Genomic DNA, 67117 nt, shown 5'->3' with positions numbered 1-67117 from the left:
CTAGTTGTGGCGAGAGGGCGCTACTCTTTGTTGTGGTGCAGGGGTTCCTCATTGTGGTGGCTTCTCTTGTTGCAGAGCATGGGCTCTAGGTGCATGGGCTTCAGTAGTTGTGGCACATGGGCTCAATAGTTGTGGCACATGGGCTTAGTTGCTCCACATCATGTGTGATCTTCCTGGAGCTACAATTATTTGCTCTATTTGCTTTATCACTTGTCTCTCAACAAGTTGACTTTTTTAAAAAATCCAGTTATATGCTGCTTACAAAAGACACATCTAAAAACAATACAGAAATTTGTAGCTATGTGTGGTGATGGATACTAACTAAACATTGTGGTAATCATTTTGTAATTATATACATAAATCAAATTATTATATTATATGCTTAAAATTAACACAGTGTTACATATCAATTATATCTCCCTAGTAAATGAATAAAAATAAATAAATAAATAGAGCACAAGCACAGAAAAGTTAAAAAATGGGATTCAGGAGTCATTTGCTGGAAGGCTTATGATGCTATCCATCTTGTGAAGTCCTACGCAGGTTCTCAGCTAGATATATTAATTGATCAAGGAAAAGATGACCAATTCCTTTCAAATGGACGGTTACTATCTGATACCTTCATAGCTGTCTGTACAGGAAGGAAAATCCCTGTTGTTTTCAGATTACAAGAGAATTATGATCATAGCTACTAGTTCATTGCAAAGTTTATTATTAGTCACATTGGATATCATGCAAAATACCTGGATGCATGAAAAACTTCAGATAAGAGAATCTCTTCAGGATTATAAAATTGTAGTAAACAGTATTGCAAGAAGAAAAGATTTTAAAACATTGGATTTCATAATGCTAAAAATGTTTCATATTGTAGATGAATCACCCTCTGCATAAATATAACAAACCTGAAAAAAAAAGTCATTTGCAATACCATATGATATCACCTACTTGGAATCTAAAATATGACACAGATGAATCTATCTACAAAACAGAAACAGATTCACAGACATACAGAACAGACTTGTGGTTGCGTGGGGGAGGGCGTAGGGGAGGGATTGACTGGGAGTTTGGGATTAGCAGATGCAAACTATTATATATAGAATGGATAAAAAACAAGGTCCTACTGTATAGCACAGAGAACTATATTCAATATCCTGTGATAAACCATAATGGAAAAGAATATGAAAAAGAATGTATATGTATTTATAACTGAATCACTTTGCTATACAGCAGAAATTAATGCATTATAAATCAACTGTACTTTAATTTTTAAAAAATCATTTGCACATCATTTTGTCTTTATTAGGAGTTCTAGTTCTATGTGTTCAAAATAATGGGGAGAAACAAAAAAAGATTAGGTTTATAGTAAATAATTTGAAGATTCTTCCTTATAGTATCCATAGTCACTAACTGGTCTTCTCAATCTACTGTTTGAGTAATAGCTCAGTTTCACTGACTGGAGCCCATTTCACGCAGAGGTTGGGCCCTTTTAAATGACCTACTCTCCCCAAATTCTAGGGGTTCCCAGGCAGTTTCACAAGTACTTGTAAACAAACCGCTCTTGCCAAACACTTTGGCAGCAGCCCTGTTGTGCACTGCAGTCTTCCACTGGGCTGCTGCTGCTGCCCGGAGCCCTGACCGCACCAAACGTGCCTGCAGAACAGTACTGAGCTGTTCACATGGGCTGCTAAGTGCCCTGGGGAGACATGTCTTATTCACTTCTTTTTTTCTATTTCTTTAATTTTTGTATCTCTATGAGATGATGGATGTTCATTAAACTTATTGTGACAATCACTTCATGATGTATGTAAATCCAATCATTCTGGTGTACATCTTCAATTTATACAGAGCTGTATATCAATTATATCCCAATAAAACTGGAAGAAAAATAAAGTAGACAACTCAATGGTTCTGAGTGGCTTGTAGATCAGTGACTTCTCAATGGGAATGGATTCAGAGCTCTGCACCCATCCCTACTTCATTTTGGAACATTTTCATCACCCTGTTAAGCAGTCACTGAAAAGAAAGTCTCCATCCACTCAGCCCTGCATGCAATGTACTTCACACGATGACTCAGAGGACATGTGACTCTGTGGATAAGTACACACCCTCTGGCCACAGGGTGCCGATTTCAGCTTCCCACACTCAGTAGATGTGTGATCCTGGGCAAGTGACCTCACCTCTCTGAGGGTTAAAACAACGGCTGGCCAAAGAACCACATATTGTAGGAAATGTCCAGAAAAGGCAAATCCATAGAGACACAAGACAGATTGGTGGTTGCTGAGGGCTGGGGTGCTGAAGAGGAAATGGAGAGGCTTTACTTTCAGTGGCCATGAGGAAGAAGCCTTACCTGGAGCTTGTGGGCAATAAGACTGAGACTCTCCTGAGATAAGACTGAGACTCTCCTGAGATAAGACTGAGACTCTCCTGAGTTATCCAGTTTTTATTTACACACTCCATGCTCTCCATAGAGTTCAGACACAAGTGTCCTGGGGTCTGGAAACTAATCCTACATACAGACATTTTGCTACGCAGGAGCCTTCCGGACAGCTAAGGCCTTGTCCTCTACCATGAGGCTCCGCAGTCATGCATGCAGATAGGTTTCTAATTAAAATAATCACCATATTGTGAAGAAGCGACTTTTTCTATGTTTATATTTTCCCTCTATGAATCTGAAAATGCATAGGATGCCGTTAACGGACCAAAATATGACCAACAAATCTAACTCAGAAATGTCAACTCAATATATATTATACAACCACACAGGAACAGTGATTTTAGAAAAAAATCGTATGTTCCTTCTTTTGCAGATACCTGACTTTGAAATCTTATCCTACTTAAGTATCCCAAATTTCCGTCATGGTAAACATAACGGAATCCAAGCCTGTGAGAAGCTAGAATGTTATTTCTTTGTTTCCAGCATAGTTTGGGGTGAACACCTTGCATATTAAGCAAGGAATCTGATCTGAGATTAAAGGACGCTTTTCTCTCAGCCCTATTTTTACCGTGCTTATCATTCCTCTTTTCAATAATTATTTCATCATTCTTACAATCTTTTTTTTCTATGTCAAATTGACTGTTATTTGGTCAAAAAAAATCTTATACTTCATTTCACAGTGTTTTCTTTAATTATTTCACTATAGACAGAGAACTGTATAACTGTTCAGAGTGGCAACAAACATGATTATATTTGCAAAAGATTCATGAGTCAATATTAATGGCTTTTTCTGATTTGTAATTATTTAGGCTGGATTGAGTCAAGCGAAAGAGGGGATCATGTGGCCACCAAATCCTAGTCTGCAGCAACAGTGTGTGCAAATGAAAGATCAGAAAATAAGAGAGAACATAGCATTTGGGTCACACTAAATAATTTAGGATGGTGGCAGCAGAGACTGCTGGAGGAGAGTAGAGAGAGATGAGGCTGGGGAGGATAGGCAAGGGCTGGGTCAGAAAGGCCTTACATGCCATGCCAAACCTGGTGCCACTGGAAGACTTTTAATGAGGGGAGTGTGCTGAGGTTGGCATTTTTGGATTATCTTTTGACGGAATGTGGGAAATGCATTGCATGGAGGAGGTAGAAGCAAGAAAACCAATTGGATGGTTGTTTGCTGATCTAGGCTTGATATGAAGGTGACTGGAACTAGAGTAGCAGTCGTAAAGATGGAGAGAAACGAATGGATTTCTTTTTTTTTCGAAACAGAGTTCAAATTCTTTTTTTACAACTTTATTATTTTTTGGCTGTGTTGGGTCTTCGTTGCTGCACGTGGGCTTTCGCTAGTTGTGGCAAGTGGGGGCTGCTCTTCCTTGCGGTGCGCAGGCTTCTCATTGAGGTGGCTTCTCTTGTTTCAGAGCATGAGCTCTAGAGCACAGGCTCAGTAGTTGTGGCGCACAGGCTTAGTTGCTCCACAGCATGTGGGATCTTCCCAGACCAGGGATCAAAACTGTGTCCCCTCCATTGGCAGGCGGATTCTTAACCACTGAGCCACCAGGGAAGTCCCAAATGAATGGATTTCTAAGAGGGTAGAATAGACCCATCAATTTGATGTAGAGGCTAACAAGGGGAAAGAACCTCAAAAGACAGGTAGGAATCGCACTCCTAAGTGATTTCTGAAGAATATGAAAAATAGATCCTCATGGTGTGCAAATTTGACATGCTATGGAAAAGTGCAAATTAAATAGGATGGGTAATAGTAATCACATGTGTGCTAAAAAGTTACAACAACATACAAGGAGGCTGAGAATAGAAATATGCTTTCCAGGGAATTATTTTTCCTGTTTCCTGCAATCCAGTAGGACTGTAATCAGAAGAAAAGCAGCTTAAGAATTTCAAGGACAAGTTATAGGAATGGAGTTTCCCTGCTCAAACCAGGATACACTCAGAAGGAGCTGAGGATGTTGTTGATGACTTAAAGTAGCCCAAATAATCCCCTAGGTCTCACCACACTAAAGCATTGTCAGATGTTGTGGAATCTCAATTTTCTCATGCTCAGTGAAGAACTCACATTCTTTGTTCCCCCATTTTATGCATGTATATATTATGTATGTATGTATTTAAATTGAAGTATAGTTGATTCACAATATCAGTTTCAGTGTACAGCATAGTGATTCAGTATTTTTACAAATTATACTCCATTATAAGTTATGACAAGATAATGGCTGTAACTCCCTGTGTAATGTAATATATCTTTGTTGCTTATTTGTTTTATATACAGTAGTTTGTGTCTTTTAATCCCATACCCTTAATTTGCCCCCCCCCCCCACTTCCCTCTCCCCTTGGGTAACTACTAGATTGTTTTCTGTATCTGAGTCTGTTTCTATTTTGCATATATACTCGTTTGAACCATTTTTACATATAATAATATCATACAGTATTTGTCTTTCTCTGACTTGTTTCACTAAGCATAATATTCTCTAAGTCCATCCATAGAAATAATATTTGTTATATTTGGTTAAATCTTTCCAAAGCACTATGTTAAGAATTTATTAGGAAAGAAATATTACAAGAAATAAGAAAATAGTCCAAAGAAAGGAATAAGCAGTCTCAAAAGAAGACACACAAATGACCAGTTAATACATGAAAATGTTGCATCCTATAAAGCAAATTATAGTGAGACATAACGTGATGTCCATCAGATTGGTAAACGTTTAAAAAATATAGAACAATAATACCCTTTACTGGCAATGGTGTGAAGGGGCATGTTCATATAGTTCTGGTCAAGTTGTCATAATCTTTTGTGAAGTAATTTAGCAATTTGTTTAAAAAAAATTTAACCTAGCAGTTTAACTTTTAGAAATTTGCCCTAAAGAAACAACCAGAAGTATGTAAAATTATTTATGTATAAAGACATTCATGAAGGCAGTTCTCTAGTCATGAAAAATTATAAACAACATAAATGTTAATACCAACAGATGGGGGATTTGTTAAATAAATCATGGCAGTTGAGCAGAGGGTCTCAGAGTGAAGGCTATAGGGCCAGATTACTTGAATCTGAAACCCAATTTCCTTCCATGCCATGGAAACTTGGGCAGGTAGCTTACTTTCTGTGTGGCTCAGTTTTCCCATCTGTAAAATGGGGGTCTTGTAAGAATTAAATTAATAAGTACCTGGAAAGTTTATAGAACTGTGCCTGGCACATATTATGTGATTATAGTATTAATAATTTTCATGGTTAGTATGACCATTGGCCATCCATACTTAGTATGAAAGAGACCTGTAATCACTCCATATTGATAGGGGGTAAAAAAAGGTTAAGTCTCCACCTGGGATCTTGATGGTGGCAGGCAGTTCTAAGAATTGGAGGTTCTTGTACAAAATGTGGCTGCTGGGAAGGAGATGAGCCAGGGTAGGGGAGAAAGGTATGTATAGAGAGAGGCAACAGGATACTCATGACAAACAGGGCCCATTTGTCACTTTTGCCTGACCTGGCTGTGCTTATAGAATGTATCTACGAGACCATCAGTAAATAAAGATTAGGCAATCAAGAGATAGGAAGTATTCTTGAGGAAGTAGGATGCTCAGGACAACTCAGCATCTAACAATAGCTCTAGATTAAGAAGATACAAGGTTTCTCTAGGTTGGTTTTCCAAGAGGCATATCAAGTTCTTGAAGTGTTTTTTATATTTCTATCATGGAAGGATGGTGACTGCACTTTGTACAATGTGAGGTTGATTTAGTTGACAGCCTTCCCCTGGATTTCTGGATTCAGTTATTCAAAGTATAGATTTAAGGGCAGGAATAAGCCTTAGAGGTCATTTAGCTCAGGGATTCTCAACCTCTCTGTGCCATGGACTCTTTTAAAAGGCTAATAAGGCCTACGGACCTCTCCTCCAAATGTTGTCTTAAAATACATAAAATTTTTTGAAAAATATGGGATTACAAAAGGAAGCCAGCTACATTGAAGAGGAGTTATCAAAATTAAAAAAAAATAATTTGTGATATAATAGTATATGTGCTTCATTATTGATGCATTGTAATATCTAGCTGCGGCTTGATAACTGCTATGACTCTGAAGAGGTGCTGAGCACAAAGGTTAGGTTGAGATAGCCACAACAGCTCTCCGTGGGATGTGAGAATATCAGTGATTTCTATCGATGACAAAATCATAGCCGCTGTGAATACTGGCAGAGCTTGTTGTCTGCATTCATAATTACAGAAATTGCTACATTTCAGTCAGAAGTTAGTGAAAATAAAGGTGCAATTTTTCTCCCATTCAGGTTTTATCCATAGACACCAGGTTAAGAACCCCAGTCTCCTCTGAAGCTGTCCTGTCACAGATCAGCAAGCTGCCTCCCAGTTTTTGGCCCGTGTAAATTATCTGATTACATAGCAGATTGAAGTCCTGGAACAATGTATGTTCCCTTACTCCAAACTGCTTCGTGTTGACTGGAATCTCAAGGCTCTAGGCTTGAAGCAACATATAAATGACAGAAGCCAGGCTAAATTATTTGGAACAAAAGTAAAATTTGGATTTATACCATTTGGGTTTTCTCTTTAAAAAAGAGCTTTACCTGCTACCAGAAATTATAATCAAGGCTTCCCAAGATTCAGTGAGGTCTGTCTAAGCAGTTTGCAGATAAAATTTATTTAGTCAAATATTTGGCCAATTAAGAAAGTCTCTCCAGTTTGCTTTCAGAGTTCTTTTTTCAACAATCCTTTCATAGTTTAAAAAAATCTTGACATCTGTGAGCCAAAATTCTGGAAATATATTTCTGAGACACCCTGTCAGTGAACGCCCTTTAAAAAAATGCATTAGTGCCTGAGAAGACTGTAATTAGAGCACTATTCCTATTATTACAAAGCCAAACAAGGAAGCATTCCATAAAAGTTCAAAAGTAAACAATGTTTTTGGCTACTCAATCATAGTATAACCCAATTCTTTACATACTATAAAGTCTCATCCAAATAGTCCAATGTGCTTGTAAATTTTGATTTATGTGGAAGAAAGCTTGCTCATAAGGAAAGTGTTCCAGAGCATTCTTTCCTTTGCTAATTCTCTTTCCTTTGCTAAATCAAGCCTAACTTGATTTTAGGCTCTCTATTCTAACCTTGTCAGTCTGTCAGTCAGTCCAGGAGTGTTTTTAAACGCTTTGTCTCTGTCAATGACTGTCCTAGGCTGTGTTAACTATATTCTCTTCTTTCCTGTATTCTTTTTTTCTTTCTCGTTTTATTGAGTTATAATTGACATACAACATTGTATAAGTTCAAGGTGTACAGCATAATGATTTGACTTACATACATCATGAAATGATTAATGCTGGTCTAGTGAACATCCATCATCTCATATAGATCCAAAATTAAATAAATAGAAAAAAAAATGTTTCTTGTGATGAGAACTACGGATTTGTTCTCTTAACTTTCATATATAACATACGGCGGTATTATATGCATCATGCTGTACGTTACAGCCCCAGTACTTATTTATCTTATAACTGGAAGTTTGTATTCTTTTCTGTTTCCTTTAAAAAATTTTTTTATTGAAGTAAAGTTGAATTACAATGTTGTGTTAATTTCTGCTATACAGCAAAGTGACTCAGTTTTACACATATATACATCCCTTTTTATATTCTTTTCCATTCTGATTTATCCCAGGATATTGAATCTAGTTCCCTGTGCTATACAGTAGGACCTTGTTGTTTATCCATTCTATATGTAATGGCTTGCACCTACTAACCCTAAACTCCCAGTCCATCCCTCCCCGCCTCCCCCTCCCCCATGGCAACCGGAAATCTATTCTTTATGTCTGTGAGTCTGTTTCTATTTCATAGAGAGGTTTGTTTGTGTCATACTTTGGATTCCACATATAGGATATCATAGGGTATTTGTCTTTCTCTTTCTGACTTATTTCACAGTGTGATAATCTCTAGTTGCATCCATGTTGCTGCAAATGGCATTATTTCACTCTTTTTTTTTTTTTTACAGCTGAGTAATATTCCACTGCATATATATATACCACATCTTCTTTATCCATTCATCGGTCAATGGACATTTAGGTTGTCTCCATGTCTTGGCTATTGTTAATAGTGCTGCTATGAACATAGGAGTGTATGTATCTTTTTGAATTATAGTTTTGTCCGGATATATGCCCAGGAGTGGAATTGCTGAATCATGTGGTAATTCTATTTTTAGCTTTCTGAGGGACCACCATACTGTTTTCCACAGTGGCTGCACCAACTTACATTTCCACCAACAGTGTAGGAGGGTTCCCTTTTCTCCACACCCTCTCTAGCGTTTGTTATTTGTAGACTTTTTAATGATGGCTATTCGGATCGGTGTGAGGTGGTACCTCATTGTAGTTTTGATTTGCAGTCCTCTAATAATTAGTGATGTTGAGCATCTTTTCTTTGCTGTATTCTTAATGCTCTGGCGTTTGGGGTCTTGTGTACTGGAAACCACCCCAACTAACTCCTGGAGATAATTTGCCTGCCAGTGTGCCTTTTTGTGCAGACCGACCACTTTGGAGTTCCCCCACTCTGCTCCTTTTATCAGAATTCCCTAATCTGGGACACCATCCCCTGCCCCATCACTACAGGGCCAGGTGCCCGACAAGTGAGAACACCCCTATGAGTAGAGCTCGCCGGCATTATTCAAACTATCCAACGGTAAGTTTGTTCCACCTGCTTGTCTTGCTTCGCCCATTCCTTCCCTTGAAAACCACAGCAAAGGCTGCTGCCCACAGTGCCCTTCCCTGCCGGCTCATCTTGCTTTGGCACTTCCCTGTGTGGTCCTGTGTGGCCCTGTGTGGCCTTGTGTGGGTCTGCATGGCATGATGTGCCTCCTGCTCCTCGGGACTGTGAATACAAGAAAACAACCTCTTTCGTGGCGATCATGTTCATGTCTGTGTGTCATACTACACTCGCTCAAAAAAATCCCAGCACATTTTTAGAACACACACCTTGGAAGCACAGCAGCAAATAAGCCAGACCAAATCCTCACCCTGAAGGAGTTTGTTTTAACCTAGGCTTTATAAATTTGCATGGGGAGGAGGACTCTAGAATAAACAGAACCTAGGTGGGATCAAGCCCTGTTCCTTTCTTCCTCGTGTGGTTACTTCCTGCTAACTTATGGGAAAAGTTGGTAGATGAAAATTGGGAAATTGAGGAATTTATCCTATTTCTCTTCCGCCTGGATGAAGGCCTCGACTAGATGCCACTCCTAATGTATGGGCTGAGGAGACAGGGCCAGCACGGGGTTATTGCAATTTCATCTTGCCAGATGATTAGGAAGCGTTATCAACCTCTTTCCTAAGTGCTTCCTGCTTCACCAAACTTGGACAGGATGATGATGGAAGTGATTCCAAAAATTAAGTGAAGTAGATCGTACAAAGCAGTGTAGTGTGGAAGGAAAAGAAGCAATGCCTTGGTCTAACCTACGCCTCCTCCCCTGACATGCAGAAGAAGTTCTATTGAGCTGGGCCTCTCCTTGGGCACCTCTCAAAGTGCCCTCCACACTCCCTCTGCTCTTCCCACACACCCTCCTCTTCTCCTGGGTCTGCTTCCTAAGGAAGAGAGTTACTCCCTGCCTCTTCCCACACCGGGGCTCCTCAGGCTGTGCCAGATGCAGGTGAACTCTTTCCTTGCTGCTCTCTTAGGGCGGAGGGACTCTGAGAGCCTTGGGGGAGGGAGGTGGGAGAGGCAGGTCCACCACCAGAGTGGGGCCCGTCTCCTCGGCAGTTCCCTCAGAAGCACCTCAGCAAAGCAGACGTTTGTTTTTGTTTTTGTCTTTTGCCCTGAAGACAACACAGTCTAGCCTCACAGGAGGAAAGTATATTCCTCCCATTAACATGGATTTGACTGTGTTCTTTTCAAAACTGTGACCCTTGTTTTCTTTCACTAAGGAGGCTCGGACCACTGCCTGGGCTTGGATTACACCAGCATGAGTCACAGTGTCAGCTGCGAGCTGCTTTATCTTAGTCATCCGAGACAGCTTTCTGATCCCCAAATCTCTCGTCTAGTAGGAAAGAGAGGAAGATGCCTGAGCTCACTTCTGCTTGTCACTTTTTTTCTTGCTTCAAATATTCCTCCTTTCATAGCACGACCTAAGAAGGCACACACAAGAAGGCTGGAGAAACAGCAGTATTAGGCAAGGGTGTTTTTCCACTCGTCTGTGTCACAGTCCTGCAGGCAACAACTGGTTTGCAGAAAAACTTTCATTCAAGAGAGTTTAATAAGGGGAATATTTACAGGGGTGTGAACAGCCTCTTTAGTCTGTTTGGGTTAAGAACCCCACAAGGAATGGTGAAGGCCAGCAACAAGCATGAGCAGGCAGCCGATACCACATGCTGGCCTGTAGAAGCAAGAGGGCATGGTGTCACTGGGCCCAGGGAGAGCTGTAGCTGGGGAAGAGGGGGCACTTGAAAGTCCCCATGGCAAAGAGGAACACAACCACTGTAAAAACCATGGTCTGCCAAGGGGGCATGGTGGGATGAGTAGGTCAATGACCCTTCTTTCTTCCTGCCCTCTGATCTTCCTGTACCACCCACTGACCAAAGTCAATTGGAAGCCAGAGCACCAGGAGCCTGTCAGGGCACAGGGCAAGGCCAAGAAGAGTGGAGAGTGGAGGGGCAAACAGTCAGTAACCAACACACAGCCAACATTTGAAAGTTTTAAAAGTAGTCCACTTAGTCCGCAAAGGAAACCACTATGTACAGCTTATTACACTTCATATTAGGATACTGGACTTCCATACGCACCAAAGAAAGGCAGCACTGCCTCGCGGAAGATCAGCAGATAAATGGCAAACAGGGCACTGGTTCCTGATCTCTTGCTGAGTGGGGTTTAGATTTTCTCTCCTTGGCCCTCACACCTCTCCTCACTCTGCATTCTGTGTCTAGCAGGGACTATAAGAATCTGTGCCAACGTTTCTAGAATCATAGGTTTTTCCGAAGGCTATCTTGTTCAATGCTCCATCCCATCCCCCACACGTCAGGAAGCCCTTTGATAGCATGGATGCAAAAAGTACTTGAGTAAACTTACTTTGTAAACTTTACAAAGTACTTCGCAAAGTAGTTGGGTAAGTACTTTGGTGGCAAATTGTTTACCACCCCCTGAGGGAAACTTCTATAGCAATTCTGTTCTTAAAAGTTGTTAACACCAAGCCACAACAATCTTTGTTAAACGTTTCCTCTTTCAAGTGACAAGTTTTTATCAAAGTTAGGTCCTTAAAGGACAACTTAAAAGTTGAATTTTTTTCTCAGTTTAGCTGGTAACCTCAAGATGATTCAACATCATCTGTACTATCTGGCCATGTTTTCATTCTCCTGAGGTGTTTTGTTAAATGGAGTCTGGAATCTGGAATTCTTCTTTGCTGCTGCTGCAGAGTAAAATCAACTCAAAAGTGGAGTGAAGGTGCTGGGCTGAGGGGGTGAAGAAGTTACCTGGGGACAAGAAATAGATACTCTTAGGGAGAAGAATAGGGACACAATGATATTGTTGTTAAAGAATTACTAGTTAAAGGTCAAAGAGGAAGAGAAAAACCATACAATTAAACAGGGAACCTTTGTAGCACTCAGGAACCCAGAACGTCTGAAAAAATAAAACTGGAAGATTCAGTGACGGTTTCTGTTTATTCCTATGGATTTACGCTCACCCTTCTCCACTCTGCTATGTCCTGGAGGCTGACCTATATGAGCTACATCATCTTCCCTTTGGGTTTCAGATTAGCTTCAGCCATTTGGGACCAGACAGGATGTTGGAGGGGAAGAGTAAGGCTGGAATATTCATGCCACTCACCATTCTTCCTCCCTGTGGGGTCCCTGCCAGCTGGCTACATCCCTCGACTCAAGGCCATAGCCCCAGTTACGCTGCCCTTTTTAACACTGTTCCCTCTGTTTCTCTGTGTTTCTCTCTCTCTGGATTTCAGCAACCCTCTCCCATTCAGGCCTGGGCACTTCAAAACTCTTGTGGTTTCCCACACCCTGCCTGCAACTTTGTAGATAGTCCTGCTCCTTATTCAATTGCCCAATTGGAATGAGCCATCTGCTTCCTGCCAGCACCCTGGCTGACACACTCAGTCCCATTCTTCTCCCAACATTTACTGAGTTACTACTATATGTCAAGGAAGAATAAGATAAATTAGACAGTTACTGCTCTCAAGGAGGCTGTCTGGGGAGTGGGGACAGCCACAGGAACAGATTGTTATATCACATCTTGATAAATGATGCAGAGAGGCACTGGATGGGAAAGTGGGTGGAAGTGTAAAATAGGGGCATAGGCAGACTCAGGGAAGGTTTCTTGGTGGAGATGGGGTTGGGCAAGTTTAGAGGCAGAGACATGGGCAGGGAGTGGTCAGGAGATAGGAGAGAAGCCATGGATATCAGGGCCAGACCACAGAAAGCCTTATACTGTGGGTAGGGGTCCTTCTTTTCCACTTCTTCAGTCTCTCTTTTTCTCCCTTTCTTTTTACCATTAAGGGAAAAATAGTGACATCCGTGAAGTCTGCAGCCTCTTACCCTTAGACCTCAATCTTACCCCACTACCGGTGCTTGACACTCCTACTCCCTTGACTAAAAACCTGTCTATTCCATTGAAAATCACTCCCATACACCTTCTGCACACTCTAAGGCCTTTCAAAATGGCAACAAAACAAAATGGTAAACTAGTTCTTGGAGATGAGCTACAAGAGAGAGCTAGAGTGAACGTTCCAAAACACATTCTAGGAGCCCTAACAGCCAGAGTTCAGTTTTCTTTAACAGCAATGGATAACACTGACACTTCCCTTGTCCAACGGGGAAGAGTGAACTTAATGTTGGAAAGAGGGCAGGGAGTGAGGGAGCGTCATTCCACCATGGTGGGGTTTCAGTCCAAATAGATGTGAGCAGGTGGCACTTTTAAGACCCACTTTTATCACATATGGGCAAGTCCAGGGTCCAGGCGGTATCTGTCTTCTCTCTCTCAGGTGCACACTGCCAGTCGTTTCCTTGCTAGGTAAGGCCAGGTCCACACCGTCCCCCAGATTCCTCCTTGGCATCCAAGACATCCAGTCCTCTAGGACTGCGGCAGAGGAGGCTTCCTAAGTCAAAATCCCACACACAAAGCCACCCAACGGACCGAGAGTGCGCAGCACTGCCCTACTCAGCCACCCCTCAAATAAGGAAAGAGGCACGAGAAGAGTTAAAAGGAAGGGGTGGGTATGGAACCCTCCGGACACTCGCTCTCAACAGCCCACCGGATGGGTAACTCGCGCTCTCTGCCAGCGCAGACGCCGGGCCAGGCACGGCCACCGCGCAGCGAGAGCTCTCGGCGGCCACGAGATCCCGAGGGTGGGGCTGGGCTCTGAGTAAGCGCCGGCGGCCCCACCCCGGAGGCCCCGCGTCCGGGACTGGCCCGCGAGAAAGCCCCTCCCCCGGGCGGAGACAGGTCCTAGAAGTCGACGCCGCGTCCCGCCGCCCGGCCAGTGCCCAGAGGCCGCCGCCGCCTCGCCGAGTTCCTGCGGCTGCCAGCGCGCGGAGTATGGGGCTCTGATGGCCATGGAGGGCTACAGGGGCTTCCTGGGGCTGCTGGTGTCGGCGCTGCTCGTCGGCTTCCTGTCTGTGATCTTCACCCTCATCTGGGTCCTCCACTACCGGGAGGGGCTCGGCTGGGACGGGACCGCGCTCGAGTTTAACTGGCACCCGGTGCTCGTGGTCACCGGCTTCGTCTTCATCCAGGGCATCGGTACTGGCACCTCCTGGGAGGAGGCGGGGAGGCAGGGGCCGGGTGGCGGGGGGTTCCCGACCAAGTTCCAACCGAGTGAGGCTGGGCGAGGGAGGAGGTGAGGGAGCAGTGCGCGGGGCCGGGGGAGCCGAGTCGTCGGGGCGGGGCGGGGCGGGGCGGGGCGCGGGAGGGAGGTGGGCGGGGCCGGGGCGCGGGGGCCGCGGGCCGGGCCGACGCGGGGCGGGCCGACGGGGGCCAGCGCGGGAGCGGCGGCGCTGGGGCGGGGCGCGCGGGGCCGAGGTGCGAGGTGAGACGCGTAGCGGGCTCGGCTGGCGGCTGCTGCGGCGTCGAGGGCTGGCCCGGCGCGCAGGCCCGGCTTGGTTAACTCTTTGCTGCGAGGGGTTGGGACGCGACACCACAGGACGCCAAACGCGAGAGCGGAGAAGAGATGCGGGCGCCCGGGGTGGCCGCGCCCACGAGCCCCCGAAAACCTCCCCCTGTGGACCCAGCCTGCGCCATCAGGGGCGCGGAGATCTCTTTAAGCGAGGCCTTGCGTTGAACTTGCTTCAAGGCTGCGCGTTGGGAGGGGAAGGCAAGGGGGTGCGGCGAGGGGGGACTAGAGGGGCGAAAATTTGCCTCTTCTTGTCTTAACCTCGGCCCTGAGCGAAGGGGCCCTTCAGCGGGTAGCCGGGGCGAGTGAAGGAAGCATCAGCTCTGGTTTCACTCCTAGAGCGTTAAACGCAGTCGAACCCGAGAAGCTTCCAGGACTCAAAAGGGTGTTCCGCTGCCCTGCCTGGTTACTGGACAGTCTTGAGCCCGACTTGTTTTTGTGGCTGCTGTTAGCGAAAGTTCCCCTGCGGGGCTTCCTTTTGGGCGCTGGCCTGGAACGCGGGGCCAGAGATGCCCACGGGGGGCCTGCGGCTGCCTGGCTTGGGAGAGATGCTTCAGCTTGGGACATCTCTGGGGTTTGCTGCCTCGGCCTGTAGTCTCTGGGATGAGGCTGGCACCGAGGCTGGCTCAGTGGATGTCAGTTTTTGTTTCTGAGATATAATTGACATATTAGTTTCAGATGTATAACATGATTATAATTGGAAATGTCTAATTGACATCCATCACCTCACATAGTTACAGTGTTTTCCACCTTGGGATGAGAACTTTTAAGATCTAGTCTCTTTAGCAATATTCAAATCCACAATATAGTATTATTAATTGTCGCACCATTCTGTACATTACACCCCCGGACTTGTAACTGGAAGGTTGTACCTTTGGACCAGCTTCACCCATTTCCCTGCCTACCTCCTCTCTCGGTCAATGGCCGGTTTTGTCGTCTTTGTGTAGCGCTGCTCACAACGTCCTGACAGCTTCCTTTCCTTCAGCTGCTGTTGTGCTGGAGGAAACTCTAGCTAGTGGTGCAAGCACCATTTATTTGTAACCACTTTCCAAAAAGTGAAGTCCAGGTCTTGGCAGAGAGAGTATTTAGAACAAGGCAGAAAGTAGTGGACTGGGGTTATGCGGTAGAAAGTAATGAAGAGGAGTGCAAAAGATTGGGAAAGAGGTGCCCACCAGCTGAAACCTCTAGCCTGGCCTCTGAGCAAGTTTCGTTTTCTCCACCACTATTTAACTTTCCACAAACAAGCGAGAACAAAAAAGCGCTGGCCTCCTTCCTAAAGAAAAGATTTTTCTTTCCCTTTAAAACTTGGGTAGCAGCCTTGGCCAGAGTGGCTGGTGTGGCTGGCATCCTCCCACTCTGGGAGGTAATGGCAGCAGTTGCCAATGTCCAGCTGTGGTTCGGAGGCTTTCCCTGGGGTAAGATTTGCGCCCGGGTGTGAGTACCATTGGCTGGTTAAGTTATTCGTTGCGTAAGTCTCTGTGATTTTGCCACTAAACTAAAATGAGAAAAACATACTCAAGTTCCAACGAACTCCTTAGAGCAGCTTCTAATACCAAGAAACTTTCCAGAGGGGCTGGAATATCTTCTCCTCATAATTGAGGGTTAAGGGAAACACAGGTGATGCTGCTTGTTTCTTGACTTCTAAAGAAGAGAAGACTACTAAAGAGGTCTAACATTTGAGTGTCTTCTGTGTGCCCACTAAGTGCATTATTTCACAGGTATATGAGTAAACTGAGGCACGGAGCAGGTAAGTAATTTACCCACAGAAGTAGTATCAGTGTTTTCAATGGCTTTATTTTCAAGGTTCATTTCTCTGCTTTTATGACAATATGCTTATTTTCTGTAAAATATTCTTTTTAGAGAAGCAAAAAGCTTCATCTAAAATACACTTTGAAACCCTTCGTTCATGTTAGAATCCATTACAGTTTTCCTAAAAGAATTTATAATTTGTCTAAGCCTTGGATATTTCTTAATCTGTTTATATTCACTTTGGGGCAAAAATGTGTACATAGATAGTTTGGAAATTTTCATCTGCTGCTTTTATTTAAGCTTAACTCCAGCATTGGTATTAGTTTTGGAATGTTTGTCCTGTCAACATTACCCATCCTGTTTACTATTTGGATTCCAGATATGCAAAGCACTTTAGTCAGATGACACATTTATTTTTTACTTTTAAAATTTGTTTTATTGAAATATAGTTGATTACAATGTAGTCTTAGCTTCTACTGTACAGCACAGTGATTCAGGAATACATATGTACGTTCTTTTTCATATTCTTTTCCATTATGGTTTATCCTAGGATATTGAATATAGTTCCCTGTGCTATACAGTAGGACCTTGCTGTTTATCCATTCTATAGATGATAGTTTGCATCTGCTAATCCCAACCTCCCAATACACCCCTCCCCCACCCCCCTCCCCCTTGGCAACCACAAGTCTGTACTCTATGTAGGTGACACATTTGATTGACATGAATGTAAAGTTTCTCATACATATAGGCACATGCATGGCACTCATGAGTTCTGGCAAGTCTTGGCTCACCTGCACGCCCTCACATCCAGCAGTAGGAAGCCTCCAGCAGAAGGACTAGGAGTAAATAGTTGACTTTATAGATGAGGCAGGGGATACACACACACACACACGTTACAGACTAGCCATGTTATGAAAGCTTTTTTACTGAGTGTAATTGCTTCAGGGAGCAACTATTTAGGCTATGTTATTTTAGATGTTATTTTAGATCTCTAATAGTGAACGTGATATAATTGAGTTCTGTGATACACAAATGTTTAGAGATGAGAAGGGAAGGCCAAAGTACAGTTATTACTCTAAGAACTCTAAGCATAAAATGCTTTACAAATGCAAACCATAAACAATACTTAAAACTACCTGAGAACAAATATATGTCCTTTGAAACACCTTTAAGAAGTAAGCTCTGAAGAAAGCAAGGGTAACATGGAAGTTACAAAATAAATATCTGTGTGTGTCTTTTGGAAAATATATGTGTTCTAAGGTAAAGTATAACAGACGATATGATATTTAAAACTGAAATAAAAATTTAAACTAGCAGGAAATCTAGCGAACATGAATGAGGACGTTTCAAAGAGAATTTTAGAAGAGCTTTGTGCTTCTCCACACGGAATGTTTCCCATGAAATAAGTATACTGCCAGGAAATCAGAGAAACAAAACTTGAATAGGCCACAGAAAAGACTGAGACGAATAAATGCTCTCAAAGTGGCTGTTGACCTTTTAAAAGGTTCAGCAAGGTGGAATGTGTTCCTTAGAAAAAGGGGGAAAATTCAAGTATATAAATTTAGTGAAAAGAAGTCTTAGCAATCCTATACTCCTTACTTTTCCACATGTAGAACTCCCTTGACTGAATGAACTGAAGGAAAAGAAATTCAATAGTATAATGATCTCAAGTTGGTTTTGTGAGAATATAACTTCAAGTCGCATTTAAAGGACTAACAAGAAGAAATTGAGAGTAGTTCTTAAAAGGCAAATGGGATATCTTATTAAAGTGTCTAAAAGTGACCAAATTCCAACACCACTTAAATATATTTGGAAAGGCTTTTGTGGTAAAACCTGGCAAAGAAGAGAATGGAGAAAGTGCCTCAAATACCTACTCTAAAACCAGCCTTTGGGACACCATAGATAATAAAACCTATCACTCATAAAGAAACGAGGGTTTTTACAAAGCAGAAAGACACAATTCAAGACAACCCCAAACACATTTTTTGTTAAAAATAAGTACACGCAGATCTCTTTGTAATGTAACTAATAAAAATGTTTTAGACATGATTATTTTGTTCACTGTTGTATCCCCAGCGTCTAGAATAACACCTGGAACTGGCACAAAGTAGGCCAATAAATAGTTGTTGAATGAATGTGATTATTTCGGTACCATCGTTAATTGTTAGTAACAAAATACAATTTTACAGCCACTCATTTGTGGTGATGATAGTAGCATCTAAAGGAAAAGTGCCTCCCTTCCCCTCAGTGATTCTGCTGTTTATAGCCAGTTTGGAAGCACTGCTTTAGTTAACCTCAGGCGAGAATGGGCATCATGTTATACTGGAAATGCGTCTCTACTCTAAAGGCCTCAAGCGCATTAGCACGGTACTGCCTAACTGCTGCCTGTCTCTTCACTCCATCAATTCTTCGTTTTCCCTTGCGCATCAAGTTTCTGCCCCATTGGATTATTTCCAGTGTGTTATAACTTCTGTCATCCTAAAGACAACCACACACTTGATCTCATATTCCCTCTTTAGCTACTGCCTCAAATCTTCACCTGTCTTACCACAGAACTTCTAGAAATTTTTGTCACTACCTGCAGTCTCCAATTCCTCTCCTTTCATTGTCTCTTGAACCCACTCCAATCAGGCTTTCACTCCACTACTGTATCAAAATTGCTCCTAAAATGGACGCCAGTGGCCTCCACGTGGCTAACCCCAGTCCTCACCTTGCTTGACCAGAAAGCAGCATTTGGCACACATGACCTTTTATTCTTCCTTGGGAGCACTTCTTTACTGGCTTCCAGGATACCTGACTCTCTTGGCTCTTCTCTCCTCACTGCCTACTTTTTTCAGTGTCCTTTGTTGGTTCCTCTTCATCTCCCTGGTCCATTAAAGTTAGAGAGCCTGAGGTTCAGTCTTCTGACCACTTCTCCTTTTGTCTTCTGACCACTTTTCCTTTCTTGATAACACTCACACCCTTAGTGATCTCATCCAGTCTTGTGGCTTTAAACACCATGTATTCCCTGAATCCTCCTATATTTATGTCTCCAGCCTGGACCTCTCCCCTGAACTCCAGACCCAAATATACATCTATCTACTCAGACTCTCTACTCGAATGTCAAATAGACATGTCCAACTCTCAGCTCTCCATCTTCCTCATACCCCTTCAAAGCACTCCTTGTATAGGCTTCCCCTTCTCAGTAAATGACAACTTCATCTTTCTAGATGTTCATAACAAAACTATAGTCATCCTTGATTCCTCTTCTTCTCGCATACTCCTCATCCAAGCCATCAGAAAATCATATAGACTCCAAATTCAAAATATAGTATTATCCAAATTCTGACCACTGAGTCGTTTCTTTTTTCTTTTCTTTTTCCTTTTCTTTTTCTTTTCCCTTCCCTTCCTTTCCTTTCCCTTCCTTTCCCTTTCTTTCTTTTCCTTTCCCTTTCTCTCTTTCCCTTTCTTTCTCTCTTTCTTTCTTTCTTTCTTTCTTTCTTTCTTTCTTTCTTTCTTTCTTTCTTTCTTTCTTTCTTTCTTTCTGTCTTTCTTTTATTTTCTTCCCTTTTCTTTCTTCCTTCCTTTCTTTCCTTTTCTCTTCTCTCTTTCCTTCTTTCTTCTATTTGAATGTAACCTCCCTTGTCTGCTTTCTTCACTACTATATCCATGGGGGGTAGAAAATTACCTAACACATAACTGGCATTCAATAAATATTTACTAAATTAATGAAAGTTTGGCCAGTCCTTTAAACCAGGGGTTATATCCATAAGGATGGCATATAAAGTGAATATGTGAAGTGGATTGGGTGTGTAGCACCCATCAGAGTGTCTTCCTGGCTTCAACTAAACATTCAGACACACAAGACTACCAGATCCACAATGGGTACCAGTCTGCTCAGAAGGATGTAGGACAGGAACCAGTGCTCACTGGCAGGGCAGTGTCAGGTGCTCCTCACTGGGCGTCCTTGCAGCATAAATCTCTCCATAAGCTCTCTTCTCCCCAGTGAGAGTCCAGACACAAGGAGATGAGATCTGCATTGGTGGGATCAGGGCCTTAAGGTCTCCATGGCCCACAGGAGCCAGTATCTCTTGTAAATAATATATGGACCTGGTTTTCTTATCCCTGAAAAGGATATATAGTGAGTTGAACAGTGGCTCCCAGAAGGTATGTTCAAGTCCTAATCTAAATGACCTGTGAATGGGGCCTTAGCGTCCTTGCAGATGTAATTAAGGATCTCAAGATTAGATCATCCTGGATTTAGGATGGGCCCTAAATCTAATGACTTGTATCCTTATAAAAGAGAATGAGCTAGGTGGCACAGTGGGTAAGAATCCACCTGCCAATGCAAGGGACACGGGTTCGAGCCCTGCCCCAGGAAGATACCACATGCCGCGGAGCAACTAAGCCTGTGCGCCACAACTATTGAGCCTGTGCGCTCTAGAGCCCGTGAGCCACAACTATTGAGCCCATGTGCTGCAACTACTGAAGCCCACGCACCTAGAGCCTGTGCTCTGCAACAAGAAAGGCCACCGCAATGAAAAACCCACGCACCACAACAAAGAGTAGCCCCCGCTCACTGCAACTAAAAGAAAGCCTGCATGCAGCAACGAAGACCCAACACAGCCAATAAAATAAATAAATAAATAAATTTATAAAAAAAAAGAGAGAGAGAGGGAATGAGATTTGAGGCACAGACACACAGTGGGGAAGGCCATGTGAAGATGGAGGCAGAGATTGGAGTGATCTGTCTACAAGTCAAGGAACACTAGGAACTGCCGGCCGCTATCAGAAGCCAAGAGAGAGGTATGGAATGGATTCTCACTCAGAGCCCCCCAAAGAAACCAGTCTTGCCAATACCTTGATTTTGGACTTCTGGCCTCCAGAATTGTGAGAGAGTACATATCTGTTGTTTTAAGTCACTCCGTTTTTGGTACTTTCTTCTGGTAGCCCTAGGAAACCAATACAGGATATAGCAATTATCATTGCACTCCAGGAAGCCCAAAGTATGGCATTTTCATCAGGTGTTTACAGACCTTTCATTGTTCTTCCCAGTCCAGACACAGTTTACCAATCAGAGGCCAGTTTTATTATAAGCAGTGTTGCCTAATAACATCGGTGAGAAACCTCTCTTATCTGTTTACTAGCACAGTTAACCAAAGGTCAGATCCTTGGGCAGCCGGGTATAGGTATGGGCTTTGTTTGAGGGGTAGGAACTATAGGGAATTGGAGATTGCCTACTCCTGGCAAAGTAGGAACCTCTTAGCTCCAGCAGATTGTGGCTATGTGGGGATGCCCACAGTGGCCAGAGCTTCTTATTATCCAGGAGAATCCAGATTTTTTAAAACTGGTTCAGTCTAGAAGTAAGCCACAAAACCAAAACAAAACCCCCAAATAATTGTGCTGATCAAACAGAACACATCTGTGAACCAGAGTGCTCTGTATCTTTCAGTGACTTCCAGAGTTTTCTGTCTTGACTTGGTGGGGTTTTAAACTTTTCCCTTAAAAAAGTAGAACGATCTTCCCTTTTAAGAAAGATAAACCAGAAATCTTTGCTATAACTGTTTTTCTTCCTATAGAAGCTTTCTTAAAAGGTCAAAACAGGCTTTGAAATTACTGCAGACTTCAGCTGTACTTTTCTAAGTCTGTTCATTCATTCATTCAGTTTATTCATATATTATCCTATTTATTTAATTAGCATACATTTATTAAGCACTTACTGTATGCCAGACACTATGTAAAACAAACGAGTAAGATGTAGCCCTATCTACAAGTTGTTCTTATTTGAGTTTGTTCGAGGCGAGTTCTGGTTTTCTTTTAGAAAACCTGAGCCCTAAATATTTAGAGCTGTCTAGGACTTGAAGTTCAACTCCTAATTCTGGAAATCAAATGCCTGACCAGGGTTAGACCACCAGTCATATCAGAGCCAATACTGTTTCTAATCTGTCATAACATTGATATGAGGCACAAGAAAATAGAGCCGGTGTTTCTAAAAACGCAAAATTTCTGGTTATTTGTAAATGTCTAGCCAATTAATTGAATTTTTCTCTTTTCATACACTATTTGGTACCAAGCAGGTGCCTTTGTGACGATTTTAGTCACTTCAAAGAGATGCTTCTAGTGCCAAGATGCTAAAATAAATCTTCTAAATCATCCAGATCCCTTCTTTCATTTTGATTCTCCAAAGGTTTTCAGTTTCATGGTATTCACGCTGTGAGACAATCTGAGTGCACAGGCGTGTTTCAGAGCTCAGATTCTCTTTGGTAGCTGCTACAGGAATCCTTTCAGAAAGTGAAAAGAGGGTTCTCTGCTTTTACATTTAAACTTGAGGTCCTTTGGATTGAGTCTGGTAAATTCTCGGGTATACACGGAAATAAGTTGTAAATCTTGATAATCCTGCTCAGAACACTCTACCAAGGAGGTCAAAATAATACTTTTTTCAAAGTGTTAAGGAAAGTGTAATGGACACACCATATTTAAAATTCCAGTGTACTTCAATCTCAATAACTTACTCTTATTTTAGTTTGGGGTTCGCTTAAAGCCTACCTAAAGCTATTAAGTGAGTCCAAGTGCAGAATACTTTGAAAGGATTATTTGGTTTTATATGAGCTAACACTTGGGTGAGCAGTTGAGGTTTTGATTTGTGCATTTTAAAAGAGGATCTGCTCATTTTCTGAAAAATAATAAATTACTGTACTTTATCAAGATTTATATATTCAACACATAGTTACTGAATTCCTGCTATATGCTAGGCTCTGTGCTAAATGCTAGAATCTGGCAGTGAACAAGACAGGTGTGCTCCTACCTTCGCAAGTCATTGATTTAAGCACAGAAGAACTAGAGTCAGATGGTTTTCTATGTTTGGGGACATTTCTCTCCCTCCAAGGGCCCTTCTCCCCACATTTACTTTGACAGATTCTAAATTTGCGTTGTCTGCTATGAGACAAAGTTGTATACGTGGATAGTTTTGTAATGGTATATGGATTGAAAGCTGGTGTCAAACCAGAGATTACATCTTGGAGGATATTTCACATATTCCTGCATTGATTATGCTGCTAGGAACTGAGAAAATTTCTAATAATTAAATTCAATTTCTTGCATTTTTCCCTTCACTGTTGAAAGAATAATTGTACACAGGTATTGATTTCTTTTTCTCTTCCTTCCTTCCTTCTTCCCTCCCTCCCTCTCTTTCTTCCTTCCTTCCTTAAGTTTATTGCAATAGCATGTTCCACCACCAATAATTTTTCTTTTAAAAAGATATAAAACATATTTTTCACATGAATGTGTTCAGGTTTCCCCTCATTTTCTGGGCAAAAATGGTTTTGCCAACTAGGGTCTCTAACAGAAAACCCTTGTTTCAGTCACAAGTAGCTGTTTGATAGCATTTCCCCTCCTCATGGGCTTATAAGACCTTTTTCTTCCTTCTCACTGAACCTCAGGAATGGTGTCTAGGTAAGTGCCAAGCCAAAGAAGCAAGAAATATTTAAATTCCACTCTCCAGGCAGTTTTTACTACTGTTGAGAAGGGCTTCTTGTTTAAGAAATGTGGTTGATTTGTCAAGATTGCCCATTCTCCTGAAGTCCACCGTATTTTGGTTATTTACGCATTTTAAAAAGCATGTAAACAGCTTATGCAAATACAACATTTTGCAGTTATCCTCCATTTATTGAGAGAGCATTTTGAAACATATAGTCAGCTACCTCACAGAACTTCTCTATCACCAGGATAGGTGCTGAAAACTCCATGCCTCACTCCTATGAGAGCTGCTGAGATTTCTACAAGCTGCCTCCTTGGCAGTTGAGACTAATTGGCTATTGGGTTTGCAAGCTTACAGAAATATTGTTCTAACTTTAAAACTATTATGAACTCTTTCAACCATACAGTAAATAATATAGCAGATCCCCATGTACTCACCACCCAGATTTAGAGCAGATGTTAAGATTTTTGCCATCATAAAAATTTATAAACTAGAACTTAAAGCTGGTAGGAATAATAGATAATGCAGGCTGATGGAGGGAACAGGTTAGAGGCAGACACTCTAACCTGAGCAAGAAACTAAAAGAGGAGATAGAAAAAATCTAAACTAGGCCCAGGCACTAAAAAAAAAAAGAAAAAGCATAATTGTCTGGGCCCATTTGGATCAGAGGCAAGCACCTCTCCTGCTTCAAAAGTCCCTGAGGGCTTTCTCTTACAGCAATAGGACAGTATGTTTTGTTGAGAATGCCGAACCATCAGTAAAAGATTAAATTGTGTTCCACTCATGCTACTGCTAGAGAAGGAAACTTGTGTGCAACCAAATTGAAAAACATTTGAGTAAATGTGAAAAGTTTAAAAATCAAGTTTTCACTTTTCGATTTTATGGAAATTTTCACACATTTCTCTGTGGTGCCCATCGTATTGAGAAGAGTGAAAATTCTCTGTTGGGAACACAGTTGTCTTTGAATTTTGGGCAACATTTTTAAGGTACTTTTATTGAAAAACCACATACTTGCAGAAAAGTATGTAAAACATAAGTGAATCCCCCTAGTAATTCTCCTCAGTCATGATAGCTGTTCCTGATTTCTAACATCTGAGGTTTGTTTTGATTTTAGAAATTTTTGATATAATATGACCCAGATTGGGGAGGAAAAGCAAACATCTTGAGTATTTCCTTTTAGCGTGTGGTTGTTCAAGTTCCCTCATCTTAGATTCCTTCCTCTGGGGCGGTGCCTGGAGGATATGGTGATGGTGACAATGACGGTGACAACAACCACGATACTGATTTAAAAACACAAATTGATAACTGATCAAACTACCTCCCCTCTGTGCCTCCGCTTCCTCTTCTGCATAATGGTAATAATAACCATAACTTTCTCACAGAGTTGAGTTGAGAATTATCAGGTAAACATGTAAAGCACTGAGCATGGTTGTTGCCTGCTACCTTGCAAGGGCTCAGGTGTGTTTGTGTGTGTGTGTGTGTGTGTGTGTGTGTGTGTGTGTGTGTGTGTGTGTAAGAAATAAGGCTAAACCAGGAGAAAGGGAGATGTATTATTAAGTTTTAATATTTTGCACATTTTAATTTTACTCCTGCCTGATCACAAGTTGCAAAAGGCTTGATTGTGTAGATAAAATGTCACTAAGTCATTGGGTAAAGAGGCATTTGCTCTCCTTAAAAACTAAAGAATCATATAATTACGACAATGAGTTATTTTAGTAAATATTGGAAATAATCTGTCAATTATATGTCAACATACTATTGATTATTATTTAGAAAATCCAGTATGTATGAGAATATTGTACAGTCCTTAAATTCGTGTTTTCAAAGATAATTTAATGATATGTAAAATGTTCATGATATAATTTTAAGTATAAAAATAATTTAAAATGCAAACAACCCAAAACCAAAACCCAACTAGATCATATAGAGTATACTGCCTAGTCGTCAGAGGAGAAAAGCATAAGGAGGGGAAACCATAGTACTGGAGTTGACATCAGTTTGATTTCTGGACTTTGGTCAGTTTGCAGAAAGTGCTTTACATTTGTTTATTTTTAAAAAATACTTAAGGGTCACACACACACAAATAAAACTTGTGAAATCCGAATAAGTTCAGTGGATTATTTTGATGTCAGTTTTCTGGTTGTAATACTGTACCATAGTTACGTATGATGTTACCTTTGGGGGATGCTGTGTGAAGAGTATATGGGATCTTTCTGTATTATTTGTTACAACTGCATATAAATCTACCGTATCTCAAAATAAGAGTTAAAGAAATACTTATGGAAGTACATACATATTTTGAGCCTAGGACAGTCCTAGGCTCTAGAGATATAAGGAGAAACAGCAAAATACATTTCTGCCTTCAAAGAAGATAAAGTAGGGATGAGATGGGCCTTTGAACTATTTTATTATTTTATTTTATTTTATTTTATTTATTTTTTTGGCCATGCCATGCAGCTTGCGGGATCTCAGTTTCCTGACCAGGGATTGAATCCAGACCACAGCAGTGAAAGCCTGGTATCCTAACCACTAGGCAACCAGGGAACTCCCTGAACTAGCTTTTAAAAATATACCTTTTGGAATTCTCTGGTGGTCCAGTGATTGGGACTTGGTGCTTTTACTGCTGGGGCCTGGGTTAAATCCCTGGTCAGGGAACTAGGATCCCATAAGTCGTGGGGTGCAGCAGCTTCCCCCCCAAAAAAGTGTACCTTTTAAGGTTTGCATTAAATGATTTGAAAAGATTTGTTGAATATTGAAATGATTGTCTACAAAGTTTCCACGTCCTCAAGGAAATTAATCAATCAACATTTATAAGATAGCCATATATGCACTAAAATTAGTAAGTAATAATCCTTCAAAATTTGGATTAATTAAAAGGAATACTGTCCTAATGGTGAGGCCTGTCAAGTGTTGGAATGGAACCAAAGAATAGGAAGATTGATATCTTGTGCTGAAAGCTTTAAAGAGGCTGAATTCACAACTATCTTTGTAGGTTTTTTGGTTCTGCCTGAAAATGGATGCGATAAGCTTTTATACTTTTATGATCCAGTTAAGTTTCATATATTCAAATGATAAATGTCTTTGAAGGGAAAAGGCAGCAGCTGCTGCTGCTGCTGCTGCTTCTGGAGTTAAGAAATATACACGGTTCACTGCTGATATAATGGAATCCATCTTCCAAGGGAGTATTCTTTAAACTTTTTCAATCTGCCATACATTTCCAGATATCTAAGTTTTACCTGACATGGACTGAAGGAGTGGGATGAGGGTGGGTTGGGGCAGGATATTGTGTTTGGAACAAAAAATAAGTTCATGCTGGTTAGGGTAGCCATATAACCTGTTGCTTAAATCAGGACACTAAAAAAAAGTTTTTCAAGAATCTTTTTGTTGCAGTTTAATCTACATGAAGAAAAGTATACATGTAAATGTATAGCTTAATGAATCTTCCCTCAGTGATCACCTATGTAACCAGCACCTAGGTTGAACATCAGATTATTATCAGGAGCCCAGAAATCTCTCGTGCATTCCTTTCCAGTTGCTATACCCCTTCCTCACAAGAGCAACCACTGTCTTGACTTTTCTTATTGCAGAGATGAGTGTTGCCTGTTTTATACTTCATATCAACAGAATCACACAGTATATACTTGTTTATATCTAGTTTCTTGGCGTTGACATTATAGGTTGGCCCATATCATTGGGTGAAGTTCTAGTTTTAGATCATTCATTCTCTTTGCTGTGTATTACTCCATGGTGTCAATATATGACGATTTATTTATTCAGTCTCTTAATGATGGACATTTGGGAAGTTCCCAGGTTTTGGCGACAACAAATAGTACTGTAATAATGTCCTAATACATATCTTTCGGTGAACATATGTCCATATTTCTTTGGGCATGTACCCAGGAGTAGAATTACTAGATCATAAAGTATGCACAAGTGTAGCTTAAGTAGATACTGCTAGTTTTCCAAAGTGTTTGTTCTCCTTTAAACTCTTACCAGCACAACATGAGAGTTCTGATTGTTTCACAAGGTCTCCAGTACTCAATATTTTCCATGTTTGGCATTCAGATATATGGTAGAGGTATTCTCATTTCTCTGTTGACCAATGAAGTTGATACCTTTATTATGTTTACTAGTCACTTGGATATACTCTTTTGTCTATTTAAATCTTTGTGCATATTTTTCTCTTCTTTTTCATATGAGTACATCTTTTATTTTGTTTTTTTAACATTTTATCTATTTATTTATATTTGGCTGCATTGGGTCTTCATTGCTGAGCGTGGGCTTTCTCTAATTGTGGTGAGCGGGGGCTACTCTTCATTGCGGTGCACAGGCTTCTCATTGCCATGGCTTCTCTTGTTGTGGAGCATGGGCTCTAGGTGTGCAGGCTTCAGTAGTTGTGGCACGTGGGCTCAGTAGTTGTGGCTCACAGGCTTAGTTGCTCTGCTGCATATGGGATCATCCCAGAGCAAGGATTGAACCCGTGACCCCTGCATTGGTAGGTAGATTCCTAACCACTGTGCCGCCAGGGAAGTCCCTATTTTTCTATTCTTTAGTCTGTCTTTTTCTTGTCAAATTAAGACACTTATATGAAGAAATCAGATCACAAGATTAAGAATTTAGTTTTGGACGTGTTGAGTTTGAGATATTTGGGAGGCATCCATGTGGAGATGTCAAGAAGCCATTGGGTTATGTGGGTCTGGAGTTCAGAAGAAAGTTCTGGACTGGAGATGAGAATTTTGGAATCCCTACCATGCAGGTAGCATCTTAGTGAAAGAGTGAATGAGATCACCCACAGAGAGAGCAGAGAGAGGAAAAACTTCTAGGACTGGGCCTGAGAGGCACCAAGGTTCGTTCATAGGTTGGGAGTAAAGAAGATGCCAGCAAAGAGCCCAAGAAGGAACCACTGAGAGACAGGGAAGATGGGGGAGCAGATGCCAAGAGAGAAGGGTTTCACAGAAGGGAGTGTTCACTGTATCAAATTGTTCATCTTGTGTTGATTGAAAAAACAACACTACATTCTGTCCCCTTTTGTCTCTCTTTAGCCATCATCGTATACAGACTGCCATGGACCTGGAAATGCAGCAAACTCCTGATGAAATCCATCCATGCAGGGTTAAACGCTGTTGCTGCCATTCTTGCAATTATTTCTCTGGTGGCCGTTTTTGATTTCCACAATGCCAGGAACATCCCCAATATGTACAGTCTGCATAGCTGGGTTGGACTGACAGCTGTCATTCTCTACATTTTACAGGTTAGTATCTCAGTGTATTTCTAAACAAGATATAAAAGTAAAACAATTCAGATACTGTCGACGTTTTCTGTTCATTCATAGTTTGTTGGAAATCATCTCATTCCCACTAGTCATTGTCCCATTTGTTTGCATTATAAGTATTTCTCCCTGAGAGGGCACCAGAACTGCAGGGTTCAGTTATGAGCTTGAATGTGAGGGTTTTTGTTTTTTGTGGTTTTTTAAGTTTATTTATTTATTGGCTGCATTGGGTCTTCATTGCTGCATGCGGGCTTTCTCTAGTTGTGACAAGCAGGGACTACTCTTTGTTGTGGTGCACAGGCTTCTCGGTGTGGTGGCTTCTCTTATTGTGGAGCATGGGCTCTAGGCACACAGGCTTCAGTAGTTGTGGCTTGCGGGCTTAGTTGCTCTGCAGCATGTGGGATCTTCCCAGCCCAGGGATCAAACCTGTGTCCCCTGCATTGGCAGGCAGATTCTTAACCACTGCACCACCAGGGAAGTCCCAATGTGAGGTTTTAAATATGGGCATATGTATGCAGAGAAATTGCCCTCTCATCATATCTAGGCTGCCATTGCTTAGACTTTAAATTCCATGTGCTGGATAAACTAGCATAGGCAAGAGCTATAGATTTCTTTCCCACATTCTCTGTCACTTGTATTTTCCAGGTTTAACTTTATGAGTCCAGAGATGAATTTTTATGTCTTTGTTAGATTTTGAAGTCTCAGTGATTATTTTATTTTCATTTCATTTATTAAATGTCTTCATTTATTAAAAACCCATACTCTTGAAAGCACTATAATTAAACATAATTAATGGAGTGAGATAGGAATTTGGCTGTTCTAGGTCACAAATGTAAAGGTTAATTTTTTAAGTTTTCGGTATTAACCCTTTTGTTGAAAAATCTTTGTAAACGATGTCAATTCACTTCCCATCCTTAGTACATATATCCAGCTTCTGATTGGGACATCATTGGGAACTTACTTTTCTTTGGGTATAGGAGAAGAAACTGAAGTGAGTTCACAAAACCTCAAGGCATATCCTAGAATATATGAATGTGTGACCTCTTTAAAAAAGGATCTCAGCAAACATTTATTTGTCATTTTTCTGCTTCTTAAAGTAAGGTTTTTAAAGCCTTAAGGCTTTTTGAATTTCAACTGAATAAAAGTTGATGGCTATATGGACACTATTAATTATTTGAGTTTACATTAGTATGTCTGGAGGTAGGGACTGGGGGATTGAAAGGCACCAGACGGAAGCAGGACACAGGGAAAGCCCTGTATGAAACATGAACTTCCTGATCAAGAAGCAACAAGGAAAATATCTCAAATTGGATGGATGAGCCTGGCCCAGATCTCCTGCCCTCAAAGTTGATTTTCCCTCTGTGTTCTTATCTGGGAGACAGCATCCTCTTCCACTGCCAGCTGGTGGACCCTCTCCATTCGGAGAGAAGGAAGGCAAAAGCAGGGGCCATTGAGATGCTACCAGTTTCTCTGCAGTCTAGCATCTCTTCGAGACTTTCTTAGCTCTCTGTTCTGCTTTCAGCGGTCTGTTCCCCTCACTTTGCCTCACTTCCTCTGTGCCCCACCAGAATGCAGGATACTAGAGCCAGAGCACAGTGTGAAGCATTCTGCTTATCTCACATAGTCCTGTAAGTGAGATAGCCTTTACAGATGCTGAGGATGCACAGGTTACACAGCAGGTGGCAGAGCTGGGATTCAGGCCCTGGTCTTTCCAATCCTGAGCCCTCCCCACTTGGTCCCGCTGTTTCCACAACATCCCCACCATCACTCAGCATGTATTTCAGCATCCTCAGTGGCGAGTCATATCTCTGAGGAACAGGATGGAAACCACCCAAAATTCTATGTAGCTTCCCTGTGAGAGAGTTCTATGATTCTGAGTACAGTAGTTAAAATGGATTAGATAAAATGCCTTCACTGAGTTAGTTATATGCCCACAGCAGTCTCTGAACATCTGGAAAGATATGCATTGGAAAGTTAACAGTGGTGATCTCTAGGTGGCTGGATTCCAGCTGATTATTTTTCTTTTCACTTTCTGTATCTTCTAAATACACGTGCATCTCTTGTATAACAACAAAAAGCTTTTAAAGCTAAAAATAAAAGTTTCCTTTACTAGATACACCTTTTAATCTGGAATTTCTAAAAACCAATTTATACTGTGCTCTATATCTTAATATGTAAGATTAAGAAATATCTAGGCAAAACAAACAAACAAAAAAGAAATATCTAGGAATTAGCAAAAAAGAGAATTATTTATTCTAAAATCTATGGGTCTTAGATAAAATGGTTCTCAGGGGAGTATAGGCCTAAATGTCTTTGTTTAATGGAAAGAAAAACTTAAAATATAAAAATGAAATATTCACTTAAGAAACTAAAAGGTCAATTATATCTCAATAAAACTAGAAGGAAAAAAAAGAAACTGAAAGAGAACAGCAAAATATACAAGGAAAAGTAAAGGCCAAAAAAACCCCACCATGAACAATTGTATTAGTTTTCTATTGTTGGCATAACAATTTACCACAAACGTAGTGGCTTAAAACAACACAAATATATTACCTCACAGTTTCTGTACATCAGAAGTCCAGACTGGCTTGGCTGGTTTCTCTGCTCAGGGTCTCACAAGGCCAAAATCGAGGTATTAGCTGGCCTGGACTCCTGTGGAAAGACTCTGGGGTGGAATCAGCTTGCAAGCTAATTGAGGTTGTTGGCAGAATCTAGTTCCTTGCAGTTATAAGACTGAGGCCCCCATTCTCTCGCTGGCTGTCGGCTGAGGGTTGTCCTTAGCTCCTCTCTTTGTTCCTTGCACATGGCCCCCTTCATCTCACTGGCTAGGAATCTCTCTTACTTCTTTCTCCTCTTCATCTCTTCTTCCTCCAGCCGAACTTCCCTGCTTTTGAAAGGATTTATGTGATTAGATTGGGCTGCCCAGATAATCCAGGGTTTTCTCCCAGTTAGAAAACCCATAACCTCAATTACATCAGCAAAGTGTCTTTTGCCATGTAACAAAACATATTCACAGCTTGGAGGGACTAAGTTGTGGACATCTTTGGGAGGGGGTGTGATTTAGCCTATCACAACCATAAATAAAAATTAGAAGAAATTATAAATAAAATGAAAAGCCGGTTCTTTAAAACAAGTAGAATAAAATAGATAAACCACTGCAATTCTGACTGAGAAAAAAGCACAATATACAATATTCAGAATAAGAAAGAAATATAATCATAGATATAAATAATATTTTTAAATTAGGACAGTTTATTAAATTTTAACATATGGTAATAGTCTTAAAAATCTTAAAGAAAGAAAAAAGGATTATTTTCTTGCCAAATATAAACTACCAAATTTGACTCAAGAGGAGTTAGAAAACCTAAACAGACCAATAACATTATAAGCAACCGGACAGGTCATTTGAAATCTATCACTAAAAAAGACATCAGGTCCAGATTGTTTTCTACCTTTGAACTTCAAGGAACAGATACTTTAAACTGATCCAGTACACTGGGAGAAAACAAACTCCTCTTAGACGTGGCCCGATTGTGTACTACATACTTAACATCTAAGGTTGCAGCTCTGATGATAAACACCTTTATCAACATCCAACAGCAAATAGCAGCTTAAACTCTGAAATACTGAGGACATTTCCATTAAATAAATAAGACACTGATGCTTGCTACGTTTGTCATTCAACTTTGTTTTAGAGGTTTTAGCTAATGTACAAGATAATGAAAATATCTGTATAAATAATGGAAAATTTGTGACTTTTTTCCTGTTTACAGATCATATAATGCATGTCTAGAAACCCAAGAGATGTCTAAAATAATGAGAGAATTTGGAAAGGTATCTGGATATAAGATAGCCACGTGGAATCCAATAACTTTGCCGATACTAGAAATAACCACTTAGAATAAGAAGTAGAATCCTGTAAATCTTATAGTAGATACTATAAAGTCTTATTGACAGACAGAAAACATGGTATGAATAGAGAGATACCATGTTACTTAAAGAGAAAAATTAATATAGAAACATCTTTCCCTCTTCCACTAATATTTATACTTAATATAATTCTAATTTTAAACCCATTGGGAGTTTTAAACTTTATGCAGAAGAATAAGTATCAAAGGATAACCAGGGAAATTTTGAAGAAGTGAAGGGAGACCTGCTTTATTCAAAACAATGTCTTCACACAGGAATAAACAAAATACATTCATAGCAAGAATAGAGAGGACAGAAGCAGCCCAAGTAGGTATAAGAACTTTTTCTATGACACTATGGTATTTCAATTTACCAGGGAGAGAATGCTTATTTAATCAATGTTACCATCATAACTGGCTATCCATTTGGAAGAAACCAAACAAATAAAAAGATTCTGCACATCACAATAAGAAAAAAAAAAAAAGATTGCAGATATAGTAGATTAAAGGTATGAGTATAAAAAAATCCAAAATTAGTGAAAAGAGAAAAAGAAAATTAAGAAGCACGTAATCTATATAATTCTGAGGTAGGGAGGCCATAAGGTTGACAAGATATCTAGAAACCATAAAGGAAAAGAAAGACACATATGACTACATAAAATTTTTTTTAATTATAGTTGTCTCAAAAAAAAAAAATTATAGTTGTCTCTCAGTATCTTTGGGGGATTGGTTCCACGACCCCCTTGGACACCAAAATCTGAGGATGCTCAAGTTTCTTGTATAAGATGGTGCAGTATTTACATGTAACCTACACGCATTCTCCCATGTACTTTGAATCATCTCTACATTGCTTACAATACCTAATGCAATGTAAATGCCATGTAAATACAATGTAAATCCCTACGTAAATAGTTGCTGATCCATGACAAATTCAAGTTTTGCTTTTTGGAACTTTCTGGAATTTTTTCCGAATATTTTTGATCTGTGGTTGGTGGAATTTATGGATGCCAAACCTGTGGCTACGAAGGGCTGACTGTGTGACAAAAGATATTAAAGTCAGCACAAGGAGATATGGGGAACAGTCGTGTCACATGTTAAGGATTAATGTGTTTAATATACAAAACAACTCCTAAAAATTAATAATAAAAAGTCAAACTCATAGAACAATGAACAAAAGATTTGAACAGGCAGTTCAAAGAAGAAAAAATTAAATCACCAATGAGCATATGATAAAATGTCCAACCTCACTAAGAAGTTAAGGAAACGTAAGTTAAAACAACACTAAAATATCTTTTCCCCCATGAGACTGACAGAACAACAGTAGTGATACCCACTGCTGGCATAGATGTGAGGTAAGGGTGCTCTCCCACACTGCTGGTGGGAAAGTGAATTGCCACCAAATTAGGGAAGTAGTTTAATATCTTTTTTTAAAAAATATACTTACTCTTTCACAACATTGTAAATCAACTATACTCTAATAAAAATTAAAATACATACACACACACACACACATGCCCATACACACACTTACTCTTTAACCCAGCAATCCCACATTTGGGGAGAGCGGAAATACAATACTGCCATAGAAGGAACTCAGAAAAGGATTTTTAGTGCAGCAATGTTTACAGGAAACGGGAAGCAACCTAACTGTCCATCATTAGGGAATGGTTAAATAATTTGTGGTAAATCCATGTTGAATATTATACAGCTATTACAAAGAATGTAGCTATGTCTACTGACCAAGAGTGAAAGCATATGTTCTTCAGTGTAAAAAATACTGAAGAGTAAAATATATAGCAAAGTGTCATTTTGGTGGGAAAAAAGGAAAGAATGAAAGGAAAAAAGCATTTATGTACAGATGGGTAAAGAAAGTTATGGGAGAATATACCAGAATATCATTGTGGGTTTGGTGGAATTGTTTGGTGGTTGGGGGGGTGGTGTTAAATTTTTAAATATATCCTGTTTTTCTTGCTTGAACATGTGGCTCTTTTGTTTCAAATATAAGTAAATCACATGTTACAAAAAAATCATATACATATAATTTTTAAAACTAAATAAGCAAATGGTGTCCCCTCACGTCAGGTTGTGAATATTCATGTCATGCATGGTGTCTTCTGGTTGTTTGTTTAGGAACCAGATGAACCATTTCCTGTTCCTCTTCTGGGAAAGATGACTATGTTCCATCTTTATTGCTTTGTTGCATCCAAGCTGTTTTTAAGTTATTTGCATTACTTCTCTGTAGAAGTGACAGGTCACCCAGATGTTCTCAGGAAGAAATTAAATGAAAGAATATTTCCTTTCTCCATGGAAAGAAATCAATTCTAAGCGTGCTTTCTTCACTTCTGATAGGAACTAAGCCCCTTTCTTATTAAGATTTACAAAGATTCCTGCCTATTCTTAGTTGTAAAACTTCACGAGCCACAAAAACGTGCTTTGACAGAGATGTGCCTGTCATATTTCTTAAGTTAGAAATAAAAAATGGAAGCACTTTCTCTTTGTGGATCAGGACGAATTCTCCCTAAGTGGAGGTTCTTGGAGCTGCCACTTGTGGGTGGAGAACAGGAGGTCCCACCCTCTCTTGGAGCAGCTGCAGCAGCCTGCTGGCTGCTGGCTTACACAGCCACAACTGTTGCGCACTTCAATTGCAAAGTATAATTGCGTGCAGACTGTTCATCCGTGTTTGTGCGGTCAATTTGCACTCCTCCCAACCAACTCAAGAAACAAACCTACCACAGAGGATGAAGAGCATGGGAGAGATTGTCGGGATCTAAGATTGTGAAGAGATTACATTAGCACTGTTGAGGTTTGGTTTAACCATTATGTAAAGTCAGGGTTTACCTGCCAAATGAAGCTGGTGTCTAGGTTGTTTCAATAAATAAAAGAAGGAGGAAAGAAAGGGAGCTAACAACAAAGCAGTACAACCAAAACAAGCTGAAAATTCTTCACCCTCCCTTGTGTTTGTCTATGAATTGCAAAGCATTTCAAGTTGTAGACATTTTTTCTACTTGTGAGATATAGCCTCTGGGGAATTTTTAAAAAATAGCAAACCATTGTGTGTATGTAGAAGTCGTGAATCACAATAAACTCTCGTGATTCCACCATCCAACCTAAATTAGAAAACATAGAACTCCTCCTCACCCCCTACTTGATCCCACATCTTTCTACCTATCCCAACCCCTGGAGATAACCATTCTCCAGAAGTTTTTTCTCTCATTCCTGTTCCTCTTTATAATTTTACCACAAACTGTAAATTCCCAAACAATATGTTGTTTAATTTTTATTTTTTACTTTTTAAAAACACTATCCTAAGTATTCTATTACAACTTTTTTTCATTCTACTGATTCAACTGTATTGATTCCTCTAGCTGTAGTTTATTCATTTTTACTTTTGTATTCCACTGTATAAATATGCCACAAATTTACTTATCTATCTTCCTGCTATAAGACATTTGGGCAATTTTCAGTTGTTTTCCGTTACAAACAGTGCTGCATTGAACATTCATATATACATCTCTCGGCCCTCATATGGAAAGGTTTCTTTGGCAGTATACTTACGAGTGCAGTTATACACTCAGTCTAAAAAAGTAACATCAGCTTATCTTCCCAAGTCCTGGCAGCAGCAAATAAGAGTTCCCATGTAGCACATCCTTGCCAACATGCATCCTCTTCAAACTTTTTAAATGTTGCCAAACTAATGGACATCAAGTGATATCTTCTTGTGGTTTTTTGGTTTATTTCACTGGTTACTCATGGTTCATCTCTAAAAAAATACCTGTTCATGCCTTTTGTCCATTTAAAAAATGAGTTTGTTTTCCTTTTTCTTAAAGATTTGTAGGTGTTCTGTGTCAAATTCCTTTTCATTTATATGTACTGCATACATCTTCAAGCTTTTGAAGTTTGTATTTTCTCTTTTGTTGTATTTTTTGACAAATAGAAATTTTTTTCTATTTGTCAAAATTTTTTTTAATTAAAAAAAATTTTTTTTAATTTAAAAAAATAAGTTTATTTCTTTATTTATTGGCTGTGTTGGGTCTTCATTGTTGTGCATAGGCTTTCTCTAGTTATGGCAAGCCTGGGCTACTCTTGGTTGTGGTGTACGGGCTTCTTATTGCAGTGGCTTCTCTTGTTGCGGAGCACGGGCTTTAGGTGTGTGGGCTTCAGTAGTTGTGGCACCAAAGGCTCAGTAGTTGTGGCTTACGGGCTTAGTTGTGGAATCTTCCTGGCTCAGGGCTTGAACCCGTGTCCCCTGCATTGGCAGGTGGATTCTTAACCCCTGCAACACCAGGGAAGTCCCGAAATTCTCAATTTTAATGAAACAAATTAATCATCTTTTCCTTTAAGGTTATTATTTTTTGTTTTGATGACTTAAAGTGTTATCTTTGATACTTAAGTGCTTATTTCATCTAGAATTAACTTAGTTCATGATGTGATGTTATCTAACTTCATTTTTTTCCATATTGATAAACTTTTTCCCCAGCACCATGTATTGAATTGTCCCTGTCTTTGCCACTTATCCACACTGCCAGTTTTGTCATATATCTTTTCCTCCTCATCCTAGCCAGTGGAATTGAAGAGTATAGAAGTGTTGAAGTATATAGGAGTGTTTAGAAGTATTTATGAGGTATAGAATGGAAGTAGAGATAAGAATCTTTGAATTGCTCTTATTTTAAAGAGAATACTTATAATATTTCACTATTCAGTACAGATGCTTCACATTTCCTCTTATTCTAGTTTGTGAGATGGTTTTTCTTTTGAAATCATGAATGGATATAGAATTTTATTGAATATTTTTTGTGTGTGTTGAGATGAACATGGTTTTTCCTCTTTAATCTGTTAATGTAGTCAATTACATCATTAGATTTTTCTAATATTAAACTTGGGTGAATTGAAAACATTTTTAATTGTTTCAAGATTCTCTTTTGCTCTCTGAAATATTCAGATTCTTATCTCCTGTTGTTTTATTTGTGTGCTAACTAGACTTAGAAATGTCATGTCACAACTTTATGACTTTTGTTTAGCGGGAAAAAATGTGGTCCCTGGCTTCTTCCTTGCTCAGATCCAGAGAGCTGGTAGTATTTAAGAACACAGCACTTGGAATCAAGAAGACCTCAGTTTGAATCAGTTTCATTCATTTGTAGTTTGTGACCTTGTACATGCTATTGAACTTTTCTGGACTTAGTTTGTCCACCTAGAAATTAAGACTTTCATATGTCCTTCGCAACATCATAAGAACCAAAGACAAATAATGCATGGAAAGGCTCAGCCTAGGGCTTAGCATACTGGGATGACACAAGTCAGCTGTTGTTATTAGAAGTGTAAGTCTTGTGGTAGGCTCCTTTATGACCTGAAGATAGAATTTTTCATTTAAACTATAGATCATAGACACCTTCAAGGTTGAGAATATGCATTTTATGCCATTGAAATTTTATTCATAAATCCATCCATTTATTTAACAGAGTTAAATACCTATTATGTATCAGATACCTGTCTAGGTTGTGGGGAATACATTGTTCCACAAGACAAGCATAGGCCCAAAGAGACATGCTCTCTGCCCTCATGAAGCATATAGGGGAGGACAGGTCATGGAATGTTTGGTAGATCAGGTGGGTATAGAGTGTTCTAGGAGAGCTCTCATATGGTATAGAGGATAAAGGAAGTCAGATCAAGACCTGGAGTCATGAGGTCTGTGGTCAGAGGGGTTAGGGTTGGGGTCAGGTTTAGCCTCACCAGGGAAGTTAGAAATATAGATCCACAGGCTCCACTCCAAACCTACTGAGTCAGAAACTCTAGGGATGTGGCCCAGAAATACATGGTTTAAATGAAGGAGTGAGTGAATATAGTTGTCCTTTGATATCCACGACAGGGGATTGGTTCCAGGACCCCTGTGGATACCAAAATCTGTGGATGCTCAAGTCCTTTATATAAAATGGTATAGTATTTGCATATAACCTATGCACATCCTCCTGTATACTTTAAATCATCTCTAGGTTACTTATAATACCTAACACAATGTACATGCTATGTAAAAATTGTCTGACAAATTCAAGTTTTGCTTTTTGGAAATTTCTGGAATTTTTAAAAAATAGTTTCCATCTGCAGTTGGTTGAATCCCTGCTGACTGTGTATACAATAGCAGAAAAGTGAAGAGGCGCTGAGAGGAGCCTCCATAATAATCTGTAAATCACTTGGTTGCTCATTAAGTCCACTACTACCCTTAAAAAAAAAAGCAAATCATACCTAATACAAAAGCTAGCTCAGCAAATGTTTCCTGGTCTCATTAATGACTTTTGCGAATAAAAGCTTTTGTTATGTCTACAAGTTTACACATATATATTTTTAAAACATCAATTTCATAAAGTGAGATAAAACTGGCATAGTAAATACATTTGTGTCTTTATAGGACAATAATAATTGACTGAGACAAGCCCAGATATTTAACACGGGAACTTTAAAAGTAAACTTTCATCATCTATTTCTACTTATAAAAGTAATATGCATTTATTTAAAATTGTATAAAATCAGAAAAATAAAAAGAAAAATCCCCAAATCATTGATAACACCATAATCTAGATATATCATTATATTTTGTTTTATTTCCTTTAGGCTTTTATTATGCCCATGAATATATAGCTAAGAAAATTTTTCAAGCATATTTAGGATTATATTTCATCTTCACTTTCATATCTAAATAATAACTTTTTAAATGAGATTTTACTTTTCTTTAGCTCTTCTAAGAACTCCATTGTGGTGAAGAAGACTTTTCTGTAGGTGATGGTTCCTAAACACTGGAGCACTTCGTTTGCACTTAATAAGTGTTTGTAGACTGAGGTTAACAGAAGATTCTACTGCCTTCACTTTTAGGGATTTTCCAGAATGCACATAACCCAGATCTCTGAACTAATTTGAGTGAATTAAAAGCAGTGGTCTTCAGACCGCAACATGTCATAAGAATCATCCTGGCATTCCATCAAAATGCAGATTCCTGAACCCTACTTCCAGAAATTCTGATTTAACAGATTTGAATGTGGCCCAGGGATCTCTTTAAATAAACACTATAAGACTTTCTGATGCAGGTCTTATATGAACACTTCTATGAACACTTCAAGAAACACTGACTTAAAGGGACTTAGAGATTTTGTAATATTCGGTCTACTAGGTTTTAAGTTGCCATATTTCTTGTAAGATGGTAAGGCTAAGATGGTTAAAAGGAAATAAAGAATGATTAATATAAATTATAAATTTTTATGTTATTATAAAATTGCATAATTTGGAACACTTAATCAAAGTTAAGCATTCTGTAATTTTTTCCTTCTCTTTTAAAAGTAATTTTCTGTTGCTGAAAAAAATTTTTCATGGTGAAAATAAGATTTAGGGGAGTTAAATCGTGCTGGGGTCCTGTAAGCAAATTTCTAATGTCCCATCTACTAAGATCATTGAGCTTTATGGGATTACACAAGAGACACATATGATAAATCCTGAAAGAAATAAGAGAAAACAGTAAGAATCATTCAAAACAATAAGAATATTCTTAGGAATAGAAGAGGTAAGAGAACAGGAATATGGAAAAAAATATATTTCCATGCATATATGTAAATATATGTCACAGAAGACATATGGTGACTTACTCATAGAAATATATTTGTGCTAAATCCTTGGCAGTCACTCACGTGAGCCCCATTTTTGTATAGAAAGCACAACCTGTACATCAGGATGCTTTCCCTTTGATACGGAAAGAATCACTAAAGATCACTGAAGGAGAATCAGGAACACTCTGAACAACCAAGGGGGACTCTCTGTACCATTTTTAATATATTCAGGCATTTGTGGTATTAATGGACAATAAAATATGCAAACCAGCCTATCGCATGCATTTTCAGTTACTTTCCATTCATTACTGTTACCTTTAAGTTGATTCTAAATGTGTTTTAGGGCATCCCACTCCTTCTGTGTTCATTCCTCGCTGTCCTCCATGAGTCCTTTGATCTCAATCAGGAAAAATGAACAGTGATGCTAGTGTTTCTCCTCATTCTCCTCTCTTCTCATAGTTGTTTTGTTAGAGTGGTAGATCCCAAAGAGATACCTCAAAAAAAGTCCCTTTAAACTCAGTAACTCAATGGTCACTAAGTCATCTTTATTTTCCAGGGAAGAGATTACTTAATGGGCGGGGGTGTGGGGCAACAAAACAAAATTGTGCAAGCATTAACAGACTTTAGTTTATGTAAGAATCTTGTCTTCTCTGCAGAGAAGCATCCCACTAGGGATTTAATTATCAAGGAAATGGAGAGAATTTTCTGCAGAGCTCATTTCTTCCTCATAAAACAAAATTGCCAGGTTTTTTCCACATGGTTTTTTAGGTTGAACTGAATAAATGTGTCCTATTGTGTTTAGATTTAGTGACTTAAAAATCTTTTACTCCCCTTCTTACCTGGCAACCTTAAGGAAATTGATAAAAACAAGTAAGTATCAGAATGTTCACTGTAGCCTTGTTAATGATAGCAAAACACTGGAAATAATTTACATTAGTCTTAAAATAGAATATTAGTCATTAAAAAGAATAAACTAGATAAATATGTGTTGATAGGAAAAGATCTCCAAGATATACTATCAAGGGAAAAAACAATATGCAGAACAAATATGTATAGTAAAATCCCACTTATACTTTAAAAAACTCTTCCTCTCTCTCCCTCTCTCTCTTGCTTAAAAAATTTTTATTGAAATATAGTTGATTTACAATGTTGTATTCGTTTCAGTTGTACAGCAAAGTGATTCAGAAATATAGATAGATAGATCTATATATACACACACACGTAAATATATTCTTTTTTAGATTTTTTCCATTATATGTTATTACAAGATATTGAGTACAGTTCCCTGTGCTATACAGTAGGTCCTTGTTGTTTATCTGTTTTATGTATAGTAGTGTGTATATTGTAATCCCAACCTCCTAATTTATTCCTCCCCTGCCCTTTCCGCTTTGGTAACCATAAGTTTGTTTTCTATGTCTGACTCACTCTCTCTTTAAACACACACAGACACACACACACACACACACACACACACACACACACACACACACACACGTGCTTGTTTAGTCATAGAAATTTTCTGGAAGCATACTTGAGAAAGTGATAGTAGGTATCACTTTTGAGTGGAACTGGAATGGGGAAACTTTTCATTTTATGCTGTCGGTTCTATACGAAATGTTTTCTTATTTTGCACATATTGCTTCTATAATAATAAATTTAAAATTAGTTGAAACAATTAATTGATAACCTTTGTCCTTTTTGATGTTTAGCTTCTCCTAGGTTTTTTTGTCTTTCTGCTTCCTTGGGCTCCACTTTCTCTCCGAGCACTTCTCATGCCCATACATGTTTATTCTGGACTTCTCATCTTTGGAACAGTAATTGCAACAGTACTTATGGGAGTGACAGAGAAACTGATTTTTGCCCTGTAAGTTGCATAGTTTTCCTAATTGCAATTCTTAAGCTACAGAATGTTAAATACTTGTTCACTGAACAAATATAAATGTAACAAAATTTTTTAAATGTTGAAAATAAAAACTTTAAATATTTATTTTTAAAAGTGTATTATATTATACATGTTATATAGCATTAATAATGCTTGGAAGAAAAAGCAAACAGTCCAACAAATTATATTACTCTTACAAAACAACTATTGAAGTTATGCATGCCTTTTCAATTGTTTCGAAGGTCATGTTTTTCTGTTAACTGTAATTATGATATACCTACATTTTTGTATCATCCTTTTTTTGATTTTAAGTGATACAGGTGTTTTAGATGCCATATTATTTTCATACTTATAGTTTTTAACAATTTCATACTGATCCATTTAGTGAATTTTAGCATAACTTAAATTTCTTCTTAATATCAAGCTTTAAGGGAATTTACATTGAAGCTGTACCAGTGTGCATTTTGAGCAGATAAATTCAGGACTGTTTGGCATGTTGCTATATCACCCTATACACACTCTCTCCTTTTTTGTAGGAAAAATCCTGCATACAGTACATTCCCACCAGAAGGTGTTTTCACAAATACCCTCGGCCTTCTGATTCTGGTGTTTGGGGCTCTCATTTTTTGGATAGTCACCAGACCACAATGGAAACGTCCTAAAGAACCAAATTCTGTCCTTCTTCAGCCAAATGGAGGCTCTCCAGAGGGAGTGGAAGGTTCCATGGCAATGAACTTTGGCAACATGGACAAATCAGATTCAGAGTTAAACAGTGAAGCAGCAGCGAGGAAAAGAAACGTCACCCTTGATGAAGGTGGACAGAGATCCACCATGTAAAATGGAGTAGAGATGTAGTCATATAACTTCAATTTAAGAAACTAGCTCTACAGTTTAGCTTCTGCTATTTAGCCATAAGATAATTGAGCTCCACAGAGTCAATATTTATTCTAATCATAAAGTAGGATTCCTTGAAAGCATTTTATTGATTAAGGCCTATGAGCTTACCTGAATTGGAAGGGAGATGATCAATGTAAATAACAGTGGATATAAACTGTGGTTATATTACCTCTCTCTTGTTGAGGACCAAAGCATTTATCACAGCGCCTTGTATAGAACACGTGATCAAAATGTGTCTATCGGTTGGTAAATTTGATAAACTGGCAGCTGCCCTGGCCTCTTGTCATGCAGTCATTTTCTGTTAATTCTGGGAGTTCAGTTGTAAAGTTTTGGAATCAGATCATGAATATCAGGGAGAGGGTTAATGCTACAGAGTAGAGCACAGAAAAACATTTAGAGAAGTAACCGGTTCCCTTTTCCCTGTGCCTGTCCTTTGCTCCCTCCCCAGCTGGTTTGTCCTTAGATTGGCCGTGGAAACCAGGGTTCATATTAGGGCATTTTGGAGCAGTGATGGGGCCATAGGTAGCCAGAAGATCTCCTGTGGTCAGACCTGGAAGTTTTTCCAAAACTAACTTAATCCCAAGGCTTCCTTGGGTTTGGTGTACTTTATGATCCAGATTCTAAACCTAATTAGAATGAGAATATGCCTGAATGCTTAAGCAGTATAAACTGCTCTACAAACCTCAAAGAGCACTTTTCCCCAAGTTTCTGGGTTTTTTAAACATGGAACTTCCTAAGTGCCAGACACTATTCTAAGCACTTTATTTCATTCAATCCCCAGACAAAACTTTTGCAGATAGGCACCATTAAAAGCTCCATTTTACAGATGAGAGATCTGGGGCTTGGAGAGGTTAATAGCTTGCCCAAAGGTCACATAGCTCATAAGTGGTGACACTGAAATTCGAAACCTGGCTGTTTGGCACCTCGGGTATGTCCACGATCCTAACCCCTTCACTATGCCTTTTTTTCTGTTATATGCTAATTTATACCTGTCTTGACCCACCCCTGGATAAACCTCTTTTGGTGGAATGTAGTAGAGTTGTTAAAATTTACTGTCTGGTTGTGTTCCCCAAATAACCAAGGAAAAGGGCGTACCCTTACCTGGAAACTCATCACAGGCACCCTGCCACTGCCAACAAGCCATGGCTTACCTTGATGCCCCTTGGATCTTAAAATTGGGTCTTGGTAACAAAGAAAGGTTTAGGCAAGAACTTCCATAGCTTTCAAAGTTGATCAGTTATACTTTTTGTTCTCTAAGGTCTTAGCTGCTGAACAGCTTTGGGTTTGGAGATAGGAGAGATGGACTTCATGGTCTGCCCTTCCCCAAGGGCAAAAGCTAGGGTCCTTCCTGATTTGGGTGGAATTTTAGGGGACATTTTGTGCTTTGGGTTCTCAGTAGTGAATTAAGACTCAGAGATGATGATTTTCATGCATGACACCTCTGTCTAGGCTCTGGACTGACTTAAAACCTGGAGTGGAGCCTATGCTGAAATGTTGCTTTTCATTTGGGGGTTGATTTTTTGTTTCCCTGTAATTTTAAACCATATAGTTTACACCAAATAAACTTAAAATTTTGGGTGCTTAGTGAATTTTCTTTCAGGGTAACTGGCAATTACTTCCATAGACTGAGTACGAACTATACTCCATCACATCCCTGAAGCTTCACGATAACCACTCAAGAGTCCCTTACTAAAACTGTTTTCTTCTTACTAATTCTATTTCCAGAAATGGCAATAGTGTCACAAGGATCCCCAGTGCCCAGCCCAATGCCTGGCGTGTACTAGACACATAAATTCAGTATAAGTAGAGCAGGCTACAATTGGAGTGCTAAGTGGAAAGAGTAATTGCATCATCACACACAAACATATTCTGGTAACCGGATGTTTCATTACATAGAGCTGCCCAAAATCCCAGGGTTTTTTAGGGGGGAGGGATTAGTGACGGTGCCAAGAATTGAAGCTGCCATCCCCTTTCATATAGGCCAAGAAAGAGGTTATTAGTGAAAAGTTAATTGTGGATTTGGCACTAGACTATTCTGCTGCATTGAGAAGTATCTGAACACTTATCATCTAAGCCCTTTATTTTATCCCTCTTGTGGGCTAATGTGAGGGTAATCTTACAGATATCATAGGAACTTCTTTTCTTTTTCTCAACCTTTATGAAAACAATGCATAGTAAAATATATCTAGAAAACCTTTCTCTTCTTTTAATGGCCTTTTTATTTTAATGATAATCGTACCTTTATCTTTCAAAAGCTGGTATTTCCTGCCTAAAGCATCTCCCCCCAAAATATCTCATTTAAAAGCCCACAAAAAGAACAGGGGAAAAGAAAGCCTTAGGTATCAATTCCAAAACAGTGATTGAAATCTTCCCAAGTAATTATAGCTTACATCATCTGCAGGTAGTCTGGCTTGGCTTACCCCATAATCTAATTTTAGAGAAAAAAAAAGCTTTATTTTAACATTCATCTAAATCAACACTAAAGCCTTTTGTCTTAAAGCGTTTATTGAGAAACTCGAATATACTTTTTGAATTAATGTTATCAAAAGTGTACAGCTTCCTGTGCTCCTTGTGTCAAACTGAATCCACCCTCCAAAGTACCTTCTTCCCTTTCCTCTCGTGGTTTCATTTAAACTGTGTGGATTAGAAACAGCATCTCAGACCTTATGGTCATATGACAAAGAAGGTAATGGCACTTTTTAAGGAATATTGACAAGTGACTCTGTTTTCTGAAGTACAAAATAAAGAGGATGTCTTGTTTTTAATTAAGTTCTTTTCCCTGCTGAGTTGGAAATTCCAACACAATACTGGTTGACCACAACTGCCAAATCTGAAAGCCTGAAGTAAAGCTTTTTGCTAATTTTATTGCAACATGTTGGAATTTTTATCTTTGTATGTCCTTTTTTAGATAACTCTGACAGAAAACTGTAACTGCTATGTCTTACAGCTACAGATGGGAAAGTATAGAAGAAAGAAAACTATTCTTTAACCCCTACAAGGTACTTGAAAACTTTAAGGGGAAAAGATTTCTATGTTTAAATTTACCTTTTTATCTCAACACATTTATGTAAAAATATTAAATAGCCTGAATATTTTATAATTTTGTAGAAAAAATATGCATCTATTTTTTCTTGATTTGTTTTTATGTAGTAATAAAAGTTATTTTGGAAGCAATTTGTGTGTGTTACAATTTGTCCAGACAAGAAATTGTAGGTGTTGTTCTGAAAGTCTCTTTCCCAGGTTTTTTATGTTTGTTTTTCAATGGGGAAATTTTTTTAAAGTTTGTTTATTTTATTTTATTTTATTTATTTTTTAAAAAAAGATTTTATTATTTATTTATTTATTTATTTATTTATTTATTTATTTTTGGCTGCATTGGGTCTTCGTTGCTGCACACAGGCTTCCTCTAGTTGTGGTGAGCAGGGATTACTCTTCCTTGCGGTGTGCGGGCTTCTCATTACAGTGGCTTCTCCTGTTGCAGAGCACAGGCTCTAGGCACGAGGGTTTCAGTAGTTGTGGCAAACAGGCTCAGTAATTGTGGCTCGCAGGCTCTAGAGCGCAGGCTCAGTAGTCATGGCACGTGGGTTTAGTTGCTCCTCGGACATGTGGGATCTTCCTGGACCAGGGATCGAACCGTATCTCCTGCGTTGGCAGGTGGGTTCTTAACCACTGCGCTACCGGGGAAGTCCCTAAAGTTTGTTTATTGAAAATGCTATCAGATTTCTCCGTAAAGTGTACTCCGAGCACCATACCTTTTACATTTCTAGAAGAATCAGAGGACTGTTTCCAAAATGTCATGGTGTTCTCCTCCATAAAGGATCTGAGCTGGAACCATACTCTAGTGTAGAAGGGAACCAAGATGAAGGCAGTCAAAGCAGACATAGTTTAAGTTGGAAAAAGAACCTATTAAAAGTGCTGATTATCACAGAACTGTGTTTATAGTAACTTATCCTTGAGAAAATACATAATTCATAATGGATGAATTATTGGATTTTTTTCCCCAAATAAACAAGGATAATTAACATTGAAGTAGTGCCAATACTCATCGAATCTTAATTTAACTGCTCATTTAGTCTTTTTTCACCTACTTTTTGTCTCCTGGGAAATGTTAATGGTATTTTATGTTGTGTAGGTATAATAACACCATATAGTATATGTCCTATTATGCAATAGAGCTGTGATATTGTGTGAATTGAATTTGTATAAATTACATCATATTTTGTCACTGATTTATATTATTAATTTCAGGGATACTATTTTTCATTTCAAAATGATCTTAATTGGCAAGTACTTTTTTTTTTTTTTTTTGGCAAGTACTTTTGACACTGATCTCGGGTGGCCTCGGCCCACAGCGGCTTGAAGCAAATGATCAAGACATTGGTATTAGTAGGCAAAGATTATAAAGCAGCTGTTGTATCAATAACCATGTTCAGTGATAGAAATGAAAACAGGCTTGTAATGACTGGACAAAGAAATCCATGCCAATACACATCACAATCAAACTTCCAAAAACAAAAGACAAAGGAAAATTCTTGAAAGCAATGAGAGAGAAAACAACCTTATCTATAAGGGAAAAACAGTTTAAATGACCATAGATTTCTCATCTGAAACCACAGTGGCCAGAAAGGATTGGGGTAACATTTTCCAAGTGCTGAAAGAAAAAACCGTCAACCCAGAATTCAATATTCCCTGGAAATATTCCTCATGAATGAAGAGGAAATAAAGCCATTCTAAGACAAAAGAAAACTAAGAGAATGTGCAGCCAGCAGACCTGTCCTAAAAGAATGGGTAAAGAGTATTTTCTAAAAGGAAGGGAATCTTGGAACACCAGGAAGAAAGGAATAACAATGGAGAGAGTAAATGTGTAGGGCAAGTACAATAGATTTCCTCCTGATCTTGGGTCTTCTAAACTTTGTTTGATGGTTGAATCCAAAGTTATACTATTGTCTGATGCGATTCTCAATAGGTAGAGGAAATATTTAAGACGACCATAATAAAAAATGGGGGTGCGGGGGGGGGAGGGGATATAAATGGTGCCGGGGAGAGGAAGTGGATGTGAATATAAAAGAGTACCATGGGAGATCTTTGTGGTGATGCAGTAGTTCTGGATCTTGATTGTGGTGGTATTATGAATCTACACATGATAAAGTGGCACAAAACTTCACATGTACCAGTTGACAGTTTACATTTCACAGTGGTACATTTTACATTGTTCCGATGCCAGTTTTATGCTATACTATACTTATGTAAGATATGATCATTGGGGGAAACTGGATCAAAAGTACATGATACCTCTGCACTATCTTTGTAACTTCCTGTGAGCCTATAATTATTTCAAAATTAAAAGTTTTTTTTTTTAAGTAGAAGAAGAGGGAATATAAAATATAGAAATGTAAAATGACTTGATCTCTTATTTACTAAAAATATATATAATTTTTAGAAAATGAACAGAGTCTCAGTGACCTGGGAGCAATATCAAAACTCAAAACAGAGTTCTAGAATGAGAAGAGAGAATAGGGGAGAAAAGTATTTGAAGACACAGTGGCTAAAAATTTCCCAAATTTGATAAAAGACAAATTTATAAATTCAACAGGCTCAGTAAATCCAAAGCGTAATTAAAAAAAAAGAAAAGTACACCCAGGTACATCATAATTAAACTGCTGAAAACCAAAGATAAAGAGAAAATCTTGAAAGTGGCCAGGAACAAAAAACACATTACATACACAGAAACAATAATACAACTGACTACTGTCTCTTTTTTTTTGGCCACACTGTATGGCTTACAAAATCTTAGTTCCCCAGCCACGGATGGAACCCAGACTCCAGCAGTGGGAATGCCGAGTCCTAACCTGGAATTTTCCTGATACTGTCTTAATATCGTAAATTATTGAGGCCAAAACATAGTAGGATGACATCTTTAGGGTGCCAAAATGAAAAACCTGTCAACCCAGAATTCTACATGACTATTGATACAATAGCTGCTATATATATATAATCTTTGTCTACTAATACCAATGTCTTGATCATTCTGAGATGAGTTCCCATTGATTGCCTTTCTCTTGAATATGGACTACATTTAGGTATTTCTTTGTATATCTACCAATTTTTATGGTATCCTAGACATTGTTGATTGGTTGAAGAGAATCTGGGTTACATTATATTCCTCTTGAAAGTATTGATCTTTTGTTTTAATAGGCAGTTAACTTGGTCAGACTGACACTATAAACTATTTACCTTGCAGCAAGCAGCAGCTGAAATTTCTACTCAGTTCTTTTAGCCGTGAACAAGTTGCTTGGAATCTGCCCGTGCATATATAGTCCAAGGGCAGCTAAAGATGTGAGTAGAGTTTATGTGCGGAATTTAAGGCTGTCCCTTACAGTCTCTGTTCTTCCCAGGATTCTTCCCCTTCTTTCAAGCTGCTGTGGTCACACTGAATTTTCCCTCTGGTTCTTCAAGCAAGTAAAACTGAGAGTTTTCTATTGAGTTTCAGCCTCCTTGCTTTACAGAGACCAGGGCCTTCCCTCAGCAAAAAAACTAAAAATGGGAACTTATGTTCCAAAGGTAGGCTATACTCCAGTTTCTGCCTGGTTTTCATTGCTTTCCAGCTTGTTTTAAAAAAATATTTTTTCCAAAATTTTTAGCTGTCATCTGTGGAAGGGTTTGTCCAATAGAAGCTGCTCCTCCATTACTAGAAACTAGAACTTTGCAACACTTTTAATTGCTAATATATAACATGAATGTTCAAGACAGAGAATATAATATGCAGTATTTTACTGATTTTGACCAGAAAGATCTTTTTTGTTTGTTTGTTTTAATGGAACAACTGCAAAATGACTGCTTTGCTTTGGGAAAAGCTGATCAGAGGACAGCCTTATTCAAGGTGCCCTTACAACTTCTTGCCAAGTCCAGACCTTGTTTATCATCCATTTAGATTTAATGCTCATTTAATTAAATGCTGTAGAAAACATACCTGCTTTAAGTACCTTGCAATTAAGGTGAGATTTTGACCTTCGTTATAAGGTAAGAATTGTAAGGGAATATTAAGGGATTGTGTCCTCCACTTAAAAATGTCTGAGCATCTAGGTTTGTGTCACTGGACAAGAGAAAAGTTCTGAATATGAGATTGTGTTCTGGCAACTTTACACTTCGAGGTGGGAATATAGACAAAACAAATACATAAAAAGGTAGGTACATGAGGTGATACGCCCCACATGAAGGCAAACGCATTTTTACACGGACTCGGAAAGGAATCTACTACTGACCAATTCATTACTTTGTTTCAAGTGAGCAACTCATTTGTACTTTCCCAACTTTTTATTGTTTTAATTTTAAGCTGTAGAATAATTGAAAAATAGTATAATAAACACATATATCCTCTAATAGATTTAATAATTATTTACATCTTACATTTCCCACATTTGCTTTTTCTCTCTTTCTCTGTGTCTCTCCCCTGCCTCCCTCCCCAGCACAGTTTTTAAGGTAAGTTGCCAACATAAGACTTCACCCATAGATATTTCAGCATGCATCTCCTAAAAATAAATTAATTGGAATAATAGCATCTAATATCCATTTGAGGAAAGCATATAGATATTGACCAAGGTAATATCTTTGGGATAAATTAATTTTCCTCTTTAGTACAGAGATCATATCTCTTTTCAGAAAAAAAAATATCGTGAAGTAGAAGAGGGAAGCAGAGGGAAAAAAGGATGGAAAAGATCTCATGAAGCTAATACTGGTTAGTAGTTTATAAAGTACACATAGTACCTAAAGTTCTATTGTATAGCTTAATAGTCTCTGCAAGTCTATTCTGGTTTACAATACTACACTGTTCTAGCAAATTAACTGCTTTAAGTAGTGGTTCCCTGCTGGGCTTAGGACCAACCACCTCCCTGAAATAGCTTCCAAGATGGTCGGGAGTTGGTAAAACAGACCAAACCTTCACCCCATCTCCTCTGCTTTGCTAAATTCAGCACCTCCTCTAAAACTAAAATCAGGCATCACCTAGGAAAACCCCTCTCTGGCTCCTGCTCCAACCGCCCCTTGGTCTGGGTGGAGCGTTTCTCCCCAGAGCATTCAAAGAACCCCGCTCCTGCCACGAGCCCTTCTTAACATATCACACCTGTTGCTCTTTGGCTCTCCCTCCCTGATTTCTGTAAGCGCTGGGGAGTTGAAATTTGCACCTCAGGCTTATGGTAGGGCCAGATAGATAGGTAGATGTTGAATGTTTATGAAAGGTGAATCACCAGGATAAGCAGATAGCAAGACAGATGGCTGCCGTTGGGAAAGAAAAGCTGGCGTGGGGCAGCAGAACTGCTGAGAGCTGCTTCCCTCTGTGCCTGGACGGTGGGGATTGTGGGGCTGGTCCTAGGCTGAACTAAAACTCCCTTCCTGGCTCCCTGGCCTTTTTTCTTAGTGTCTTCTCTCCCTAGTTTCTCAGTGCCCTAACCCTTCTATTTTTCTCTCATCAAAAGCCATTCACGGGCTTCCTAGGTGGCGCAGTGGTTGAGAATCCACCTGCCAATGCAGGGAACACGGGTTCGATCCCTGCTCCAGGAAGATCCCACATGCCACGGAGCAACTAAGCCTGTGCGCTACAACTACTGAGCCTATGCTCTTAAAAAAGAAAAAAAAAAAGGCGCCATTCACACTAACATGTGGCAAGATGGGGACAGGGGAGGGCCCCTCAATCTGAAGGAAGTTTCTTGGGGCCACTTGGAGAGCTTGATTTGGGACCCTGGACCTTGGGGAACACAGTGGAGTCTTGTTTGCTTCCACCTGGAAAATGTAAAGGGTGAAGAGATGGGCTAGCTAGCTGCTCAAATGGTGGGAGCAAAGGAGAGGCCAGGCTGCACTGAGTTAGGCCTGCAGCTCCAGAGGCTGTTGGGCAAAAACGCATCTCTATTTGGCCGGGCACTTACTCTGTCATTAGCCAGCACCCTGAAATCTGGTGACACCTACAGCGTTTCTCCTTTAAGAGGGTCTTTTGCCTTTTTCAGTAGCCCTCCTAGACAAGACCTAAGATGACTCTCTCTGTGTACCTCCCCCAGTCCACGTCGCCTCTCACAGAGAAGTGGACTTTCTTCCATGATTATCAGCAGCATGGAGAACAGTCTTGGAGCCCAGAGAATAAATCCTTAATAATAGAATGTTAGGCTTTAGGCAGCTAGAAAAGAGAGGAGAGAGCAGAAGCTGAAAACGGCTCCCTTCACTCGCCACAGGGGCAGGACCCATAAGAACATCCATTTGAAGGACAGGCAATTTGGGTGGAGAGGGTGCTGGATAAGTGGGGTGTCTTGTATCCCACAATCTGCCCACCACTGTTCAAGTTGGAGGGAGCCCAACATGCTAATTTATATTGCAAATCTTGATAAGAATATACTTGTGTTTTGCCAGAAAGACAAGGAACACCTGTAAAATTACCTGAAGTCTGTTTATTCAGCTCTTATAGGAAGGGAGTCAGCTACCATCACTTTCCTTCTGGTAGGGACTCAAAGATGTGTGAAAGAAGAGTGAAGATTATAGAGGAAAAGAAGGAAGTCTTATGACAGCATTTGATTGGTGAGTGTGTCATCAGGGTGGGGTTTTTGGAAGGGAGGGAGGCTTTCTGATGGACTTTCAAGTACATTTGTCAGACTTTGATTAGTTCAATATCTATGATATATAACTGGGAGCTTTCCAGCCGGAGTCGGGTCATATGGGTTTTCCTGTTTCAACTAGAAGGATCTCTGGTCCTCAGCTTCAGGGTCAGAATCTTGCACAAGCATTTCCTCTATTTGGTAAATGTTGAGATTGAAATTTAGCCTGAAGCCTAGTCCAAATCAATGCCTTATATGTACTGATAGCTATTTATACGAATCTATCACATTGAGGCTAAACTGAGGCTTGTCACCAATTTCCTTCCTGTAGAATGAAAGTGCAAAGAAGAAATACAAGCATTGGATGAATGTTGTGCCGGATTAGGTCTGAGATTCCTCTAAAGTTAGGACCCTGAGATGATGTCCCCTCTTCTGTGGCTCAGGGGCCAGAGGGACTTTGAACGTGGACTGGATCAACTGCAGGGGACCAGCCCCCTGCTCAGCCCCAGGAACACACAGGCAGGTGCATGTCCAGGGCCACCGAATGCTCTTTCCTCCTCTGCTGGGGCCAAGCTGAGGTGGAGGCACAGAGAGCTGGAAGCAGCCTTATCCTTCCCAGCTCAACCCTCTTCTATCAGAGCTCAGGTTTCCCCTTGAATCTCTAGCTGGGGGGGGGGGGGGGGGGGGGTGGCTTTGAGCAGGCAGACTGGGAAGATTCTGGGCACAGGGAACTTACCTAGAACATTCAAATGGGGAGGCACGGGGAGTAGTGACAACTTTTAAGTGTGATTTTATTCACCCCAGGGGGAGCAAAACTACAAACACAACTCACGTGTGTGAGAGAGTAAGGCGTGGTGATTATGATTCAGTTCCCATGGGATAGAAAATCATTCCTTCCTTTCCTAGCCTTCCACTCCCATTTTCTGTCGCTCTGTCTCTGTCTATCTGTCTGTCTCTCTGTCTGTCTGTCTGTCTCTCTCTCTCTCTCACACACACACACACACACACGTCTCCCTAACCTGCAGTTTGTTGGTTTAAATCAGCATACATGTTTCTTTCATTAAAAAGACTTTTAAACAATTTTTAAGTGCAAAAGAAAATTCTGTTTCTACCCTCCATAATTATATTAAATGTATAAAGTTGTTCTCCTCACTTCCTGTTCAATTCCCAGGTTCCCAACCTTTCCAAGTGCAAATCCTTGATTGATTTCAAGAAGGAAACCCACAAGACCTGCAAGTTGTGAAAATCTTTGTTCCTCCTTCAAAGAGGACGAGAAGAGGGGCCCAGAGGGTCAGGTGGTTGAGAGACGTTTTCCTCTGGTGATCTGCCAGATCCTTCCTCCCAGAGGCAATAAGTACACAGCCCTGTGCTCTTGTATTTCCAGAGCACTGGACTGCGTGCCAGTGGAAGTGGGGACTAAGAATCATTCCTGCCGTGACTATCTGTAGGGCAAATCATCTTTAAGGATTTCTTGTCTTTGGAAATAACGTCCAATAGAATGGACACATACAGTGTTATGCTATAAAAAAGTTAGGTTGTCAAAAATTATGTTGTAGGTGAGTACTTAACAATATAGAAAAATATTAAGTAAAATAAACACTATATAAAACAATTTGTAAATGTGAATGCATTATATGTGCAGAGATATATATATATATACACATACACAACCGAAAGCATAATATACCAAATAGTTAAATAATGGTTCTCTTTGGGGCAGAGTAGGATAATGGGCATTTTAAATTTACCTCTTTTTGTTTTATCTTTATTTCCTATAATTAACATGTATTGCTTTTGTACTAAGATAAACATTTACAAGTACTTAAAATTATGTATTATAATCTGCTTGCTTGACATCATTTGAATCTTGGTTTAGTCCAATTTATTAACAGGAAATCAAAGACAATGCTTTTAAAACCAAAATAAATGCTTTCTTAACACCAGGAAAGAGGAACCAAAGCATCTGCTAAGATCCCGACTTGGTCAGACACCAGACTGGCCCGAGGATCCCCTTGCTTTGCAGCACTGTTGATCCCCAGATCCCCATAGGCGTAAGCATCCACAGGTTTCCAAAGGTAACGCCAGGCACTGGAAGCTGGGCAGTGTAGAAGCGTGAGAACTGGATAAAACAGGAAGATCTGGATTCTGGTAAGAACTCCATCATCGTCCAGGAGTGTAACCTCGAACAAGCCACTTGATCTCTAGCCTCTCCAAAAACAGGCACTTCTTATTCACTCACCAATTATTTATTGAGGTGCTCCTGTGCGCACAGGCACTGCCCTAGGCTCATGCTGGAATGCTGTAAGTCTACGTTATCTTACAGACTTGCACTCAATTTAATTTACACCACCATTTCCATCTTTCTGCAACAGAATTATCTAGAATTTTCAAGGTTTAAGGATGGAGTAAAACTTTTGTAATCTAGGTATTGAGGACTCTAGAAATGAGAGGAAGTGAGTGGTCCTTGTAAAGGTGACAGAAAAGGCAAAGCTGGGGTAAGGGATAAAAGGAGGAAAGAGTTGGAGATGGACCAGAACCAAACCCACGTGGCTCAGAACAGCTTGGAGGAAGGGAGCAAAAGGGAGAAACCCTGAGCCAAAGCGACAGGGAACATTGCAGATCATGGTGGTAAATTCCTAAGCATGATTGTCTAAATGCCTTATCTTCCTCAAAGCACAATACATTATTCTTTTCAGGTAACCACAATCTGAACCAAATAATGTTGATTGTGTTTACTCTTACTGAAGGAGAGGGAGATTAAGTTAAACCTCTTTGTTCTTGGAGATTTAATACTGTACCTAATGATTAAGGTCATAAATTTTGACCAGTTATAGGTAACATGAGCCAGAATCAATAGGCACTGGTGTTTTGTTCCAGAAAAACCACACAGACTAACCATGGTCATTAAGGACACAATAGTGTCAGGGAAAGTTATTTTTATGCTTCTCAGAAGATATTTACATACACTGCTAGACACAGCACTTTATTTTGGCTTTAATATATCATCATTTGATTGCTTTTCCTCATTGCACAACAACACGCTTGCCAAGAAAATTCAAAGGCCTTATAACAGCAACTTTATTGAAAACTGAGAAACAAACTGGTTGGGACAGGCTCACATAAGGACATGTACTCACATTCAAACACACACACACACAGTCATGAGTAAATGCCATCTGAGAAAAAGAAATATGAGGTATTCAGCAAGGAAAATGGACCACTAATCAAAATTTAACTTTGAGACCAAAAATACCTTTGGGCAAAATTTGGTGAGCACCCTCCCTCTTTACGAGAATCCCCAAACCCCAATGTCACGTTATGCTAAAGGGCTCCCCTGTGCTCGGTGATCTTAGCCAAATATGAAGCCAGTGCTTTGTATGTCAAATTAGACGGTGGTTGATAGAAATGTGGAACTTAGTTAGGTGCTCTGAAGTCAGGGCTGAAGATGTTTCTGGCCATTATGACAGTTTGATAATGGCAAAATAAACTCCTGTTTCATTACACACAGGAAATAGTCAAGTTCCTTGATTCATAACCCATGCGGCTGATGGGTTCTCGTCCTCGTGTTAAGCTAGAAAAGCTCAGTTGAGATCATTTTAATGTCCACTCAATTAATAATTGAGATCACATGAATCCAGAAATGTGCCATTTGAGAATTTTTGCAGATATTACATGGATGGACTAGTGCTCTGTGTATAGTCTAACATTATTGGAGTATTTTATGTGTGCAAAGGCCTACTAGACATCTTCTGCCCTTGCCTCCCTCTCCTTCACACATCTAGAGCCCTGCTTTCCTAAGTAAAATGTTGTAGTATTATAATGCTTTACAGATTGTACATTACATATTATGTAATTAAATATGGAGAGTACACTTTCTGGTTCCAAACTTTATCACTTACTAATTGTAAGACCTTCAGCAAGTCAGTCTCTCTGAACTATAGCTTCTACATCTGTAAAATGGAGCTAAGAATTCCTTTTTATTCGTGATCTTAAAACAAGTCCTCAAATCCTTTGACACTTCTCCCATCCAAAGATGGAGTCCAATTCCCCTCCCATTATAATGGGCCAGATCAGTGACTCACGTCTAAAGAACGGAATGTGGCAGAAATAATACTACATGATTTCGAAGGAGACCAGTTTCCCCCTGGCTCTCTCTCTTGGAATGTTTGTTTTTGGAACCTAATCATTTCACCATTAGTGACAAAGCCAAGCTGTTGCAGGGAAAGTTCACATGAAGGTCATATGTAGGTCAAGTGTAAATATTCCAACAGTGGTTAGAGATGAGCTCCCAGCGGACAGCCAACATTAGCCACCAGACATGTGAGCCGGTGAGTTTTCAGGTTCTTCTAAGCCCACAGTCCTTGAGCCAGCCCAGCTGACACTGAGCACAGCAGAGAGAAAATGTCTTCTCTAAGTTCTTCCAAAATTGTAGATTAGTGAGCAAATAGATGTCATTGCTGTTTTAAGCCATGAAGGTTTGGGGTGTTTTATTATGTAGCAACAGATAACTGGAACAGATCTTGGTATCATGATAAAAATCCAAAACATATGGCAGTGACTTCAGGACTGGGCAGCGGGCAGAATGTGGGAGGGTCTTCAAGAGACTGTTCAAGAAAACTTCATGGTTCTTGAAGACGTTATTGGTTAGGGCTGACAGGAAAGTGAGGAAATGTTATTGGGAGCTGTCATATAGTGGTAGAAAGTTAGCAGCAGCATCACCTATGGTAACATGGAAGATAAAAAATATACCCAATTACTCAAATGACCTATCTAAGGAGATTTTCAGAAAGAGCATTGAAGGTGCTGCCTGGTTATTTGCACTGACTACAGTAGAATGCAAGAAGAGAGAGAAATTAAAGAAAGAACTCTTAAATATAGAGCAACCAGGAATTGCTAAGTTTGGAGTAACAGTTTCTCCTTCCTCGCCTCTCCACAGGGCAAGAGAAATGGCTTCCAGGTGAAGATCAAATCCAGAGTGCTGTCATGAAACACAGCTCAAAGGTGAAGCCAAGAGTGACTATAAAACTCTTTGTTAAGACCTCAGGAAGTTTTAAGGTGTTGCTTCATAGACTGTTTCTAGTATACGAAAGACCTGCAAACCCTAAGGATATTCTCAGACAGCAGCTTTGGAGAGTCTAAGGTAGAGAAGGGCTAAGTGAGATTTGTGGGTGTGCCTTTTGCCAAATAGACTTGGTTATACATTGATTCATAAGAAGCCTACAAAGTTTTTTTTTTTAAATAGAATTATAATCAGCTTAGACCAAAAGGGACATTCAGGCTTTTGAATTCCCAAAGGGCAAGAAGCAGTCTAAGAGAACTACTAGGCTGCAAAAATGGACTACTTTTAGTGGAAGAGGAAAAATGACTCAAAGGGTGGAAATGAGTCCAACTATGGTGAACGACTTCCAGGAAGTAAGACCGAGTCCTAATCAGGGAACTGGCAACACACACTCAGGTGGATTTGAGAACAGCTGTGGACCATGGACTGCTGTGTGCATCTCATTTTTCTCCTTTTTTTTAATAAATAAATTTATTTATTTATTTATTTATTTGCTGCATTGGGTCTTTGTTGCTGAGTGAGGGCTTTCTCTAGTTGCGGTGAGAGGGGGCTACTCTTCCTTCTGGGACGCGACCTTCTTATTGTGGTGGCTTTTCTTGTTGCAGAGCACAGGGCTCTAGGCTCTCAGGCTTCAGTAGTTGCAGCATGTAGGCTCAGTAGTTGTGGCTCTCAGGCTCTAGAGCACAGGATCAGTAGTTGTGGTGCATGGGCTTAGTTGCTCCGCAGCATGTGGGATTTTCCTGGACCAGGGCTTGAACCTGTGTCCCCTGCATTGGCAGGCGGATTCTTAACCACTGTGCCACCAGGGAAGTCCCCATTTTTCTCCTTTTTGAACATAAGCATCTATACCTTGACCTGCCATTGTGTATTGTGTGTGGTGGGCAGATGGCTTATCTCTTGACTCACAGGTCTTCAGATTGGGAGGGGCTGCACTCAAGGAAAGGACCCAAGGAGCCTCACCCACCCCGGGACCTATTTGCATGTCCAGATCATGGACCTCAAGCATGAAGCTCCTGTAGGTACAGTGCTTTAGGGATCTAGAGAGAGGAGAGTGAGACTATCTTACGTGTAGGGGGAAATGTAAATAATCCATGTTCAATGGGCAGATTGTGAGGTCTTAAAACATGTAGACAAATTCTTTGATAGCCTTGCCAAGCAAAGCTGCAGGCTATTTCTCCTTCCCTTGGAAGTGGCTGGCCTCAGTGACTTGCTTCTAACAAATCGAACATGACAGAAGCGATCCTGTATGACTTCTCAGATGATCACAAAAGAGGGGAGGCAGCTTTTGCTTTGTGTCTTTTCTCTCGGCATGTTTGCCTTTGGAACCCGGCCACCACTGTGGGAAGCAGCCGGGCAGCCACAGGGAAGGGCCGTGTGGAGGTGTTCTGGCCACAGCCCAGCTGCCGTCCCGCCTCCCGGCCAGCACCACCCGGCAACCTGTGAGTAAGCGAGTTTTCAGATGGTCCCCGCCGCCAGTCTCAAGCCACCCCAGATATGCCACAGGGAGCAAAGACAAACTGTCCCTGCCAAGCCCTGCCCAAGCTACAAATTCACAAGGAAAATAAATGTGATCATTGTTTTAAGGCACTAAGTTTTGAGGCGGTTTGTCATGGGGCAGCAGAAAAGGATGCTGGTGTGCAAATGGTTACTGGAAATGTCCACATAGGTAAATACAACCTTGTAACAGTTACAAGATTTTAGGCATATAAATGTATCACTTATTAATTGTGGGACCTTTAGCAAGTCAGTCTCCTGAGCTGTAAAATGGAGATGAAAATACTTGTCTTAAAAAAATAACTTATTAAGATTATATGCAACAAAGAAAATGATAATATATTATTGTAGGTTATAAAACTAGATTCAAATGATTACAACTGTAAAAATGTGTAGATGAGAAATAGATGAATTAGGTTAGTGGGCTTAAAAGTAATTTTTCTTTCCATTTTCTGAATTTCCATAAGATTATTTTCTTTAGTTATCAAAAAAAAAAAAAGGTAAGTTTTTTCAAAAATCCTACTCTGCACTCCCTGCCCAAACCCAGGGAGTCGGCGGTTATTTCTTCTCAACCTCCCTGCCAGTTAAATCAGGTAAATGGTTTGGAAGAGGAACAGGGACAAAACAGCTTCCTGTCCCTTAGAGTCTGAGGGTCAACAGAGGTTTGACTCCAGACCTTGACCCCAGATTTCTTGCCTCCCCAGCCAGCGTGCCATTTCTCCCACCTGTAACATTGCCGTACTATTTTTACCTATACGGGCTCAGCATTAGAACCAATGCCACATGAAATGCCCTTTATTTAAATAACCGAAAGTCCCAGTCATCTGAGCTTAGAGGCATGTAATCCAATGATCAGGGGAGATGGTCAAAACGCATGGATTGGAAACCTGCCTCCACCACATAATATCTGGGGTCTTTGCAGACGTTGAATGATCTTGAGAGGAAATCATCCTGGATGACAAGGATGGACCCTAAATCCAATGACACAGACAGAGAGCAGAAGGCCATGTGAAGGTGGGAACAGAGACTGGAGTTAAGTAGCCACAAACCAAGGACCGTCTGGAGCCACCAGAAGCTGCAAGAGGCAGGGAACAGATTCTCCCTTGGACCCCAGGGAGGACACCTTGATTACAGCTTCTAGCTCTCCGAACTGTGAGAGGATAAATTTCTGTTGTTTTAAGACACCAAGTTTGTGGTAATTTGTTAGGGGAGCTCCAGGAAAGTAATTCAGTGGATGAATCTCACAAATCAACACTGAAGGAAAAAAGATTCAAGTTACAGGAAAACAACCATTTAAATAAAGGTTTTAAAACATGCAAACTGATACTTTTTATTACTTACAGATACATATATATTGACAAAAGCATAAAGAAACAAATGGGAATGGCAAACACCAAATTTAGGGGAGCAGAAAGTAAGAAGTGATGGGAAGGGGACACAGCGGGGGGTTCACAGAGGGCTTCACCTCTATTGATAACATTGTGTTTCTTAAGCTGAGCGGAGTCAGGCACGATCAATTTCATATTTTTATGTTGTTGCCTAGGACTTAAGTATTTAATAATAATTAAATTTTAAATAAAATTTAAAAGGAAAAGGAAAAAGGACAAGAAGGAAAGTGGATGATGGCACCTTTAAGGTGGGAGCTGCTTTCTTGGATAATACCTGACCTTTCAAATGTCAGCCAGAGCATCATGATCTGGTGCATATGTATCTCCCGATACTCAATAAGCAGATGAAAATCACTTTGTTAATACTCAGCGTTCTGATGTGGTTTATAAATAATTCCAACAGGAACCTTTTTCACTGGAGAAACACCTGTACAGTGCCGACTCTGATTACTCCCTGTGGATACTGCTTAGCTAAAAATTAGTATATCATACTTTCGAGAATGACAGACTGTGGGCTGGAATAAGAGAAAACAGTAATTTATAAGATGGAGTAATTACTGGAGAATCCAGGTACTATTTACGGACTTTCCTCTTTGTTCTCAAGCCAACAAAATTATTGAGTCCACATTCCCAGAGTCCTTTATTAGCCTTAATCTTAGGTTGTCTATCAAAAACAATACTGTTGTGGATTAATAAACACCACAAACCCATAATAAACCACACAGGCCTTTCGCCTTCCAAGGTAATAAGTGAGCTCAGCTGAAGCATTATCAAAGTGTCACTAGCTGGGCTGTGGAGCCCTTGCTCCCTTGGGTGGCCGAGGCCGCCTCCCTGGCTGCGCTATCTAGACTGTCCACGAGGTGGCAGCAACTGCACGGCTGTCAACCCCGTGGGCTCCAAGGGCAACTGAGGCCGCCATTGATGTCGTCTTTCATCACTAACACGGTGCTTGTGGTTTCAGTCAGATTTGGTTGCTTCTTTTAGTGCTGGGATTTAGGAAAACATTGTGACCATTTTCAATTAAATATTATTCAGGTTTAATCCCAAGTAGTATAGACAATAGTTTGATATCTGGTATAAACAGCCTCACATTCTTTTCTTTCCTTTTTTTGCTTCTTTTTTTCAACGCACTTGGTGAAATGCTTTTTTATTTTAAAACCATGCCTATTTCCCAGAGTGTACTAGGCATGAGAATAACTTCAAGTAATGAGACGTACATTCATATTGTGAAGGTACAGTGGAAGTCAACAGCTAAAATATTCAGAGAAACAGTCTTTCAAACAGTATGCATTTTACAGCAGGTAAATTACAGCTGGTTCCAGTGGCCTCTTCTTGTTGGACACTATTGATAAAATCCAAATTCAGCTGGGAAATGTCACACCAAGTCTCTAGTTCTTCGTAGTTTTTACAGTGCCCAGATTTGGAAACTCTGAACCCCTGAGCACCTAAGCCCCCCCAAAGTGTTACGAAATTAAGTCTTATGGACCCCTGCTCAGACCCTATCCCGGCCAAGGCCCTCTGCCTCACTGGGGAAGGTTCCTCTTCCGCTAGGGTTCATGCAGCCAAAAACAAAACCAAAGTTGAGATTGAAGCAGTGTGAGCTTTATTCAATGGCCAGAGAATGGAGAAGTGGGAACTTAGTTCACAAATCAACTTTGCGCCCACCGGGCAAGAACAATTTGACTTTAAAGAGTAAAAACAGAGGGAGGAGGGGTGGGGTTAATGATGGGAGGCACATGCATTAGTAGGGGTAGGGGCAGGGCTGTCCAAGGGAGTGGGAGGCCACCCTCTTTTTATCCGTTTTCTGGTTCTTGACTTCTGGTCATGGGAGCAGGTAAGGGTGTCATTTAATATGCTAATATAGTAAAACCAGCATATAATGAAACTCAGGGTCTGAGTCTCAGGCCTGAGTCAGGTCTGGAGGTCAGATTCATTGCCATCTTGGTTTCCGCTGGTTCCAACTGGTTTTTATTTTTCTATTCCTATAGCTTCCTTTCTTATCCCCAGACCCTGTGACTTAAAGATTTATGTTAACTCCTGTTAAAGGCGGGGGTTGGTGAATTTTGAGCAAGGATCTGGTGCCAGCTCTGGCAACAAAATGATGATTATAAAAGGGGTCCTCAGGAATTTCTGAGCTGATACTGCCTAATTTTCAATGTAAAAGAAGACTCTTGCACAACCCTCAGATGTAAACATTGTAAGCATGCTTGAGATGTATAAAGAAAAAGAACCAATGAACTAGAAAAGTGCCTTCTCTAAACAGAACATAAATGTGGAACACTGAATGCTGGCTTTGGCTTCTGGGAACACAGATTTGAGCCCTTTCCCTAAGGAACTGTGGGATCTGAGCTATGCGCTCTATGTAATGGACTTAATATCTCTCCTACTGACCTCCTGGGTTATTGTGAGACTCACGTGGAACAAATAATCTAGATACTCAATAAATGTTTGCTAAATATTGTAAAATAAAATGATGGTGGGGGAATTCCCTGGTGGTCCAGTGGTTAGGACTCAGAACTCTCATTACTGGGGTCTGGGTTCAAGCCCTGGTTAGGGGAACTAAGATCCTACAAACCACGCAGTAGAGGGAGAGAAAGAAAGAAAGAAAGAAAGAAAGAAAGAAAGAAAGAAAGAAAGAAAGAAAGAAAGAAAGAAAGAAAGAAGGAAAGAAAGAAAGAAGGAAAGAAAGGAAGGAAGGGAGGAAGGAAGGGAGGAAGGAAGGGAAAGGAAGGAAGGAAGGAAGAAAGAAAGAGAAAGAAAGAAAAAGAAAGAAAGAAAGAAAGAAAGAAAGAAAGAAAGAAAGAAAGAAAGAAAGGGAAAAGAAAGAAAAAGAAAGAAAGAAAAAGAAAGAAAGAAGGAAGGAAGGAGGAAAGGAAGGAAGAAAGAGAAAGAAAGAAAGAAAGAAAGAAAGAAAGAAAGAAAGAAAGAAAGAAAGAAAGAAAGGAGGAAAGGAGGAAAGGAAGGAAGAAAGGAAGAGAAAGAAAGAAAGGAAGGAGGAAAGAAAGAAAGAAAAAAAGATGGTGGGAGGACTTTAACAACTGTACTTTCATAAACAACCCAAAGTATATAACCATAGGGTTTCATAACTAAGACAATGTAGGAATGGTTTTCAGAAATGAATTATGCGTATCCTTCCATCCATACTTAGCAGTGGTTCTCAACTCTGAGAAGCTTTTTAAAATTCCCAGTGCCCAGGGTTTTTGGGGTGGAAACCAGACCTTGTTTTTGTATTGTTGTTTGGTTGGCTGGTTGGTTGAAACTCCCCAGGTGATGATAACACGTAGTCAGGATTGAGACCTATGGCTCTAGAGCAGAAGTCAGTATCATTACTGAATATTGGCTATAATTGATTCTGAGTAGAAATGAGTTTCTATTTGATAAAAATTTCTACCATTTATGGCCAGAAATACAGAGTTGTGTCTTGATCACTTTTTTTGGTTATAACACTTACTCTTTTTCTTTGTACAAAATAAAAATTGCTTTGATGCAGAAAATGTGAAAAGTACACTGAAGATAAAACAAAAAAATCACTCTAAATCTGTAACCACTATTAACACATTGGGGCATGACATTGCAGTTTTCTTTCCTTGCCCGTATATGTATATTTACAACATGACATTGGAATCAGGCCATGTTTTGTAGCCAGCTTTGTTCACTTGGGAACACAATGTGGATATTTTCCATGCAAATAACCTTTCTTCTGTGATGTGGCTTTTAATGGCTACTTTACAGCCGTTATCTAATCTCCCGTTTAACATTAGATTCTTTTCAATTATTCTGTTATAAAAAATATTACAATGAGTTCCTATCACATGTTTTTTTGCACAATGCTCTGACAATTTCTTGAATTTGCCTTTCATCTTTACTCTTGACCAGTTTGGGCAGGTTTTTAGATGAATCAGCAAAGATGAGCTTCTCAGAAGTGCTGATACCAATGACCTACCTCCACATTCCACCAGTGCCTCCAGACCAGCTGGATCTCTTAGACAATACTGTCAGGTAGGGCAGCTCAAAATTAGCCAAACATTCAATAGATCGGTGGTTCTCAAAGTTTAGCGTGCCTGCGAATCACCTGTCACATGCAGAGCCTGTCAAAATGCAGATCTGGGGTGGAGGCTGAGATTCTCATTGTCAGACAGGCTCCCAGATGCTGCAGCTGCTGGTGGTCAGTGGACCACACTGGAGCAAAGACAAAGATTACATCCCCACTACTGGGTACACCCGTGTCTCGTCTTTTCCAACTATCTAAAACATGATGACTTCACAAATAAAGGATAGGGTTGAAGTGAGTATCTACTTTCAATACTGTAATGTGTTTATTCAAGCCAGTTCTTGGACCTTACTTTTGAAAGAAAACATTTCTTGTTCTTTATTTTTAGTGCTCTAATTTCCAGATGGCTGTTAGGCAGCTTTCTTTCAATGTTAGTCATTGTATTAAAGAGAAAATTTAAGGTGTTATAGCTGAGACTGATGAGATAACATGGATCCCAGAAGTGACGAAGGTAGTAGACCTTTTGTCCACTTATTATAGGACTCTTTCCACCTTCATAGGTGGCTTATGTTGGAAACATGGAGTGTAAAGAACATGCTTAGATGGGATTTTCCAGGAACCACGACTGTTTTGTTTTTTTGGGTTTTTTTTTTTTTTTTTACCAGAAAAAAACTAAGCAAATGCTTTACAGTTGTTGTTTTAACAAGGTAAGGTAACCCACCATCTACTTTGAACATTGACACCGTTTAACATTTAAACAACTTTTATTACAAAAGAACAATGCTTGTTCAATGTAGGAAATTTGGACAAGTTAAAAAGTAGAGAAAAAATTACCCCTAAATTCCGTCAGCCCAAGCGCCTCAGCAAGTCAGGAAAACCCTCATTTCCTCTCTGGTTCATACAACCCCTCCAGATACAAATCCTGCCCATTTTTTCTGCTCCTTATCCTAGGAGGTAGGGACAGTAAACCCGAGACACTTAAGAACTGTTTATTCTTTGCATCCTTCATCAGTCATATTAACTGTTTTATTTGGAGAAAATTACTATTAGGACATCTAAAATTTTATGATATTTATTTTCATAGTGAAAATTTTCTACTTGTTTTTACAAGTGGAAATTCAATTGTTTAATGATGTTAGCTTTTTTTCCAACATCAGTTTAGCAACCCTTCCTTGAGTCAGCAGCTCATACTATGACAAGCTAATTAAATACATTAATCCCTGCATGTCAGCCCACATACCGTATTCAATCACTTAAAATATCATAAGGTACTGCAGAATAATTACTAGAACTACGATTTGATCAGTTTCAGAGTTAGTCCATATACAGACATTTCACATGTACTTTATTGTGTTGTCACCATAGCAACATTATGAAACATTAGTTTTATTTATGTTTTATAAGAGACAAAACTGAGGCTCAAAGATGCTAAGTGATTTGCTAACAATCTCACGTTCAGGGAGTGGCAGAACAGAGAAAACGTAACCTTTTTTTGACCTTCTACTACTGACCAATTCTTGTTCTTAATGTCCTTACTAAAATGTTGCAGAATAAAAAAGGCTTCATGTAAAAATACAAGACAAATATGTAGATGTTCGTGCTTCCTGCTGTGCTGTAATAAATTCCTTTATCTCTGAAAATAAAATAAAATTAAAATATGATATGAATGGCAACTCTGCAGTATCTTTTTGGTTTTTCTATAAACCTAAAACTGTTCTAAAAAAGTTTAAGTGTAAAAAAAGATACTCATAAAATTATATCATATCAAAATATCTTTTACATAGATAGTTCTTTCCTAATCTCCATTTCTGCCTTCACTGCTTCACAATCCTGTGATGTCCTGTAACCACAGACCTCCAGCCCTCTTGACATTGCAGACTAGACTGCTGTGATTTTCCAGCCAAGAGACCACATTCTGCACAATCCAGAGGCTCTCAGTATCATGAAGCATCTTTTCCAGTGTGGCCAAAGACACATTTCCCCTCTAGGTTTCTAATTCTTTCAGTCTCAGAAATGTGCTTCCATCCTCAAATGAAATTTCACTCCTTTGGAACACAAACATTACTAGGGATGATTGCCTCAGAACACTGGGTGTATTTCAGATCCCAATTCAACAAGCAGGTGCGCCTCACCAGCCACAAGCCCAGGGCATGGTCTCAGGCTTCTCTGGAATTTCACAACAATTACTAGCCAGCAACATTTCTGGTAGAAGTGGGGCCCTAGCACAAGATGAGGTCACTTTGCCTGCCTGATGGTGTTATACTTGTAGTCGCCTTTCTTTTAGAAGTTAAACAAAATCTAAGTGCTCAGCACTCCCTTTTTGTTCAAGAGGACTCCATCTTTGC

General features: G+C 39.8%; 1 protein-coding gene across 2 annotated transcripts; it reads left to right on the top strand.

Annotated features, from left to right (window-relative positions):
* The first annotated feature begins 13690 nt into the window (after positions 1–13690).
* Positions 13691–46433, top strand: LOC130858575 (plasma membrane ascorbate-dependent reductase CYBRD1). Of its 2 annotated transcripts, XM_057745272.1 has the most exons (4): positions 13691–14148; positions 28766–28974; positions 42196–42350; positions 42905–46433. In XM_057745272.1, the coding sequence occupies exons 1-4, from the start codon at positions 13956–13958 to the stop codon at positions 43203–43205; spliced, it is 858 nt and encodes a 285-aa protein (XP_057601255.1). In that variant the 5' UTR covers positions 13691–13955; the 3' UTR covers positions 43206–46433. The 2 variants fall into 2 exon arrangements, with proteins under 2 accessions (XP_057601255.1, XP_057601256.1); XM_057745273.1 differs by lacking the exon at positions 28766–28974 and having other exon boundaries at positions 13845–14148; positions 42905–43164.
* The last annotated feature ends 20684 nt before the right edge of the window (positions 46434–67117 follow it).

This window comes from Hippopotamus amphibius, chromosome 8 (genome assembly GCF_030028045.1).
Source record: "Hippopotamus amphibius kiboko isolate mHipAmp2 chromosome 8, mHipAmp2.hap2, whole genome shotgun sequence".
In the NCBI taxonomy this organism is placed as follows: domain Eukaryota; kingdom Metazoa; phylum Chordata; class Mammalia; order Artiodactyla; family Hippopotamidae; genus Hippopotamus; species Hippopotamus amphibius.
Note: the sequence above shows the minus strand (reverse complement) of the source record. Positions and strands in the feature narration are given on the sequence as shown.

What these genes read in the sequence shown, in the direction of transcription:
- LOC130858575 (XM_057745272.1), top strand. Translation starts at nt 13,956, where the DNA reads ATGGCCATGGAGGGCTACAGGGGCTTCCTGGGGCTGCTGGTGTCGGCG. An exon ending in CGTCTTCATCCAGGGCATCG is followed by an intron (nt 14,149 to 28,765) that starts GTACTGGCACCT and finishes GTCTCTCTTTAG; the next exon opens with CCATCATCGTATACAGACTG. An exon ending in GAGAAACTGATTTTTGCCCT is followed by an intron (nt 42,351 to 42,904) that starts GTAAGTTGCATA and finishes CCTTTTTTGTAG; the next exon opens with GAAAAATCCTGCATACAGTA.